Genomic DNA, 72,089 nt, shown 5'->3' with positions numbered 1-72,089 from the left:
TGGCTATTGAAAATACCACCAGGACAGGACTATCTAAAGACACATTCAGCAGTGTGGTAACTATTCAAAAAAAAAAAAAAGACACTGTACAGTTAAAAACAAATCTTACACTGCCTTACATTTCTTTCTCTATAAGGGGGTTAAATGCTTTATAGACAAGAGAAAAAATGTGTTAGAATCAACTTATTCATCATCATCTTCTTCTTCTTCTTCTTCCTCCTCCTCTTTACCTTCCTCTTCCTCTTTTTCTTGCTCTTTTCAGCCTTGACCATTGTCCTTTTCACTGCATCAGGGCTTCCTTTAGCTCTGTAGGCAACAATATCCTTTTCATTCTCCTTCAGCTTGGCAACTGCCTTCTCATAGGGCTGCTTGTCATCTGCTACAGTGTTCTTCCACATCTCTCCTAGTTTCTTTGCAACAGCACCAATGGATAAGCCAGGATGTTTGCCTTTGATTTTGGAGCAGTACTCAGAACAAGAAGAAGGCCAAAGGAGGCCTCTTGGGTGCATTGGGGCCCTTGAACTTCTTTTTGGTCTCCCCTTTGAGGGAGATGCAGGTTTCATTTCTCTTTCATAACAAACCTTGTCATCCTTTGCAGTATCTTCAAATTTCTCCTTTTCTTTAACAGACATGGCCTTCAGGCTCTCTGAGCACTTCCTGAAGAACTCTGAGAAGTTTATAGAAGCATCTGGGTGCTCCTTCCAGCATGTTTGCACAAGGAATGCATATGAGGACATTTTGCTTCTTGGCTTCTAAGGATCTCCTTTGCCCATGTTTTTAGTTGATTTTCCTCCGTGAGGTACAGAGTCGTCTCAAAGTACCTGTCTGGCTCTCCCTTGACCTGGCTCTGTCTCTATGGAGCTCTAAGTACTGCAATGGCTGTGAGAGCCAGAGCCATATGCCCAACTCACACTTTTATAACTATTCAAACATCCTTTAAATATTTCTATCAATTCATCCTCATTGTTATACACATGAGTGTCTAAAAATGAGATCTGATCAAATATGATCTATTAAAACAGAAGTGATAATTGTCATTCTCTTAAAAGAATATAAATGTTCCAATGAATAGTACCATGTGATTTTAAAAACAGGAGAAAAAGATAAAATCCATGTTAGAAGGCAGAGTGTGTTGTGAAACTAAAATCATAATTTAAAACTTTATCTAAAACATGGATAGTCTCAAGGTCCACACATTCAGGTAAGGGTTCTATGATGTCACAACATTTGAAAGTAAAACTTGCCCTTCAAAGTCTCAGGGTCTGAAGCCTGTAGAACTTCTATACCCACCCTGCTAGGTCTGATTGACATACTGTCAGTCAAGACTCTCCTAGATAAAGCATGCAGCTTTTACTTGAGAGTTTCCTCATTCTGCTCCCAGAACCGAAGTCCTGTAACACTGTTTAAAAATCTAGAACAAAGAGCTAAAATGATGCTGACACATGCCTCACATGATTCCCTGAGCATCATCAGGAATTCAGCAAGTGTCATAGTCCTGTTCATTTTGTGAAAACATCATCTCACTTTTGAGTAGCACCTAAGACACAGGCTCTGGCATTAATAGGCAGAAGAAAAAACTTTCATGGACTTTGACTGCTCTTGACAAGACACTTAACCATTGATTTGATATGGTTATACATTACAGGTTTGTTTAGGCTTCCTACTTTGCCATTCTATCTTAAGGTGGGATTTTGTGTGTGTGTGTGTGTGTGTGTGTGTGTGTGTGCGCGCGCGCGCGCGCGTGCATTTGCGTATGACTATTGTACATACCTTGGAGACCATTTTAATTTTCTATCCATAAACTTGTTTTATAATGTTTAATTAATAAATGCATTACAGTGTAGATATGTAAGGAATAATCACAAGATTAGTGAGCATTTAACATGCATTATTCTGTGCTTATGTAAATAACGAATTGAAGATGTTCATGCCTCTGCATGAACTGATGGCATTCTGTGTCAGATGTAATGTACATTCCTATGATATTTGCAGATGGCATAAAGTCCAAAGCTGCTTTCCAAGATTTGTACAGATGACATTATATAACCAATTTGATACAAAATGAAAATATTTCTTCTTTTCAATTTAAGTAAAAATTGTATCCAACTATGACTTTAATTATATTTTTAGAGATAAGAATAAATATTTTATTATTCATTTAAGTGTTAAACAAGATTGTTTGCCTTAGTAATTATTGTTGTTTCCACTAAGTTACTATAAAAAATATGTTATCTGTTGGGCTCTGGCTTTCCTATACTTCACAGATGCTTTTGGAATTTGTCTGTTGTTTTTTGTTTGTTCTCCTTCCTTCATGGTAATCATCTCTTCGTCTTTGCAGAAATTTAACTTTTACCAAAACATATGTCTTTTAGGGACTCAGAGTTTTTAATGATATCAGAACTAAGTGATATCTTTCTCCATTATTTCATTGCTATATTAACATTTTTATTGTTTTGAGATATGTTAAATGTGAGATCTTAATTCTGAATTTTTCCAGAGATTTTTAAATGATATCCCTTCCAACCACATTCTATGGAAGGGATTTTTCTCCTTTATGATGTAAGATGCACATTTGATACAATGAATTTTCACATGAACTTCAGTTCATAAAATGAGAGAGGAAAAAAAAACTAAATCAAGTCCAGTACATGAGTAGAGAGTAAAAATATGGAGCAGGAGCCAGACTAGGAGACCTATGTGGGTTATAAGAGGCAGCAATTCAAAACTTTGCTTAAAAGATGAACAGTCTCCAGGTCCTCGCAAACCTATAAATAATCAAATATCGCTTTATAATAGTCATACTTAGAAACATTTTACAACTCTATGAAGTTGCACTACTTTTCTCAAAACAGTAAGCACACTAGTTCCAATCTAGAAATTCCCTTATTTGTCCAGGTCTTATTTGAGTGGTTTGATTTCTTCTTACTGACTCTAAAGTTTATGTTTTGTTTTAATTTTTTTAAATATTTTTAGAGATTTATTTTGTTTATTTTATGTGAATACACACACCAGAAGAGGGTGTCGGATCCCATTACAGATGGTTGTGAGCCACCATGTGGTTGCTAGGAATTGAACTCAGGACCTCTGGAAGAGCAGTCAGTGCTCTTAACCACTGAGCCATCTCTCCAGCCCTTGTTTTAATTTTTTCTTGTTTGTTTCTGGGGTTTTCTTTCTGTCTGGTCCCTCTGGTTCTTTTCTTCTGGACATGCTGGCAACAATGGTGATAATTATGCTGAACCTCAGAGGTTTAAAACAGGATGCAACTAAGGAAATGGGGGAAACCTCCCTGTTGGTTTGTGGGGCCAGAAAACAGCCATAAATGGGAGTTGGATACTTAAATTTGGCCTTTTCATAGGTCAGAAAGAAGAGATTCAGATAGAAACTTGTCCGCACCCTCTATCTGAGACACAAGTCAGTTTTTTTTTTTTCCATTCCTGATCATTATGCACAAACTCTATATACCCAATACCAGGAAAACACAGGAGGGATCTGGAAATGGAAGGTGAGTCAAACCAATCATTTATTTAATTTTGCTGTAGCTCTCAGGAATGGGATGGAAAAATATATAAAACAATATTTTTAAACTGAAAGGTTAATTCTCTCTTGTCATACACATTTTCATTTTAAAAACTTTGAAAACTGGATTTGAAACCTAACATTATTCGATCTTTGATTTTGAATTTACATGCACAAACTTGAGCAAGGGCTGGATATATTCTCTTTATACTTGTTTCTTCTCTTTAATTGAAAAACCGATGATAATACTTATTTGGAGGCTTATTGTAAGAACCAATCAGGTATGGACATGAAAAGTATAATATATATGTGAAGATTATATATATATATATAATATAATATATGTATGCACATAATACATATATATTATGTATATACATTATGTGTGTGTGTGTGTGTGCATTATAGTATCCACAGATCCTTCTCATACAGTTTTATTAGGAGGCTATGAAAATATACATCACTGCTAATGCTATTTACATTCAGAACCTTGTATCTTCATTTAATATCTGTAGATAAACTTTTCAGCACTTTCCAGATTGACTTTTCTGCATTTCAGTGTTTGTGGGTGTTAAAATAGAGAATTATGTGTACAAATCTACCTAGTACTGAAAGCCCAAACATATCAATAACTTCGAAGCTGTTTAAATTTGACAATTAAAAATAAGGGCATCTAATAACCAAGTCAGGAAGTTAAAAACATAGCAATATCTAAGTAAATTTAGCTTGTTAGCATATATCTGAGCCAGTGTAGAAAGTGAGGAGCATAGAACAATTTAAACATCTGAGATGGTTAGCTACCTGCCTTAAGACCTAACATCAGATTCCAACCTCACGACCTTCCATTCCTTTTCACACTTTTTTTATGATACCAATTAGATACATCTTGCATATTTAATTCCTCCTTTCACAGGAACCATAGCATATTTTTATTTCTAAATTAAGTTTCCCTAAACACCATAATTATCTTATATATCAATAAGGCAACCACTCCCCTTCCCCATAGTCCTTTCAAGGCAAATCAACTGGATTACCTTAGTTAGTCTTAACTGTCTCCCTCATTATAATTTTGTTCTACCTTCTGTGCTTCTGCCTGACAAATACTGACTTAAGCATCTTCTGTGAGTCAGTGCAACAGCAGTACAGTCCTCATATGATTCTTTCCCTCCCACTCTCTGTTCCTTCTTCTCCATTTTCTTCTCTCAATTCTACCTTATGATTTAAGAATTGATCTTTTATCATAATTCATTTTTCTTCCATATTCCTATAAATATTTAATATTTAGGAGTGTATCAAGTACTTAAAACTGTAGAAATGTGCTGTAATCCATATATAAAAACTATACTGTTGACTACTGTTATTAATTTATTACACTTATAATAAATTTTATTTTTATACAATATATAATTATGTAATATTATATATGCCATATATTACATATAATGTATCATATATTAAATATTTATATTAAATGCTTTATTATTATATTAAATATATGTGGATCTCACATTGGCAAGGAGAAAATCTCTCCCACAAAATGTGGGTGTATGCATTTTACTTAAAATCTCTGAAAAAATACATTAATTATGATCCCAGATTCTAACATATTTCAAAACAATTAGGAGAATATTTTACTAAAAATCAAATATTATATAATATATCATTATATATTATATAATTATAAGTAACATTTTATATTTATAATATACATATATTATGCAGAATATATAATATGTATAATATATCATGTATTACATAAATTATATATTTATATAATTATAAAATATATATGTATATTTTATAATTATATAATATATAGGATTATATATTACATATGTATTATATATATTATACAATACTAAAATCACAGTTATTATAAATTATAATTATGTAATTTGAAATTATTGGAAACAGCCCATGCTTATATCAGAAACTCAATAGCATTTATAAACAGAAATAATAGCCTGTACTTATTTGGAGAGAAATGGTGGGAAAATAATGTAATAATCACTGTGAAACACAGTGAAAGAATCTTGGCTTTTACAGCTTAGAAAAATAGTATGAAATTTTCAGAAACCCAGAAATGATATTGTGAATGCAGACTTCTTCACAAAGCACTCATCCACACTGGACAAAGGTAATACTCTACAGTTCGCATTTTAGAGATTCTAATCATACAGAAGTTATGTGAATGCTGAGTACAATCCAGGACCGAATCTGCAACCCAAGAGAAAACTTCATTTGTCCCCAAGGCAAAATTTGGGTCATGAATACAAAGAAAAATAAAGGTTTTTCTTCATGCCAAATAAATCTCTATTCTTAAAATAATCTTCTACTCTACAGGAAATGCTGCTGCCTGTCGATCTCCTTGGGAATATAATACAAGAAATTAATATGTTTCTGAAACACTATTTCTAAAACACAGTCCCTGAGTGAGAAGTGGAAAAAGAGTGGAATTATATGGACCAAATTTGAAGTGAGGACTTGAATTAGTGTGGTGAAAGTGAACAAACTCTATAAGGTAGAAGTCTCAATAATCAACTTAAATTTCCATAGATGGTCATAGGCATCTGGAAATTTCTGGAGCAATTTCACTATGTAAGTTATTAATATTGTTGCTATCGCTTACATTCCAACTTACATCATATACAAATGGTACAGCTGTTTGTCTTTAATTACAAAATAAATGAATTTCAATTTTCAATGGTTGTAAAAGCAATACAGAGTTTATATCCAAGTACTTTGATTTGTTTTAACTAATGGAATCCCTAAAAGTTATGAAGTAATACACTCAAAGCCCACTGATTCTTACCAAGTAAAATAAATATATTTATTGGTTAATGAAAGGAATTTTATAATTAGAGGTAGAAGGATACATACATAATATTTTTTATTATACCTCAGGCATGGAATGAAAAAGTAAAAGTTTTTTTCTGGAAACAGATGAGATAAAATATCAAAGGAACTCATTAAGATTAAAGACAAGAGCCGGGCGGTGATGGCACATGCCTGTAATCCCAGCACTCTGGGAGGCAGAGGCAGGCAGATTTCTGAGTTCGAGGCCAGCCTGGTCTACAGAGTGAGTTCCAGGACAGCCGGGACTATACAGAGAAACCCTGTCTCGAAAAAAACAAATCAAAAAAAAAAAAAAAAAAGGTAGTGAATATGCCTACTACCCTGTAGGGAAATGTTACTATGTATAGGGATATTTTTTTAGACCTGATTATGCAATAGAGAGGCCAGGCAGGCTTCAAGCTTGCAATTCTTCTGCTTCTGCCTCCAAAAGGATGAGATTACAGGGGTATGCTATCACACTTGATTTATAGGTAGAGATAGAGGTCTGGCTGTAGAAATACTCTCTCCCTATCATTCATCACTGTCATTCATTCTACCACCAGAGCAATAGCACAGACTTAGAAAATAGGCCCGGCTAAAGAAAGCCTTTAAGATTTTCATTGTCTCATTGTATAATAGGGTGGGACAAAAAGGTGTCAGAATAATAGTCAATGAATCTGAAACTGATTTATCAGTCATATCAGTTTTACTACATCCTAATAGATATCTGTTAATTTCTATAATACAGTGTATGTAGGTACAAAATAAAGCAAACACACTATTTTTAACTTCTACCATGTAAATAAAGAATCCATAGTTAATTGACATAGAACTGAAACTGGGGTAGGTTTACAAGTTACATTATATTGCTTAATATACTTACCTATATAAGTGCTTCTATGCTTGTTTTAAAGAAGAATATTGAAGCATGAAACTGACACTCAAAATCACAGTTAGTAAGCAGAAAGCCTGGGATTTGAACAAAGGGCAAACTTATACAAATATTGGGATTTAAACAAAAATAAATTTAAGCATGTGTATATTGTGTGTATATATATTTGTATATGAATGTGGGTATTTGCAGGTGAAAGCTTATGAGAGGAGAAGAATAAAGGATTTCAGGAATCATTTCTTTTCTTCAAATTTGTTTTAAAGCAAGGTATCTTATTTTCCTGTTTCTGTGATGAACATATGAACTTCTGGCAAATCCTCCTGTCTCCCATCTTATTGGAAGAGAATTGAAATTACAGATGTGGCCCACTATCCTCACTTGTGACCTTATTGCTTTTTTAATTATGTAGGCTTCAATGATGAGCCTTGGGTTATATGGCTTGGGATGCAAGCCTTTTATCAACTGAGTTGTTTCCCAGTCCAACAAAAACAAATTTAAGACAAGAATTAGAATAATTGGCCATTGAGGTTACTTTTCATAAGTGATAATATAAAGGAATTTCAATGGGGCAGCTGAGGTAATAGACATAGTAGAACTAGTGAGTCATATTTCAGAATAAGGAAGGCTGAAGGGAAATGTGTACATTTGTGTGTGCTAATAACACTGAGCAATTACAAGTAGATACAGAATTGTACAAGGATTTAAACATTTGAAACTCTGGTGTTTCTCTAAGATGAAAAGTCTTTTATAGAGATATTTTTAAACAGCATGTTCACAATCTACAAATATCTTAGGCCTGAAATTTTAAGAAGGTTCTTAAACGTTCTGCTTTGTTTTATGATGCTTTTTATCTCACCATAGGATGGGCCGGAGAACTTGGAAAGAACAAAAGAAGTCCTGGCATGACATCTTCTTATCACCCAGGTTTTATAAAATGTTTCAGGTCTCATGAGATTCTTGGTCTTATTCTTATTGTGAGAAAGATGGATGTGTCGCCCTAAAACACAGACACAGACCCACTGCACTCTGCCTTTGCTACATTGTTCAAGTGGTTTGGAGGAACTCTGTCTTCCCCAAATTTGTGTTAATCTATTCTATGCTGTCGCTACTAAATGCCCACATCATGTTGAGCCAATGGTATTACTGAGGATGCATTTTAAAAAAAAATATAACAAAATCCAGAAAATAGCTAACCTGAATTAACCAGCCATTAATTAAGCAACATTCCCCAGGTATACTGCTGTTCTTTCAATACTACAACCATGCCAAGGCAATATTATACAGAGAGAAAACGGGCATCTTATCTCTGTATTACTTCTAATTTTCCATTGTTTCCTCTTAGCTGAGTGGTGACCATCTCGGAAATTAGGTATTTACAGGTTAAAGCTAGAATTTTACTTGTTAATAGTAATATGTGGATCAACAATCAGAGCTCAGTAGATGACTTCATCTTATTGGGATTTTCTGACCGGCCTTGGCTGGAGACACCTCTCTTTGTAATTTTTCTGGTGGCCTACATCTTTGCCTTATTTGGTAATATCTCCATTATCCTGGTTTCTCGCCTAGACCCCCAGCTTGACAGCCCCATGTACTTTTTTGTCTCTAACCTTTCTCTTCTGGACCTCTGCTATACTACAAGCACTGTCCCTCAGATGTTGGTCAATCTTAGAGGGCCTGAAAAGACCATTAGCTATGGTGGCTGTGTGGCCCAGCTTTATATTTTCTTGGCCTTGGGCTCAACTGAATGCATCCTTCTGGCCATCATGGCCTTTGACCGCTTTGCTGCCATTTGCAAGCCCCTTCACTATCCTATCATCATGAACCAGAAACGGTGCATCCATATGGCCACAGGGACCTGGATTAGTGGATTTGCAAACTCTCTTGTGCAGTCCACCCTCACTGTGGTAGCCCCAAGGTGTGGACAGAGAGTAATAGACCATTTCTTCTGTGAAGTTCCAGCCCTTTTGAAGCTAGCTTGCATTGACACAACTGTGAATGAAGCTGAGCTTAACGTTCTTGGAGCTTTACTGCTCTTGGTGCCTCTCAGCCTCATCCTGGGCACCTATGTGTTCATTGCTCAGGCAGTGCTGAAACTCCGTTCTGCTGAGAGTCGCTGGAAGGCCTTTAATACCTGTGCTTCACATTTGGTAGTGGTCTTCCTCTTCTACTTTACAGCTATCAGTATGTATGTTCAGCCTCCCTCAAGCTATTCTCATGACAGGGGCAAGATCATGGCTCTGTTCTACGGCATTGTCACACCTACCCTCAACCCATTCATCTATACTTTGAGGAACAAGGACGTGAAGGCCGCCCTGAGGAGGGCACTAACAAAGGAGTTTTGGGTCAAGACAAGGCAATAGCTAAAGAAAGGCCAAAGCAGCAAAAATAAACAGATTTGCTTCTCAAAGAAAATTCTGGACTTGGAATTCATGCGGGAACCATCTAACAAATGCCACAGAGATCTTAAGAGTGACTGGGCCAAGAAGGAAACAGTCAACTATTGGTGAAACATATACTGCACTATAAAAGTGCAATAGATCTCTCATTGTGGCAATAACCTTAAGGGATGCTTGAACTGCAGGCAGGACTGAGCACTGTGACTGAAGAGTTCATACAACACCAGATGGCCATAACATTTGTTATTCTGAGTCACAGTAAAGACACTCATTTGAAAGCACATAAGAAAAATCTGTAAGAAAATTTGTACATCAAAATTTTAAATATAAAATATTTTGAAATAAAGCTTGTCTAATAATTCATAACACACCCAATACAATTTGGGATTGTTACTCAATAAACAGGATGTGGTTTAAAAATGTCTAATCTGGAAGAAAAGGCAGAACAGTATGATGATTTGCACAAGAAACACTAATTAGAATAACAAATGTTGAAAATGTTCTAACTGAAGAAAGTTAAGCCACATGAAATTTATACACATAAAAAAGCTATCTCATTCAAGGCATGTTCATTTTATTTCAATGTATGATTGTGAGAACAATATTAAATTACAACCTTTGGTGAATATATTAAATATTTTATTACTTTTTGCTTTTGACTGATTAACAATACATATTGGGTAAAGCTGTAAGGGAGAACTGAGTTCATCAAATGCCAGCATTATTGCCTTAATAGGAGTAAAACTCATATTGAATCATAACATGATTTCTTCAACAAGTATAAGTTGTGTGTATAAGATAATTTTTTTGTTATTCTTTTCACCAAATGTGTGCAGCAACACTTTCCTTAATTCAATGTGCATGAGGGGGAGAGAAAAGGGGACTGAGAAATGGGGTGAAAGCATACAGGTAATATTTGAAAGTGCTTTGAATTTTTCTAAAAGGACATTGAATTTAATACTTAAAATTGAAGTTGTAAAAGAAATCATAGATGTGTTGTTAATACTGAGATTAAGAAAAAAAAACAAGTTCCATAATTTGGAGCCAATCTTGAAGCAAACTTTAATTAAATACTGACCATGATAGACTCTGGTCAGATCTGCTCCCTGGAATCCAAGCACGGAGCAATGAACACAAGTCACAGGAGCTTTTTTTTTTTTTAAATAAGTCTTGTGTGTGTGTGTGTGTGTGTGTGTGTGTGTGTGTGTGTAAAACCTGAGTACACTGTAGCTGCCTTCAGACATACCAGAAGAGGGCATCTGGCATCTGATCCCATTACAGATGGTTGTGAGCCACCATGTAGTTGCCGGGAATTGAACTAGAACTCAGGACCTTCGGAAGAGCAGTCAGTGCTCTTAACCACTGAGCCATCTCTCCAGCCCCATCAAAGGGGCTTTTAAAGACAAAACCATACAGTCACCGTACTTCCCATATGACTTTGCTATTTTCCAAGAACTACAATACCCAGCATTCTAAGACGTTACCTGGTCCTTGGGCACGTGGGACTTACAAGTTGAATATGGCTCTTACTGTGTCTAAGTGAAAAATGAGTTATTTCTCATTTCATTAATCTACACAAATTTCTCTGTGATAATTTATAAAATCATGAACATATATGCTCATTATGAATAATGTGACATTTTCATACTGTGAGTATACATCCATAGGTTTTCTTTACACAAATCATATACTATAAAGTATAAGGTGTGAATGTCTAAACATTCACCTAATAAATATTACTTCTTTGTTTTCTGTCACTATTTCTTTTTTTAAAAATGTAACTGTCACTTTTTTAATATATGAGTATACTCTAGCTGCTTTCTGACAGACCAGAAGAGGACATCAAATCCTATTACAGATGGTTGTGAGACACCACATGGTTGCTGGGAATTGAACTCAGGACCTCTGAAAGAACAGTCAGTTCTCTTAACCACTGAACCATCTCTCCAGTCCCCTGTCACTACTTCTAAATTTAAGATTAAGGTCTTGACAAAATTTTTAAAAATGTTCTGAAAAATCCTTTTTTTTTTTTTTTTTGGTTTTACTGTTTTTTGTTTATTTGCTTTTGTTATTGTTTTAAGTTGTGCAGCAAATATTCTAGGGTATAGAATCTGAAATTTAAATTAAATGGGTTTGTGATTAGCAACATTAATGGTCTATGTTTCCAAAATTATGGAAATTTGGAAATTAAGACCATGAAGATGTCATCTAATACAGAATATGTACAAAAATCATATCCATTAAAGTACTCCAGTAAATTGAGATGCTACAATCCATGAGACTTTTCTTTTTGTGTATGAATTCTATTTGTTTACCAGACAACTTATTTAAAAAGACATTACAGTTGCTTCTTTCAGCAACACTGATTAACCCAAACTTTCTCTAGATGGGCAGATTAGTCCTATTTGAATCTTTTACTTACTCTGTCATTTGTTAACTCACAGAGCACACACATAGCCTTCTGCTTCTCAGTATCATGCTGTAGACATTAGTGCTCAGTAAATAAAACAAGGATGATTGAGCTACACTACAAGGGCTGCGGCAATATTTCCATTTCTCTCTAAAACAAACCACAAAATGCTGCATTTCCTATCACTGACACCAAGGTAGCTTCTCCTTTTCCTGTGTTTCCAATTGATGAGGAAAAGGAATTTGGAGCATTAGAAAAGGCTTTTGTAAAACCTTGATGACCCATTGTTATACAAGAGGAGAGTCCATTTCCTTAGCTAAGTATAATCTGAAAAGGAATCCCAAGTTTACAAAGTTTTTTATCTCAGTATTTCTCACAAACTATTGCCTTTTATTAGGTGCGATTCACAAGAATATGTCATAAAAATATAAGCTAACTTGTATTAACAAACGTGCATAGTATTACTGTCCATTGTTCAAGCAATGTTAATTCTCAGAGACCATGTGATGTTGAGAGTAGATGAAAAAACTACACCTTAGTTTCTTAGGTTTTCCTTAAAGTCTAGATAAAACTCAAGCATTAAATATTAAAACTTTTGTTTTGTATTGAAATACACATAATCATTTACTTATGACAGTAGTATGAATTTCTAAACGAAATCACCAAAGAAATGTTTTGCTGTTTGTGAGATATTCTTATAATTCTCCAAGCCCACTGAGTTAGGATGACGCATCAAAAAGTACCTTGGTGGGTCTGTGCCACGTTATGCTGCATGGACTACACCATGTAACAGATCTAACAGGAGAGGTTTACTGAGGAAGGGGAAACAGAAGCTGGAGTGGGGACATAAAAGAGAAGTGAACACTGGCAAGCAGAGAAAAAGGGAGACAGAGAAAATGAGAGAGGCGTGACATCTAGAGGGACCTTGTAAAGATGTGTCTATTACATAGGAAAAGATGGAGCTCACAATGACAGTGAAAATGAGCCACATCTTACAACAACAGGTATGTAAGCTACTGGTGCTAAGTCACTGAAAGGTAGGCTGATGGAGTGCCTGATTTACAACATTCCTCCCTTTTCTTTGCTAAAAAAAGGTGAGAAAATAGAAAGGGAGGTAGGAATGAGGCTGCTGTGCTCTTTCCAATGCTTCCTGTTGTCTGAGGTTGAAAGCATCTTTGGAGATGCAAGTCCTAGGAGTGCTGGCTAATTCCCTGATTGTCTAGGCTCTGTGTGATGATCTGGAGCTTAAAAAAGTACAGGCCTGGTCAAAGCAATCTGTGAGACTGGACCATCTATCTGGGTTTAGCACTTTAAAGCTGCCTGGAATGCAGGTTTGGAGGAAACATCTGGACCTGGCAGGATGCTGGAACAGATTAGGGGCAAAAGATAAAGTTAAGGAGTTTACATATTTTTTTTTTCCTCAGGTCCATGGTCCTGGTAGTTGGTGGAGGGGAGTCCTAAGACCAGAAAAAGGGGAAAGGATCCTATCCGTAAGAATAAACAGATGGCAGAAACAGACTGTTGATTGACAGAAATACTTATCTGGAGTCCATTTGACTCATGAGAGGTGGATTCAAGAAAATTCCCTTACTATTACAAGAATTTTTTATGCTTATAAAAAGATCAGTTTTAGAAATAAAGATCAGTTTTATGTTTATAAAGAGATCAGTGGTGATAGCATCACCACTGTTTGTAATATGTACAGAAATTCATACTGTAGAGATGTTGTAGACATGCTACCAAGAGCATTGTTTGTAATTTATACTGAAATCCGCATTGTAGAAAAGATAGTAAAATTACATTTTTTGTGTCATGGTAGAATCTTGTGTTAAAAAGCATGAACTCTCTTTAAGGGGAGCTTAGGATGGACAAAACGTCCCATGAAGCAAAAGGGCAAAAGCTTGTGATCTTGATTTTCAGTATGACTACAAACTGTGAAAGAGGGGCTTTTCCCTTCTATCTAGAAGACTGGAGGTATATACAGAAAGGTATCTCTAGAAAGAGAGTTTTTAGCACAAGGAGAAGCACTTCTAAATCTATACTTAGAAGACAACCAAATAAATAAATAAATAAATAAATAAATAAATAAATAAATAAATAAACAAATACAATCTTAAGCTTGTAACAATGATAGTAGTTGTGGTAGTGGTAGTAGTAGTAGTAGTAGCAGTAGTAGTAGTAGTAGTAGTTTACCAGAGCTAGATTAATAGCTTATCAGAACTCCACTGAATAATGTTAAAAGTCTGAACTTTTGTAGTCTTAATAAAACAGTTTATTAGCGAGAAAAATAAATCTGAAGCATTTTGCATTCTTTTTATATACCATAAATCACTTTCTTATCACTTCAGCTTTCCTGTCCTCTAACTTTCAAAATTTGCATTTACATACATTAAAACACCCTCTTAGACCCTAAAACATTTTCTTAGGTTCCCACAATGTAAGCCCTTGTATTTTCAGATCTAAAATAACCCTTATACATTTTTTATCATGATATTTACCACAGGGCACAGGTGGTTAAATACTGAGAGCAATCATTGTAAAAAGAGTTCCTTTAAATAAAGGAATAGTGAAGCATTACATTGAAATCTGTTTTGTGAGGTTATCTCTTTTCTCAGTCTGGTAACAAGGTATATTGTATATAGGCCTAGTAGTAACTCTAGGAGAATATGGCCTGTGGCCTGATTGTATACATGAAGAGGCAGGTCCTGAATCTACTAAAAATGGTCAGAGGGCAGGCATCCAGAAAACAGTCAGAGGACTACCCTCCACCGGGGTTGGGAGCCACTTTAATGAATAAGTATTTGGTGGAGAGATGGAAAAGAAAGAGAAGCAGAGCAGTTTTTATACCATGAAGTGAAACAGAACTGTAGACTTGAAGGTCTCGAGGAACATCTTGATGTGAGAGGCTTATGTTGCTACCAGAGGTTATTGTGATTTCTGGGCCCATGCTGCCACCAAGGGCCGTGCCTGGGTCTATGGTTCCATTTCACCAGGGATCTGTGTGATGTCTTTGGCCCATGTTGCCACTAAAGACCATGCAGACATTCTGATATGCTGTCTGAAGCCACATTGATGTCTATAGGTTATCTGAGCAGATCTCATCCCTCACTGGCTGTGACAGTATAGATAGCTGTCCACAGCCCCCATCCTGGGAAGCACTGAAGATCTGTCCGGTGTAGCAAGGGTGTGGGAGAGCTGTCCTTATCCCTCAATGGCTATGGTACTACAAAGAGCTGACCCCACCCTTCACATGATCAGTTAGGGAAAGCTAGCCCTAGTGATGTGGCTGTGGGAAAGCTGACATGATGACCAACTCAGCTACTAAATTGGTCCAAATCCAGGGCTTTGAGATGGCCCATCCCAACATCTAAATCATTTATGAGCTGCTGGAGTGTATGAAGGAACTGTTCCTGCAGAATCTCCATGACTTAGAACAACAGCAGGAAATCTGAGAGGATTCTTGGTGAGGGTCTAGTATTCATGGGTTGGCAGAAGCCAGAGGCCCAAAACCAGACCACTGATGACTCATTGCCAATGAACATTTGCAAGTAAAGCTGTTTGGGCAAAAGGGTATACTGTGTAACACACCAACACACATTGCAGCTTCCACAGAAAGATGGAATTTTTTGGTTTTTGTTTGGTTGTTTTTTTTTATTATATTTTTTTATTTTCTTTTTTGGGGGCTGGTTACATGGGTGGAGGACAGATGTGGAAGGACTGGGGAATGGGTGGAATAAGGGTATATGATGTGAAATTCACAAAGATTCAAAAGAAATATATTAAATTTTTAAAATGACAGAAACTTTGCCGACTACCTGGATAGAAACCCTAGGTTTCTCCATGGTCATTTGGACAGAAGTCCCAGGGTAGTATCAGTCTTTGGCTGCCAGGCCCAGAAATCTGGTAGACTTTCCTGTAGGGTAGGACCTTGGGGCAACTGCAAAGTGGTAGGGCAGTTCACAGTTTGGAGAGCATTCTGGCTGCAGTCAAGGTGAAGGGCAGGTTTTCACCCATAGCTGGCCTTGACACATTAAAAACAAACTCCAGGTGGACTTTCTTCTGTGCCTATCTTCTTTGGAGGAGAACAGGAGTACTGCCAGGAAATAGCATATCTCTCTCTCATGAAAAACTTTTTATTGAACATTATAAATGTCATTTTCTGCAGATCTCTGAAGAGTTTGAGGGCCATCTATCTATTAAGTATACCTGATGTTATTACTTGCTCTAGTTACTTAACTTTGAAAACTGAATAAGACTTATTCCTGTAAGTAATTATATTAGCACGACTACAAGTATAGTTCTTAACATATTACAGAATTTGTTCATTTGTAAAATGACTGACAATATTAACTTGTATTTCTTAATTATCCTTAACAGTTTACAATAATTTAGTGAGTCTAGGACTTAATAAGACTAGGACTTTATATTCCATATCTATTATGTTTACACTTAAAAATAACATTTTTTTTTTTTGGCTTTTTCGAGACAGGGTTTCTCTGTGTAGCCCTGGCTGTCCTGGAACTTACTTTGTAGTCCAGACTGGCCTCGAACTCAGAAATCCATCTACCTCTGCCTCCCAAGTGCTGGGATTACAGGCATGCGCCACCATGCCCTGCTAAAAAAAATAACAATTTTTAATTGAAGCTCTTCTAGTATCAAAATAAAACTTTTAATTATAGACACAGTCCATAGAGAGAGTGGCAACTCCTTTGATGCTTTTATAGTGCACTATTATATACCATTGAATTTTTTTGTATGGCTTAATTTATCCAAATAGCTAAAACTTAAAAAAACAAAGAAAGCTAGACAATTATTACTGTGAACATGAGTAGACCTCAGAAACTTATAAATCTTGATTATCAAACATATGTTGTTACTTTTCTAAATTTTCTAGCAGCTTGGTGTTAAGCAGTTACCAAAGACATGTCATTAGTCCTACATCTTAAATTAACTTTTATTAATCTGAAAAGACCTTTAGAACCTCAAAATTTTATCATCTTAAACAGTATATCTGAAAAACAATTGAATGGCATATACAATATGTTGTAGCAAATATAACCTTAATTTTCTAGCATCATAGTTAAGTTTGTACCAATTCAAAGTATTTGAGCCTTGTTGCTTCCTTAATATAAAAGGAGATACAATGAGAAATAGAAAGCTCATTAGGACTAAGACGTTTTACAATTATTGCTTTATGCCATGTGTTCATCTTAAGATGGTGAGGTCACATAGCATGCACTCTTTAACCTTAGTAAAGATAGTTGCCAGCCCATGTGGCTGCTTACATCCTGATGAGATCACTAGCAGAGATGGGAGAGAGCTACATGGTTGCTATTTAAAAACAAATATTTTCCTACCTATACATATATTAAGATATATTATTTAAAAGGCTTATGGCTAAAATAAATATAATTTATATAAATAATAATTTAAAATGTTTATATATATATATCTATATGTATAGATATAGATATATATCTACAATAACTTACAGATCCTGACATAAGAATTTACAGCATAATCTTAGGATATTGTTTTTGATCTAAGGCCAGAGGTCACGTGAGGACAAGCTGTAGCTTAAGAATCTGACTCCAGAATTTGAAATCAAATTCACAAACAAATGATCTTCATACCTTAAGAGATTATTTCCAGCAGGCTCTGCAGGGGGGAGTAGGTGCAAGCTGAGCACACCACAGCTAGCCTACTTTGTTTTTTCCCCCTGCTCCCACCTTAACACACTGTGGGGGATAAGGAGATCAGACAGAAACAAAAAGGGCTCAGAGAGAAGAAAAAAGAAATAGGGAATGAGGAATTTTTATGTTCCCCTGATTATTTGGTTAGAAGCATTAGGATTCATTATTTAAGGTGTATGGAAGCCAAATTTGACTGAAAGGGGAAGATAAGTTTAGAGGCCATTAAGTCTGGCACTAGGTATAGTCCTGATAGGTCTATGGTATTTTTTCTTTTTTAAAATTAGTTATTTTATTTATTTACATCCCGTCCCAGTCCCACCTCACAGAGTTCTTCCCCCCATCCACCCACCTGACCAACTCTGAGAAGATGCCACCACACCCCCATATCCCCTCACCTTGGAGAACCCTCTGACCTGAGAGGTTCTCCAAGAAAAATCCCAAAGTGGAACAAGGAGGTGGATGAAGCAGTTCCCATAGGTGAGGTAGAGAGGGCAGTCCAAAGCCTGAAGTCCAAGGCGTCTCAAGGATTTAGGGAAGACCAGGTAAAAAAGGCACAAGTTGGACAGCAGGTTGTCACTTCACAGTCCAAGGGCCAGGGCTAAAAGCCCAAGGAGATGTGGATGACTGGTACCAGGACTTTCCAATGAAGCCAGAAGGTGAAATCCATTGAAAACTCACCAAGGAGTCCCAAGTGGGCAATTCCACCAGAGACTCAGGGAAGCATTTACACTTTCTGAGATGGATCAGTCACCAATTCATGGATAGAGTGTCATTGTAGGCAGACTGGGGATAAAAGATAGGGTCCTAGTGTAGCTCAGGCCCACAAGAGGGGAGCACACAGGCACCAGGATATCCTACCAAGTCTTTAGTACTAACTTTAGGATCAGGCAGCACCTGGAGCTTGGCTGAAACAGGCCAAGGTATGCTACATTGATTATGTGATATAACAGATCTAACACAAGAAGATTATTGGGGGTAGAGGGAGCAGACAGTCACCTTGGAGTTGGGACATGGGAAAAAAGAGATACCAACAGAGACAGATAAACAGGGAAACAGAGAAACAGTCGAGATGTTGAGAGGGACCTTTTATAAAGGGTATGCATGTCACATAGAAAAATATGCAACTCATAGTCATAGTGGAAATATACCACACCTGGTACTGACAGGTGATGGTGTAAGTTCCCACAGGTGAGGTAGAAAGGGAATTTCTGGTGCTGAGATGCTGAAACTTAGGCTGGTGGAGCACTGATTTACAACACAAAATATCTATTTGATTCTGTCCACATCACAGACTTGTCAGAAGTATTTCAGGGATTGGATGTAGAAAACCCAACTTTGAATTTTTAACCATATAAATATGGTTCACATTTCTACATGAATGCTTCCCAGTGTTATACCATTAGAAACCATGGGAAAGACCAAAGACTTAGACTTGACTCTAATGTAGATTGAATGAATTTATTCTTACTGCTAGCAAAAGAACAGCAGTCTTAGAGCCAAACATACAATGCAGTAAGAAGCTAAAAGAATAATTTATAAAGGTGAGCATCAAAAGTTTATATTACCGTGTTTTTAAATATTTATTCATTATTTTATTTAAGTATACCTTAGCTGTCTTCAGATACCAGAAGAGGGCATCAGATCTCTTTACAGATGGTTGTGAGCCACCATGTCGTTGCTGGGATTTGAACTCAGGACCTTCGGAAGAGCAGTCAGTGCTTTTAACCTTTGAACCATCTCTCCAGCACTACATTACAATTATCAATAGAATTCATAGCTGGGCAGGAAATTGTTTTACACCCCTCAGATCCTTCTCTTTCTCACTATATAGTAATAAAAAGACTATTTTTTATTTACAGCAATAAGCAAAGATTACAAAAGAGAAAGCAGGAACAGCATTATCTTATTATCTCACAAGCAAGACACTAAAATCTCTTAGGCATTCCAGAGCAAAGGTCAATGGCTCTTAAAGCATGCCTAATAGCATTTGAAATTTCCCTAAGGACCCCATGGAAGTTATGTGTAAGTATTACACAGGGTAAGCACTGTGGGGGAAGTGTCACTGATTGACTGGGATAGAGCAGGCAATAGCATAGTGACATCAGGTTAGGACTGACTATGACATCCCCACACTAGAAAGAATTTAATGCATCTAAACACAAGGCTAAGTCCACTAAAGAATATGTAACATCAGGCAAGCAAATCAAATTAGTTTAACAGTAAAAACAATAAAAAAATCTTTATCTTTGAAATTAATTTAAGCTATTAGTAAATTGACTAAACATATTGGCAATTTTTGCAAATAGACAGTGGCCATCAAATAGAAAGAAAAGTATAGACCCATATTTCATAAGCTAAAAATATTCATATTGTTAGGTTTCAAACCCAGCACAAACAGCTGAAATGCCTAGTTACCATATCAAGTCAGATACTGGCTGCCAGTTCACCCTCTATCCCTCAGGGCCCTGTTACAGTGCCCTCCTAACTATTTTGGTTACTGGATCTTTTCATCTATTCTCTTTGGGGCATCTCTTTCCCCTCTCTCTTCCTCTCCCTTCTCCTCACATGGCTCAGGGTCATGTCTACTCTGAACTCTCTCAGATATCCTTGACCCTGGCTATACTCTCCCACATGTCTATAATAAATTTTCTTCTTCACCATACCTAGAAGCAGTTATGACCTTTCCTTTTTCTTTCTATTTTTCATATCAGAACATTGTTGCCATGTTTATTAGACATAAATGGACAATTTCCAATGATGCTATGAGCAAATAATAGTTTTACATTTTGAATATAAGTATTTATTATCATCTTACCAACATACTAGACTTAGCATTCACTGACCACATGTGTAAATTCATTTTTGGAGGGGGGTTGGTTTTTTGTTTGTTTGTTTGTTTTGTTTTGTTTTTTGAGACAGGGTTTCTCTGTGTAGCCTTGGCTTTCCTGGAACTCACTCTGTAGACCAGGCTGGCCTTAGAAATCTGCCTGTCTCTGCTTCCCAAGTGCTGGGATTAAAGGCATGCACCACCACTGCCCAGGATTGGAAAATGAAAAGCAAATTTTAAAAGAGAAAGAACTTCATGATGGGTTGGTAAGTATAACTAAATAATACACAAATAAGTAAAAGACAATCTTGCAAAAACAACCACTGAAGATGTATTGAACCCAAATGAATGCCCAGTGAGTTGAACTGTAACTGTAAGTTTTTGATTATCTAACCCTCATAGTTCCTACTTTGCCTATAAGACCACCTACTTTTGAAGAGCTTACCACTTTCTCTATTAGCTATTTCATAGTTGGGATCAAATGACTGGTAAGAAGAAACTTTTGGAATCAAGAATTAATGTTGGCTTAAAGTTTGAGAAGGTACTTCCATCACTGGGGAAGACATGGTAGCATGAGCATGAGGTCATGTTGCATCAACAGGGAAGAAGCAGAGAGCCCAGAAGAAGTGGAACCCAGGTTAGAAAACCTCAATGCCTAGTCCAAATGTGCAACATAACTCAAAGAAACACAATCTCCCTAAAATTCCAACAACTTTCTGAACAATGCCACCTATAAGGCCCCAAGCATTCTGACACATGAACCTGTGAGAGATATGTCACATGAAAAACCCATTAATTGTTAAAATGGAGACTTGAAATGAATCACCTTTACAATGATTTTAGAAAAGACACAGTGTTTGGAGGAAGCTTAGAGCTCATGTAATGCTAACATAGTTTAATGCTAAGAATTCTTGTAATTGAGAATTCACATATATAAACATCTACTAAATATTTACCTATTTATATGAAGCTTATACAAATGTGCATGAGTTTATCAATGACAAATTAAATTGAAATAAAAAATAAAGGGAAAAAAGGTTCTTTTCACATATAAATCTATAAACAAACTTTAGAAATCAGATTTAAAAACCTATTTATTTCCCTTACCTGTAGTACTTGGATTATAACATTCAGTTATATCAAGACAATAATTAAATAGTCTCCACTGGGTGAGTCCCTGAGGAAGAATTCCTCAAAATTCCACACTCTGAACTCACAGTGTTTATCTGAGAGCCAGCTTAGAGGAACAGCATGTCCCTTGGTGCCTGGGCAGCTTCAGGTACCATGAACCTAATGAGAGGTTAAAGCATCTTTTGCTTCACATCACTTTTGTGTGAAAGCTCCTTAGTTTTCTCCTTGGAAGAAAATCCCACAGCTTGATTCTTGAACAAAGATGTTCTGTCTCAGGGATTCAATGATATTTGTTCCTACCAACTAAAATCAGCATCGGTGAGTGAAACTTCTTCAAATTCTATAAGATGCACCTGAGATTTAAGCAGCATGAGCAAGCATCCATGTCAGGTATCAGGGGTATGACTTCTAATAAAACTTACTAAAATCTCCTTCCTCAAAGAATAGTTTGAATACCCTGGAAAATACATGCAGAAAGTGAATTTAAGAAAATCACATGAATTATAGCCACCTCAGTGTGCATGATCTGGGCTACCTTGAGTAAACACTGCTTGGCCTGCCTATTGTGCTCAGAAGAATTTAAAAGCAGGGAAATAACATGACTGTCTAAAAATTATCAAATATTTTTTCAGACAAAGTAGATGGGGTCTTAGAAGAAGAATTTCAAATTCCAAACATCAAAATTAATTTTGAAATTGAAATTTCAAGTATCAAAGCATGATCCAGGAAAAACAAAACAGCATAGACTTGCAATATGACTGATTCTTTGTGAATAATCTAACAAATCATCATTATTAGACACGGGGAAAGGATTTGATAAGTAATAATGAGTAAAGAGTAGGTCAGTCAGGAGACATCTTGGGGAAGATAATGTTTGGCATGCCAAGAATTTTGGGTATCACTTGTAATAATGAAATTGTCAGAAAATAAAGAATGAAATTAAGAAAGTCATGGCGATTTCCTTCACAGCTCTGCCCAGCACGAAATAGAAGCATGATTGGAACTGCATAAAGTTAAAGAATGAAACTGCCAAAGATGAAAGAGTCATTTACAACAACATAACAAGAGGTAATAACTAAAGAAACAGTTGTTTGAATGTGAAGATGAAAGAGATGTGACAGACAGAGGTGGAGTTGACCCAGTGGGAGATAGCTAACCATGAATACGAGGATCTGAAACAGGAGCAAAGAAGCAAGAGAAAATAGACTATAAGAGAATGCTGAGAATGGAACATGGGCTTTTGTCTAAAATGGATGAGATGTGATATATATATATATATATATATATATATATATATATATATATAATACAGAGATGTACAGAGAGAGAGAAAGAGAGAGGGAGGAATAGGAAGAGAGAAAGAGAGAGAGAGAGAGAGAGAGAGAGAGAGAGAGAGAGAGAGAGAGAGAGAGAGAGAGGAAATCACACTGTAACAAAGCAGTCACTGAGATTGAATACAAATGGCCAAAGAGCACACACAGGCTTGGAAAAGGCAGAAAGAACTTTATTCCTGTGCAGATAGGAAAATGAAGAACTTAGTACAAAGTTGCCTTCATGTTCTCACTGAAGTGACTAATAGGTTTCTTGTCATTGTTGTTCCTAATCATTTATAGGGTGTACCAGTAACTGAATTTTCTATAGTCATCAGAGGAGGCTGCAATATATTAGCTTGATGCTAAGGTACCATGTATAAAGGATGATATTACTATATGACCTCATTCCCACTGGCTTTATTGAAGTAAAGCAATTTTAGTCATTCAGTTATTCTAATAGTGACAAGTCAGGCTCTAGCCCAGAAAATTCTTACGACTTGTTGATTACACTTAAGGTTTCTAGTTCCAGAAAATTGCTAAATATTTGTTAGAACTGAGTGTTAACTAATCCCAGGGATAACAAGTTCTTCTTGCTATCACTAGTTTTCTTTTAGCTTTTCTTAAATAGAATTAAACTTTGAGTCTCAAGAGTGACCATAATGAATGTGAGCTTCAAGACTGGATTCCTCCTCATGGGGTTCTCTGATGAGCGTAACCTTCAGATTTTACATGCAGTGCTCTTTTTGATCACATACCTGTTGGCCATCATGGGCAATCTCCTCATTATCACCATCATCACCTTGGACCAACGTCTTCATTCTCCCATGTACTACTTCTTGAAGCACCTCTCTCTTTTGGACCTCTGCTTCATCTCTGTTACTGTTCCTCAATCCATTGCAAACTCACTCATGGACAATGGTTTCATTTCTTTTGGTCAGTGTGTGCTTCAGGTTTTCTTCTTCATAGCTCTGGCTTCATCAGAAGTAGGTATTCTCACAGTGATGTCTTATGACCGGTATGTTGCCATCTGTCAGCCACTGCAGTATGAGACAATTATGGATCCCCATGCTTGCAAGTGTGCAGTGATAGCTGTATGGATGGCTGGAGGAATATCTGGGCTCATACACACAGGTGTTAATTTCTCAATTCCTCTTTGTGGGAAGAGAATTATTCACCAGTTCTTCTGTGACATTCCCCAAATGCTAAAACTAGCCTGTTCTTATGAATTCATTAATGAGATTGCAGTGGCTGCATTTACAACATCCACAGCCTTTGTCTGTTTGATTGCCATAGTATTCTCCTACATTCAAATCTTCTCAACTGTGATGAGAATTCCATCAGCTGATAGTCGGACTAAGGTGTTCTCCACCTGTCTTCCACATTTGTTTGTAGTCATGTTCTTCCTCTCAGCTGCAGGCTTTGAATTTCTAAGACTTCCTTCAGATTCCCTGTCAGCAATGGACCTCATATTCTCCATATTCTACACTGTGATACCTCCAACACTCAATCCACTCATCTACAGCTTGAGAAATGAGTCCATGAAAGCAGCTCTGAATAAAGTGTTGTCAAGAGAAGAATTTTCTCGGAGAATGGTATATGCAAAAGCTATATTCAATCTCTAAAGAGACAACAAACTAAGAGATATTGCTACTATGTCCTAGATTAGAGGAGTGATGAATTAGATTTCTTCTAAGACTCTGTTTCAGTGTTTCTCTTAGTTATGTCCTTCTCAAGAGAGTTTTCTTTTGGTTTTTCGAGACAGGGTTTCTCTGTGTAGCCCTGGCTGTCCTGGAACTCACTCTGTAGACCAGGCTGGCCTCGAACTCAGAAATCTGCCTGCCTCTGCCTCCCAGAGTGCTGGGATTACAGGCGTGTGCCACCACTGCCCTGCTCTCAAAGTGTTTTATCAAATGAAAGATAATTGACCAGTAAGGATATGCATTGGCTCCCTTGTTCCTCTAATTCCAATATTATTTCAGAACATTTCTTAAGGATGTACAGGAATTAAGAGTGAAAAAAGAGTTAGTTTTGACAAGACCCAATACCAATTTAAAGTTAATTTTAATAAATACATTTTAAACTGCCATTAGGTAAACTGATTTTGTCTGTGTGATACTAGATCCCTTATTGCTGTACATAATTCCCTCTAGGCTGCCAAGTTACCTGCTATTCTTACATAGCTACAAGGTTTTCTTGCTCATAAAAAGTACAGTAACTATGTCCATAACTTATTCAGTCCCTACCAAAATTCATGTTTCCTATATATTCCTTTCCTAATCCAAGTGAACCAATTTATAGTTTTACTATATTTTCCATTTTTACTAATAATGCAACAAGAATATTTTTTTTAAAAAAAATAGGTAAAATTATAACTCATGTTAATGTTCTTATAGTGTACATTTATCTATATGTCTCACAACATAAATGCTTTGTTCCCAAGAATAATTTGTATGTGTGCATATGATTATAAAAATAGGGACACGTGATTATACCTCACTAATGTAGTAGATCCCAAGGATCCTCTTTTCCATTACTGAAAATGCTCAAGTTATATCTTACCCTATCTGATACAAAAAGAGACTCCAGCAAGATCCCTACAGTCAAAAGCACATCTGTGATGAGTCCTGTGTGCTGAGCACACATCTGTGAGTGCATTAGCTGAAGTGTTGATAAGCTAATTGTGTTGCTCACTTGGGTTAATAACCTGCTTTTTTCCCAAAGACTCATTATTTACAAAGTTAAAATATAAAGGACCCTTTATCTTGAGTGTTCAAAAGAATCAAAGTACACAATTTAATGATACGGGGAATGAGTAGTGGTGGAAAAATAGATTTTTAGATTGTTCTATTGACTATATGCAATATTTACTTTACTTTTTATTTTGAATATTTAACATCATTTTAAACATGATTTAATTATCATCTGGACCTACAAATGCATTTATCCATGTATGTAAGTAATTCCTTGGCTTTTATGCCTCATCCTCTCTCCTACATGAATTCAATTCTTGGCTGCATCTTCCTGAGTACTGTTTTACCCACTATAATCCTTGAATACAGGATATCATCTATGAATTATATTACCATTGATAAATTTTAAAAATGTAAGTGTTTTATTTTCTCACGGAAATAATTTTAAAAGTTCCAACAAGAAAGAAAACAATGACACAAAATAAAGATAAATAACATTGTAGGTTTATCTGTGTGTGCCTCTTTGATTCTTGTCATCTTTGCATATCATTAGATTGTACTGTTGTTGAAGGGTAAGCCCACTGAACTCTAATCAGAAACTATTTGGCATTTCATGGAAGGAAACTATGTAATACTAATTGACTGACTAACTTCCAGAGAATCAGCCATAATCGGGCATTAATAACTTCCACATTTCAATCTTTTCTCATTTACAACTCACATTTTTTTTGTATCAGTTTTTTTTTCTCTCACCACAGTTAATGATTCCTCTGGCCACTTAATTGTTTATGTACTTGAATGCTATCTTCTCCCAACCCTCAACCAACCAGTCAGTAATTAGTTCTGATTGTATCTTCACTGGCATTCTGGCTTTAGATAAACATTTTCTCAGATTGGTACACTGGATAAACAATCCCTAGCAACTTTCTGTTTTGAATGCAGTATAGATTTCTTTAATTTGCATTTTGCCATATTAATTGTAATGAGATTTGTATACATTAAAAATAAATAGCAAAAAAACAAAAAAATAAAAAAAAATTAAAAAAAATGGCATTCATGTCAAGTGTACACATACTGAGCATTAAAGTCAACCATTTAAATAAGCAGCTTCAGTCAAGACACTCACAGAACCAAACTGGTATTCACATGTATCTGGCAATCTTTTCTGTCCCAGCCTTCTAACCCCAGGGACCACCAAACGACTTTTATCATTACACAGTTGTTTCCCTTTCTGGATTTATACCATTCACTCTTCAGCAGGAAATGTTGCTGAGTGTGCTATTCTGAGGCTGAACTACATAGTTCACTTCTTTCTATCTGAATTGTGTTCCATTGCATAGACATAGGACACTTACTTTGCAGTAGTATGATTTGTTATGTCTTTTACTAGGGGAATATCTTGTTCATTATGTTGTTGGCTGGTAAACAACTACATTGACTACAATATGGGATCATTCTAAATAAAGTTTTTATGAATGTTAATCCAGCATTCTAAGGTCATGTTTTTGTTTTGATTAAATGTGTACGATGAAATATTTTACATGTATTTGGTGTATTGTTCCCCCCCCCCATGCTCTCTCATCTGACTCTTACACTTGCTATTCTTCTTTCTCCCCTCTTCTCTACAGATCCCTTTCCTACATTTCCACATAATGTTACTTTTTCCTTTGTAGCTTTCTGGTTTTGACCAGAATGTGTGGCCAGAGATTTGGAACTACCCATAGAATAGTGGTGAGTTCACCATTTGGTTCACAACTGGAGGCAATGGCCATACATTCCCTAGAATTCATCAGTCTGAAATAGTTGAACAAGGAGGAATAGGGGACCTGTGAGCCTCTACCCAGTACATGAGTGTATGTTGGCAGGCTCAGTTTTATTTAAGCCCAATTCAGTTTTCTATTTGCAGTAGACTGTAAGAGATGTGGAAGCTCATGAATCGTTTCTACCTCCATAGTGACTAGCTTAAGCTTATGTAGGTATTGTGGAGTCAATTATAGCCCCTTTGAATTTATTAGGACAATGGTTCTGAAGACACTATTTTTCTGGTTCTCCAAGGCTCTTACAGTCTTTCCATACCGTCTTCAGTGATGGTCCCTGAGTCATAGAGTTCAATGATATAACAATATGGATGGCTCAGTCTTTGTACTTTGACAAGTTGTGAGTTTATATGTTAACTACTATCTACTGCATATAGAAACATCCCATATAAGGCCTGACTTCATAGTTTAATATCTCAACTTGACACATATGCTTTCTGTTGTCACTATAAATCCCAGAAACACAAAGCAGCCTGGGGAGGAAATGCTTTATTTCATCTTATAGTCCACAATCCATAATTGAGGGAAATTAGTGAAGGAGCTTAAGGCAGGAACCTGGAAGCAGAAACTGAGTCATGAAGAAGCAATGCTTACTGGCTTGCTTTCCAGGAGTTTTTCAGCTTTCTTTCTTTCTTTCTTTCTTTCTTTCTCTCTCTCTTTCTTTCTTTCTTTCTTTCTTTCTTTCTTTCTTTCTTTCTTTCTTTCTTTCTTTCTTTCTTTCTCTCTCTCTCTCTCTCTCACACTCTCTCTCTTTCTTTCTTTCTTTCATTGAATATCGTCTTAATTTACATTGCCAATGGTAAAATCTTTCCCAATATCCCCCCTCCCCTTTCAGCTTGCTTTCTTATACAACCCAAAAACACTTGTCCAGGAGTGGCTCCACCCACAGAGGACTGTGCAATTCCACATCAACCATTAATCAAGAACATGCATCCACAGATTTGCTTACAGGCCAACAAAATTGAAGCATTTTCTCAATTGCGTTTTCCTCTTTACAGATGATCATAGCTTGTATTAAACTGACAAAATTTAACCAGCACAGCACTCAGGAGAAAGAAATATCTATTATCTTTTTTCAGAGTTCATCTACAGTGATGTCTAAAATTATACAGTAAACCACAAGTGAATGGTAGATTCTTTCCATTATTGTGTTTACAGAGTCCTCTCTGATCATGGAACAACATGGAATGAAAATGAGAATGCTCAGTAGAATCTTGTTTTATTTAATTTTTATAATTTTTCTAGAGTCTCAGAAGTTGCAAATTAGAACAGATCTGTACCATGCCTCCTTTATCTATCTTACATTACTCCAATGTAATATCAAATCATAGATTTATAGTCTTTTCTTACACGTATGAAGCAATATAGCTGCTACCTCAGTTGAGACATAACTATTTTATCACGACACGGATGTCTATGGTCTTACCCTTTACATAGTTACATTCACCTTCCTTCCCTACCACATTCCAGTCCTTAACAATCAAAGGTATTTTCCCTATCTTCAAAACATTGTTATTTCAGGAATTGAACAAAAATACATAGAATCATACATCATGTGAACTTCTGATGTTGACATTTTGACACTTATCACTGTTCTCATCCATATACATAAACCTTTCCCTTTCTGTTCTTGAGTGGTATGCTGTAATACAGATGCACTAAATATACTTAACATTTCACCCATTAAATAATATTTAGATTGTTTCCAGATTGAGGATGTTAAAAACAAGCAGAACTGAATATTTGTGCACTACTGACTTTCATTTTCAAGGCCCAAATATATATGGATGCAATCTTTTGATTAAACAACTGCTGCGTGTTTGTGTTTGGTTTTTTAACAAAAATTACATAAGGTCTCTATGAGTCCTGCCTGGAAATAAATGTTTCACGTCTACCTACATTCGACTAGTTGTAAATAAGGTGAATGCCCAACCATGTTGAAAGGTGAATTGGGACATGTACTCTGTTAATACAAAGAAGAGAGATAAGGGTTGATGAGTATACGGCAGTATTTGTTTTTATACTGAAAGTCATTTACTCACTTTCATAAAACTTGTTATTTACTATAATTAACTATTAACAAGTTTATATTGATAGCCTCTGTAGTATGAAATATTTTATGCACCTACCCCTTTAAATGATCCTATGCTTTACAGTGTCAGTTGGCTATTGGACTTCTGGGACGGGAGGATATAAAAAGACAACAGAGACTGTGAGAAAGAGAGAGAGTAGTAGAACTGAGGAGTAAGCAGGAGGATGGTTCAGGAGTCAGAAGAATAGTGTCAGAGAAAACAGTTGATGCAGGAAGAAAGAAGATTGAGTAGGGTAGAGAAGAAAAGTGATTGAGCAGAGTGAAAATAGAAGCAGTTGTACATGAGTTGGGCTAGCAGACTGAGAAGAGAAGACACATGGTGACAACTGAACCAGGGGAGTCTGAGCTGAGCCAGAGAAAATATTGACAGGAGAGAGATTAAACAAACAAATAAAAAGCAAAGCAAAACAAAACAAAAAGAAACCCACAAAGTAGTCAAAAGAAAGATAAAAGGAACATAAGACTGCATACATAAAGTTACAAGCCTGAATAAAGATTTGGTTGGAAGCAGTGGAGAAATTATTTTAAGGCAATGTTTTCTGAACTAATGTTACTTTCTCTTACATGCCTATATTACTATCCGGCATTGCTCTGCGGTGTATGTGTTGCAGTAGGACACTGCAATGTTGCACACTTTATCTTTTTGGGGTTAAGAGTACAGTCTGGACTGGAAAAAAAAAAGATTAAAGGAAAAAATTTTAAAAATGGAAAAAAAGGAGTATAGAATTAGTTGTAATATATGGTGTTTTTTTGTTTGTTTTTTTTAATTTGCATTTTTTATTCGATATATTTTTTATTTACATTTCAAATGATTTCCCCTTTCCTGTCTCCTCACTCCCCGAAAGACCCATAAAGTCCTCTTCCCACCCCTTGGTCCCCCATCCACCCCTTCCCACTTCCCTGTTCTGGCATTGCCCTATACTGCTGCACTGAGTCTTTCCAGAACCAGGGGCTACTCTTCCGTTCTTCTTGGACATCATTTGATATGTGGATTATGACTTGGGTAATCCAAGTTTCTAGGCTAATATCCACTTATCAGTGAGTGCATACCATAATTGATCTTTTGAGACTGGGTTACCTCACTTAGTATGATGTTCTCCAGCTCCATCCATTTGTCTAAGGATTTCATGGTGTGTCTGTTGTTGTTGTTTTGTTTTTTGGATTTGGTTTTTTCGAGACAGGGTTTCTCTGTATAGCCCTGGCTGTCCTGGAACACATTCTGTGGACCAGGCTGGCCTCGAACTCAGAAATCCTCCTGCCTCTGCCTCCCAGAGTGCTAGGATTACAGGCATGCGCCACCACCACCCGGCTGTAATATATGTTTAAATTCAAACTGTTTTACACCAAAATATGTGAATTTCCATGGTTTATTTATTAGGTAAGAAGCAAATGTTCAAAAGCAGTTCCCAGTGCCCGGAAATAAGATGATGCTTTAACCAAAAGTGGATTTCTATGTGATGCTCTTACCAGCAGCAACACTAAGGAGGGTGGTAAGTATACAGCCTTTTGGGTGTCATGTGACCTTATAAACCAAAATTGCTAAGTGTTGAGGCTCTGCTCTCTAGGTTGAAACTTTCTTCCCAGTATATTCTCAGATCTGCTACTTTAGGAACCACTGAGCTGGCAATAAAATCCTAGTCTCACCAAATCCCCTGCACCATTACAATGGATCCAAATGCCAAGTGACAAAGTGGTAGAGAAAATGAGGCACACTGTCATTCAGTTGGTTTTTATGTTAGCTCCACCCCTCAAAGAAAAAACAGTAAAAAAACAAACCTGTCTTCAACAGCACATTTTAAAACTCTATGGTTGTAGAAAAGTAATTTAATCACAGGTGGTAATCAGTTTAGATAGATACCTACACACCAAGAAATCCTAAGGCGAGTTTTCCAATATAAAAGGATGAATGCAGGGAAGTTATTCTATAAATCCTTGCAGTATATTAAACTGCAGAATTTAAATGAAGGTTGAAATAGCAAAGTTATAATTCAATCAAGGAAGAAAGGAAGCTCACCTTACTGAAAATGAGTAAATTAATAAAAACCACATATGTGATCCGTGTAAAAGTTTTAAAATATTATGCAAGAGAACCATAAATAAGAAAGGTTGATATGTAATGTGCTTATATAACTCAGGAATCAGGAAAACTATTTTTAAAATGCTACCTGAGGGAAGCAGTAGAGATAAACCTTTCAGTGTTACATGTTCTATAAAAACTGTGTTTTCCCCAAAGTCATTCATGACTCTTCTTGATAGTTATATTTTTGGGTGAAAAAAAAATTAGTGTCAATCTAAAAGTCCACTGTTTAAATTTTGCATCTCATTACTGTTATAAAAAACATCTGAGATTTAAGTTCTTCCTGTAAAGTGGATCTTAAAATATTTAGCTTAACAAAAATGAAACTAAATGTGTAGAGCAGAAAAAATTTTAATTTTACTGAAAATTACCAGAATTTCTCTTATAAAACTCAGTGCTGAATGTAATTAACTGTTTAGATTCTCAGTCTCTTGTCAACTCCTTGTACAGTTTGACAAAATGAAAACAAAAATAATGAACAATAATTCTGTTAATATTTTACCAGTTACAACAGAGCAGAAATGAGAAATATAGAAAATGTTTGAGGCAACTTTACAGTGCTTAGTTTTTCCGACTTTATATTGTATCGTTTGTGGCTTCGATGAAAACCATTTAATCTGATGGTACCCAAGATAGATTAAAGTTCTGATCCTTTTTTATGGATTAAAGCAAAGAGCTTTTCCAGTGGGGCAGCTAAGTATATTTTAAAACTTTTAATTTACTGATGCTTTATTACAATCTTAAAACAGGGCTCTATCAGGGAAAACTGTAGAAATGGAATACTCAGAGGTTGAGTTTATTCTACAAAAGGAATGTGAGAAAGGCAGCCTGTGTCTGCACTATTTCGGGAAAGGCAGGCACTAGATGGCTATTCCTCTGAGTTTAAAACAAGGAGGAACTGTTTTAATCTCAAGATTCAGAGTTCTCACAAAAACCAGTGTTACAAGATGATTTACTCAGACACAAGCATGCACATGTATCCCCATACACACCCACACATTCAAAAGCAGGGGATTTTTTTATTGTTTTTTGTTTTTGTTTTGTTTTGTTTTGTTTTTAGATACCAACTATACTCCAGGCCATCAAGTTAGATACCAAATTGGAAAATGACACATATTTTCCTTTGCAAAAGTAAGCTCCATAAAAAGTCCATTTAAAAGTAGAAAAAAGGTTAAAGTGCTTGCTGAGAAAGTTCAAGGCTCTGGGCTTGCTACACTTAAAAAACAGAAAAACAGTAGGATGCCTCCTTTGATTAGGCTCTTAGTACCACTGCATGTAGTTTCTATGGTAATGAGCACATTGTTTGCTAGGAAGGAAGTGTCTATCACCTGTGCACAGCTAGACCACCTGTTACAATACAGAGGTATACAAAATATAATTCAGAAGTACATAAAATGTAAGTACAGAAAACTTTAACCAGGCAGGGTGGTGGTGGCGCACACCTGTAATCCCAGCACTCTGCGAGGCAGAGGCAGGCGGATTTCTGAGTTTGAGGCTAGCCTGGTCTACAGAGAGAGTTCCAGGACAGCCAGGGTTATACAAAGAACCCTGTCTCGAAAAAAACCAACAACAACAAAAAAGAAAGTAAAAGAAAAATAATAGAAAACTTTAACCAATATCTCAAAATGGTATTTCTACTGTGACTTAAAAGTCATAGGTTTCCCTAGTGGAAAATGAAAAGATTTTAGAGAAAGCAAAACAATATGGTGAGTTGTGACACTTGTACTCACCTCTAACTACTACTTAAGTATCAAAAAGTCTAAACTTCATCACAGAAGAACTGTTTTATCCTGCAGATTCTCGCCAATAAAGGAATATTTATCAAGTCTGAAAACTTGATAAACTGCAATTCCTTAAACATTAGCAGGAATAGAGAAAATAGAACATTTATGTATAATTTCTGTTATATATATATATATATATATATATATATATATATATATATTAAACACACACACACACATATATATTGCATTGCATTTCAAAAACATTTTTATTTTCTAGCTGTTACCACAAATTGATTCTCAAAATGGCTATAAGAAACATAACCACAATGAGTGGATTTCTCCTCATGGGGTTCTCTGACAACCATGAGCTGCAGATCTTACAGGCTTTGCTCTTCTTGGTGACATACCTCTTCGGCTCAGCAGGTAACTTCATCATTATCACCATCACAACACTGGACCCACAGCTCCAGTCTCCGATGTATTACTTTCTAAAGCACCTTTCCATTCTGGACTTCTCATCCCTTTCTGTCACAGTTCCCCAGTATATTGAGAGTTCCCTAGCACAAAGTGGCTACATTTCATATGGCCAGTGCATGCTGCAAGTTTTTTTCTTCACAGCTTTGGCCTGGAGTGAGACAGCCATTCTCACAGTGATGTCTTATGACCGCTATGTGGCTATCTGCCTCCCCCTGCACTATGAGGTCATCATGAGTCCCAGAAAGTGCACTTGGGCTGTGGCAGCTGTGTGGCTAAGTGGAGGCATCTCTGGAACTTTATACACAGCAAGTACTCTGTCTATCAGATTCTGTGGTGACAAAATCATTCATCAGTTCTTCTGTGATATCCCCCAGTTGCTCAAGATCTCCTGCTCTAATGATTACTTCAGAGTACTGGGAGTGTCTACTTTCATGTCTGTAGTGGCCTTCGTCTGCTTCATGGGGATTGCTTTCTCCTATGGCCAGATATTCTCCACAGTTCTCAGGATGCCCTCTGCTGAAGGCCGATCTAAGGTCTTCTCCACCTGCCTGCCCCACCTCTTCGTTGTGTCATTTTTTCTCTCAACAGGGATTTGTGCCTATCTAAAGCCAACCCCAGACTCACCAATTGCTTTAGACCTCATGCTCTCTATCTTTTACACAGTACTACCCCCAACCCTCAACCCTGTCTTCTATAGTCTGAGAAATGAGTCCTTGAAGGGAGCTATAAAGAAGTTACTGTTAAGTGAAGAATTCATTGGGGAAAATTATTTTTGTTCTGTTGTTAGTGTCTGTTAACACTGAACACAAAGAATTCTTTTATTATAATGAATATGTTACATATGTAATGTTAAAATAACGATATTTTCTAGAAAATATATATTATAAATCTATTTCATAGCAAGTTTCAATGTTATTCTTTGAACCTATTTCATTAAATTTACTTATAGATTTTTCAAGTTAGTGAAAAATATATGACTATAATCTAGTAATACAAACCCAATTCTTCCTAACTCTTCTAGTCCATTGCCACACTAGTACACATATAAACTTAGTAATAATCCTAACATGTTTATGGAAATATCATAATAATAATAAGCACAAAGGATAATTAGTTACTGGTTACTCAGTTCACCAAATGGATCTTAATTTTAATATTTATCACTTATTTCAAAGATTCATATTACTATCTTTCCATATACAAATTTTAAGGAATAGGATGAAGTATGCCATTTCTATGCATCTCTATATAAAGTAATTAATATAGTTCTCCTGGGTGCCAAGTGTTTAATGTAATTAATATACAAATAAGCCTCAGTTCTTTAACTTGTATTATTTACTATTAATTTTCATTTACTAGTAAGTCATTTTTATAATGTAATCCAAGTAGTCAGGAGGCAGAAGCAGGAAGACCTTTGTGTTGTTTTTAGGCAAGCTTAGTCTGTATAGCAATGATGATAACTGCTAAAAAGTCCTAAAAACTTTCTTGCTCATTCTGAGAGTTAAAAGTCTCTGTCTTAGGCAATTAACACCTGTAGCCTAACAGAGATTAGGGATTAGGTAATGCAGCTTTTGTTCTATTATCTTCACAGAAATGGCTGGGCTCTAACTTTCAGCCTGCTAGTTGATGTCCCGAGGGGAAAAAAAAAACGGACACTTTGAAAAGTGAACTTACCACTTATTTCTAGGTTGTAAAAAAGTTCCCTATGAAAGCTCTCTAAGAGAAAGGGAAAAGCACAATGAATTATGATGATGATGATGATGATGATGATAATGATCTCTTATCTTTGTCTTCAACACTTACATATCTTTCAGAATACATGATTGCATGGTAAAAAGTTCATCACAAGTTTACATATAAATTAAAATTATAAATTGAATAAGGAGTTTACAACACAGAATGTTTACATGCATATCCATTAGGAGTAAACATTCACCACCAGTCAGAGATCTACAGGTTCATGGAGAGTTAAATCCCATAACTAAGTTTTTAGTGAAGTTTTGTATAGATAATCCCAGTCAATATTTTATCTTCTGCCCTAGTACCTATAATAAATGACAGTTCCCTTTAATGAATGTGATGAAAATGGCATATGAATCATACACATCCACACATATGTATGTATGTGGATATCTCAGAGACAGACAGACGGACAAACAGACAGAGACAGAGTCAGAGACAGAAATAAAGGAAAGTAGGATATCTAATAAATAGAGTTTGAGCCATCCTAAGGTAGTGTAGAGATTTGTAGAAAAGAAATTTCTGTGTAGTAAAAAAAATGGCCAAAGATACCAGAAGCTGAAGATATAAATGTTTTTTAATCTAAGTAGGAAAGTATCAAAACATCTTGAGATAATATGGTAAAGTTAAGAGAGTTGTGGATGAGATTATAAATTTTATGTGTAATTCAAAATGAATGGCACAGACCATGCAGCAGTGACCATTGTTATGCTCTGGCAGAGCAGAGCAGACCAGACAAAGAAATTGAGTGTAAACACCACATATCTAACTATAGTTTTTTTTTTTAAGGTAGAAAGATGCAAAATAGATAAGACTTTCCTTAAACCACAAGAATCCTAGCAATTTGAAATAGAAAAATTGTGAAAGTCCTCCCACATTTAATAATTACAAGTAGAGAAATACACTTAAGTAAGCTAATGCTGACTTATCTATCACCTTTTTTCTCAGTTGTCCACCTTGGAGAACTTGTAGCTCTGCTTTTACCCAGTATAAACATTCTTCCTATCTTGTGGAAGGAAGGCTTACTTGACTGGAAATAAAGTTATTGGCTCTGTAACTGAATATGTTAGTTTTGTCTTTTGACATGGAGGGTGAACATACATAAAGAAGTCTATAATTAATATGTTAATGATAAGAAACCAAAAAAATAATACAAATGCAATAAAAGTACTTAAAGAAAACTTCAGCAAACACTGTCACTGAAGATAGATATAGACAATTATGAAAAATTTAGAGTATTAAATGTAAATTAGCCATTTAAATATGGCAGGGTGGTTAGAGTAGAAGAGTAAAAAAAGGTGATTTTATAACATTGTTAAATAAATAGACAACTGTCATGTTTTAATTATAAAATTGTATGAACAAAGAGAAACAATTACATGTACTATTGTAGTGTCTAATTCATATTATATTCTCATATCACATATATCTTTCTCAAAATATCACATTACTCAGGACTGAATGTTGCTATTTTGTTTGAAAACAATTTATAATTCTGAGTCTCTGCACCTGAATTAGGAAACTGACTTTTATCCTGGAAGTTGTAAAATGACTTCATATGAATAAATGTAACTATAGTTATAAATAAGTAGTGTATCTTTTAAAGTGTACAGATGCATTTTTAAGACTGGGTAATATGATACCAGGGGACCACACCCACAAAGTGCCCAGTAGATGTGGGATCAATTCAGCTCTACCAAAACCCCATTGCCCCATGGGTCTGCATATCCAACTGTACCCATGGCAGATCAGTGTGCTTAATCCCAGACCCCACAACCTGCCTGTCTATCAGAAGGTCTGCTCTATCCAGGGACATAGAACCCCATCATCCTTCTGGTCTGCACCTTCATCTGCAGCCATGTCTTAGCAGATTTCCTGCTCCCAGACCCCAATCCCTGAATGTTTCCCAGGAGGACTGCTCTAACCAGGAACAAAGGAGGCCTACTCTAGTGAAAATGGCCATCTTACCAAAAGCAATATACAGATTCAATGCAATTTCCATCAAAATACCAACACAATTCTTTACAGGTCTTGAAAGAACAATTCTCAAGTAATTATGGAAAAAACAAAAACCGAAGATAAGTAAAAATAATCCTGAACAATAAAAGAACATCTGGAAGTATCATTATCCCTGATTTCAAGCTGTAGATTAGGGCAATAGTAATAAAAACTGCATGGATTTGGCATAGAAACTAAAAATTGATCAATGGAATCGAATCAAAGATCCAGAAATAAACCTACATCTAGAAGTTATGATCTGGTTTGTCTCTCATCCCCAAGCTCCCAGAGATAAGATTCAAACTCAAAATATATTTATAAATATCTTAGTCATATAGCTAACCTTCACACTGACTTCAATCATAACTTAAATATCCCATTTATTTTAACCTACATTCTGCCACATGGCAGGTATACTGTGCCCAGGTACCATATGTCTATCTCCTTACACCTTCCAATCTCTTTGGCTTTCTTCGAGAATTCTTTCTGCCTCCTGGATGTCCCACCTTTCATTTCCTGCCTAAGCCATAGGCAATAGGCTTTTTATTTAAGAGATGGCGCATCCATACAATACACAAGGTATTCTCTTTACACCCACATACCTACTGACACATTATTTTTGAGAAAGAAGACAAAACAATATACTAGAGACAGAAGACCATCCTCAAAAATTGATGCTGGTCTAACTGGATGTCTGCATGTAGAATGCAAATAAAACCATATTTATCAACCTGCACAAAACTCGAATCTGTTTGGATCAAAGACCTCAAGACAAACTTAGTAGTTTTATTCACTATATCCAGAAGTAGAAAACAACCTAGATGTCTCTCAGCTCAAGAATGGATGTATATACATTGTTCATTTACACAATGGAATACCATTCAATTATTTAAAAAACAAAGGCATCATGAATTTTGCAGGCAAATGAATGGAAGAAGGAAATATAATCCTGAATGAGGTAACTGAGACCCGAAAGAACGTCATGTATGTTCTGCATTCACTTATACATGGATATTAGTCATAAAGTACATGTTAACCACACTATAATCAAAAGACACCCCCCCAAAAGAACCCAAATAAAAAGGAAGGCCCAAGGGAGCATGGTTCTCTTTTTCTCAGAAAGGGAAATAAAATAGATATTGGAGGTGGAGTGGGGGAACTGGGCAGGGAAGCAGGATGGGGTGGGTATCAGATGTAGAGAAAGCAGTGGAGAGAGATGAAAATCAGCAGTGAGTAGGGGCAATCAGGAGGATGTGCCTGACACCTAGAATCAGGGAAGCGTCTGTGAGCCTACTGAGGTAAGTCTAGCTGAGGCTCCTAAAGATGAGAGATATGGATGAGTGGCCAATTCATGTAGACAAGTTGGACTTTCAATAGGGAGATAAGGACTGCAACCCACCCACAGAACCTTCGGCCCAATCCATATAGTACTTTTTGTCCAATAAATAAAAGTCTTTCACAGATTAATAACAACAAGAACTAAATAAATATAGAAGTAAATAAATGATCATTGGGAACCTGATGCCTGAGTATTAATATCTTGGTTATGGGGCTAGGTAGGATGCTTCTAAGACCTTCCCCATTCTCTGTTACTAGAGACCCAATATTCCAGGTTGTCCCTAGTGAGCAGCTTCCTCTCCCCCTTCCATGCCTTCTGTAGATACCACACACCATTCCCATCTGCTCTTCTTTTCCAGACTCATCTGTGTCTGAGTCCTCAACTACAGGCATATATTGCCTTTTCAACCAACAGGCCATGCCTGACAGGAGACTAAATAGGCTGTCAAAAGACCTACCTCATAATCTGTTATCCCCAACCAATTCTCAGTTTCTTTTGACACTGGAAAAGAATACAAGAGAAAGGAAGCTTCATTGGCCCCTTTCTATGCTTGTTGTAGATACCAAAACCATCCTCACCTGCTTTTCTCTTCCTTCCTCATCTGTGTCTAAAACAAGTGCTGTGGGCAGACATACTTACTAAGCACATGTCCTGACTGCCAGAAGACTAACAAGAAGACCTACCACACTATTTGTTACCCCACACCCAATGTTCATGGAGGGTGCTAGCACAGGGCATCAGAAGCAGCTCCACATCTCACCTATCTATAACTCCTTTTCATTGCTAAAGATGATCTTTTGCTGGACTCCTACACCAGCAAACATTCCTTCTTAAACACAAAAAAGGCAACACTCAGCCAATAAGACTCTGAAAATCCAGAGAGTAAAAAATCCAGAAAGTAAATCTCCATCAAAACAAGACAATGCCCAGAAATCAGCACCTAGACATATAGTCACCTCAAACACAGATGTCTATACACCAGCATAGAAACATAAGAGCCAAGAAAATATGTCACCAACATAGCCAAGCTATCCTACCACAGCAGGACCTGAATATTCCAACACAGCTGAAAAAAAAAGAAAAGGATCTTAAAACCAAATATATAAAGATGCTTCCTAAATAGGAACTGAATAATTCCCTTACAAACAAATCCAGGAAAATGAAATAAAACAATGAGAGAAAAACCAAAGAAAACAAGAGAACCAAAGAAACACATGAAATTGTTCAAGGTCTAAAAGTGGAAATAGAAACAATAAAGACAACAGAAACTAACAGAATCTTAGAAATGAAAATTTTAGGACTGCAACAAAGATCTACAGAAACATGGTTCAACCACGAAATAGACATGGAAGAATCTCAGTAATTGAGGTGACAATAGAAGAAATAGATACATCAGTCAAAGAAAATGTTAAATCTCAAAAATTCCTGGCACAAAACATCCAGGAACTCTGGGTCAAAAACTATAAATAAGAGGAATAGAGGAAAGAGAAAAATCTCAGGTCAAATATGTAGAAACTATTTTCAATAAGTTCAAGGGAAATTTTCCTCACCTAAATGAGAGGATCCCTATGAAGATACAAAATACTAGATGGGTTAGTCCAGAAAAGAAAGTCCCATTGCCACATAATAATCAAAATATTAACATTGAGAACTAAGAAAGAATATAAAAAACTGAAATGGGAAAAACAAACAAATAAACAAGCCATGTAACATATAAATGCAGAACTATTAGAATTATACCTGTCTTCTCAATACTCTAAAAGGCGGAAGGGTTTGGACACATGTGCTGCAGACCCTAAGAAACTACAGGTGACAGCTGAGATTATCACACCCAGAAATGTTTCAGTCACCATAAATGGAGAAAAGAAGATATTCCATGATAAAGTCAGATTTAAGCAATATCTGTCTATAAATAGCCCTATACAGAAAGGGCTATATAGTGCTATAAAGAAAAATTCTAACCCAAGCAGGTTAACTACACACATGAAACATAGGAAATAAGTAATCTCACATTATCAGCAAAACCAAAAGAATGCAAACAAACATATGAACCCACCTGTGGATTCTCAAAGAGAGGGTGGAGTGAGGACCTAGGGGCAAAAGACACGAGAAATGGAGACAAGACAGGATTCTGATCAAGTCAAGACAAGTATGATAAGAGCTTCAAGTCTCTGAAGAAAGAAACTGAAGAAGATATCAGAAGATGGAAATATATTTTATGTTTACCGATTAGTAGGATTAACATAGTAAAATGGCCATCTTACTGTCAGATGTGACATAGGTGCCAATGAGCCTGCATGACAGTTTTGGCTGCAGGATCAAGGTCAACATGATATATACATCTCTGGCTGTCCAGTGTACAGATGATGTTGCTCTTTCATGTATGATTGAAATTTTTATTTTGCCTTAGTCATATTAGTCTTCAAATATAACTTTGGTAAAAATTTCTGGGAAAGGGGTTGAGGTCATTACTAGAGAAGGAAATGGCTTTGGTGTCTATAAGAACAAACTCCTCTGGCCCTGCTATACCAACAGTCAACCCAGGCATAATGGGACAAGGGAATCTGGATGTAAAGGATGAATACCTTAATTGTTCTCTGGGAAGTTTTAAGCAACTCATGATGATTAAGTTGTATCAGGAAATATTTGAAGTAGGAAATGTTTTTGAGAAATGTGAAACTTCAGTAGTTAAGAGAATTGACTAAAGGAAAGGTAACACTGGGTCTGGGTCACTAAGGACATGGATATCCACAGAAAATACAAATGATAAGATGGAGGAAAAAAGAGCTGGGTCTACTGGACTAGTGAGCAGTGGTGAGAGACCACAGGAGGGGAGATCTCTGTTAATAGACAATTCAGACAAGAAATATTATTGTGGAAAACTGTTGCTGGAATTTACAACCCCAATAATCCCATATAATAAACACACATTCCAGGCTGGAGAGATGGCTCAGTGGTTAAGAGCACTTATTGCTCTTCCAGAGGTCCTAAGCTCAAATCCCAGCAACCAAATGGTGGCTCACAACCATCTATAATGAGATCTGCTGCCTTCTTCTGGGGTGTCTGAAGACAGCTACAGCGTACTTACATATATTAAATAAATAATTCTTTAAAACACACACACATGGGCTAGAGAGATGGCTCAGTGGTTAAGAGCACCGACTGCTCTTTCAAAGGTCCTGAGTTCAATTCCCAGCAACCACATGGTGGCTAACAACTATCTGTAATGGGATCCTGTGCTCTCTTCTGGTGTATCCAAAGACAGATACAGTGTACTCATATACACAAAATAAATAAATAATTCTTTAAAAAAATAAATAAAACACACACACACATTCCAGTTATTACAATTATAAGCTATAAGTCTGGGTTGGGCAGATAAACAGTACACTAACTTATATGCCAGCTATAAGATCCTTGCTACTTATGGTTTCTTCTGGCTACATTGTACTGTCCTCTTGTTCCTGCTCCCTCTCTCTCCCATTCCCCTCCCCCCTCTCTATCTACATGTTCATGGCTAGCCTCCTCTCTCTCTCTCTCTCTCTCTCTCTCTCTCTCTCTCTCTCTCTATCTCTCTCTCCTCTCTCCCTCCCTTTCTCTGTTTCTGTTTCTGTCTCTATTACCCTCTCAACTCCCCTCCCCATGTCTGGAATAAATTCTATTCTATACTATACTGTCATGTGGCTGGTCTCTCAGGGGGAAGGTTTGCCTCAGCATGAGACTGCAGAGGCACCCCATTTCCCCACACCTCACTGCAAATTCAACAAACATATTCCTTCTCCTCTTTATTTTTACAAAACACAACACTAAGCACTAGTAAGTCCTTTACATCTTCAATTCTACTCTTTACCACGAGAGTTTAATATTGGATTGCTACCTAACACATGAGATGCAACTTCCACAAAATTAACTCCAACTGTACCTCATACCTTAGAAACTAGGATTCTCCAAGTTTAGCATCCTGCCAACGATAATTAGACACACACACAAGACTCTGGGCAGATGCAGGTCTCACAGTGAAGTTATTCAAAGGCTGTCTCTGGGTTCAGGAGTGGTAACATCACAAGGGACTCTACAGATGGCAGCAGGTTCCCACCTACCCGGGTGGGGGGTGGGGTGGAGAAGACTCACCAAACCAGCTCTCACAGTTCAACCCCCTGCTTCTCCACACTGTTAGCAATAACCTGTGCTCACCTTGTTGAAACTTTGGAGCTTGCCTGATTGCAACTCATAGCACTTAGTAGCAGAGATCAGAGCATAGCCCACCAAACCACTCAAGCAGGCACACAGAAGAACCTGCCTCCTCTTTGACTGGCAGGTCCGTTTGAAGGGTCTGATTGGCCAGTGTGCTTTGAGTGACATGAGCACCGCCCCTAGGGTTCAAGCTTGCTGGAAGTACACAACTGAGTGCTTCCTGTCTGAGACTTCCAAATCTAGAGGCAGACCGCGTTTTGAATCTTCAGGGATTTGCACTTCAGTAGTATTTTTGTCTGTCCTCCAATAGTTTACTCATCTGTCTTTCAACCCGGGCACAGAGAGGACCCATCACTCCTGTTTATACTGCCAAGCTGCCAGCTTCAGGCCTTTCTGGGCATTGAGCTTGTGCTAACCAGGACTTCAAAGATTGCTTGAGCTCCCCTCACAGGACTCAGTAGGCACTTCCCATTCTTCCTCCTGGAAAGGAGGTAGATAGTATGCATAGCCTAGTACTCAACTTGCAGTGGTGTTATTAATCTGTCCTTCAAATGGAAGCGTGCTCAGAATATTAACAATTGAAGAGAGATTTTTAGGAAACAAGAGTTGTTTTGCTTGTGGCTTCATGCTGGGTTCAGAGTAACTGCAGCTACTTCTTACCTGGTGGGTATGAGACAAGCCTGATTTGTATGGAGTGTGAAACATGCACAGATCTGTTAAGGACATTTCACTGCTTTTTGTTTGAGTAGGTAAAAGGCAACTGTCTTTCTTCAGGAATTACTTTGATTATATCAGATTGGAAAATCAATTTTTATCTATACCATTTAAAACCATGGTGTGAAGTGTTGAGGATTTTGTGGTCAACAAGATCTATTGGCTATGTAAAGACATATTTTTTTTATGTCTCAGGCTGTCTCAGAGCTGATCTCAAGTAACAGGATCAGTGCATACATAACCAGCCTGTTCATAGACAAAAGAAGCATTATTGTGAGGACAGATAAGTAGTATGCTAACCAGCCTGTTAGAGATTAGGATACTAGCAGTGATACACATTTCATTACCAAGATTGACCAGAAATTTGTCTCTAAGCCATAACAAAGTAGTAACTCTGAGTTACAAACAGCCACCAACCTCATATCAAAGAACAGGCCACTAACAACATGCTCAAGGGGGCTTTATTAGGGCCTGGTGTGCCATAAAGGCCCAGTTTTCTTCTTGAGAAAAAGCATAGTTCTGTCACATGGACAAGACTACATCAGATGACAACCATTTGAAAAGGAAAAAAACAATGCTGTGTTGAGGGCTGGCCTAATTAAGTAAGTCTTTCTACATGGCTCTCATGTATGAAAAAGGAGCATAGCTCCTTCTCAAACCCAAAAAATTGCTTGCCAGAGCCAGTAACAGCCTGAAGCCTAGGTCTTGGGATCTTTCCCTAAGGCCATGATGTGTTGAGAATAAAACAGAGCTCTTTCTCTGAAGCCAGGAATATGCTTGGAGTTGGAAATGGTTTGGGGGTCCCTGCCTTTCTGGAGGATTGCTTCAGATCCTCAGAACCCAGCTTTTCCTACTACATGGAACTGTAGTTATCAGTCCCAAGCCTACTGTAGGCTTGGTTGGTAATGTTTTTGAGATACCCTGTGTTCCCCTTGTGCCACATTGTTTTATTAGATTCCTCATGATTTTGTCCCAGTGCATGATCATTTCTGCTAACTTCATAGAAGGTCCCTATTTCCTACCATTTCCCCCCTGTAAATAGTATACAAAATGGTACTCTTCTTATGATAATAATTTTTATTAATTTATTTATTTTAAATCCTGACCACAACTTCTAATCCCTTCCTCTTATGTCATCTGGAAGTCATCCTCCTGTTCTCCCTTTCTCCTCAGAATAGGCTCAGAAGAAGGGAGGCCTTCCATGGATAACAGCCCATCTTAGCATATGAAGTTGTAGTCAGACTAAGCACATCTATTATGCCTAGGCAAGGCAGCCCAGTTAAAGGAAAGGGATCCAAATGCAGGCAATATAGTTCCTGCTCTTAGGAGTTCCACCTGAAGACAAAGCTGCATTACTGTTATATATGTGCCTAGGGCCTATGTCTGTCCCATGTATGCTCTCTGGTGGTTCAGTCTTGCTAGGCCCCTATATGCCCAGAGAAGTTGGTTCTGTATGTGTTCTTGTGTCCTTGAACTCTCTGGGTTCTTCATTCCTTCATCCCCCCTCTTCCATATGATTCTCCACGCTCTGCCTAATATTTGGTTATTGGTCTCTGCAAGCGTTTCCATCAGTTGCTAAGTAAAGTCTCACAGATGACAGTTATGCTAAGCACCTGTCTGGAAGAATAGCAGAATATCACTAATAGTATAAAGGATAGGCTCTCTCTCATGGCATGGGTTTCAAGCTGGGCCAGTCTTTTGGTTGGGCATTCTATCAATTTCTGTTCCAACTTTTCCCATGCATATCTTGTTGGCAGGAGAAATTGTTGGTCTATGGCTTTGTGGCTGGACTGGTGTCACAGTCCTTTGATTGCAAGTCTTACTTAAGTACAGGGCAATACATTTCAGGATCTATATTCTCCATTGTTAGGAGTTTTAACTAGAGTCACCCTCATATGTTTCTGGAAATTTACATTTTTCTAGGTTTCTAACTTGCTCCAGAGATCCTTCCCCTATTTCAGTTCTCTCTCCCCCTACACAAGATGCTCTTCTTAAGAAGTTTACTTGGCATAAGACATACCTTGTGCAAGACCTCCCAATTACAGCTTTCATAATTTCTACCTCCTATTTTTCCTATCTTTCTCATCTTCTGGCACCTCCACCTCCGGATTCTGTCACTAAAGAAAGACCCGCTCATCTCTGGGTCCTTGCAAGAGGGAAGAGGGGCTTCCGGGCAGCCAGCAGGGAGAAGTCCGTGTGCTCCTGTGAATCCAGCGGGCCCCAGCAGGAGCCTTCAGGTGACTGCTTTGGGATCTGAACAGCCTAGGCCACAGCACTCGGTCTCCAGGAAGTGCGGGAGACCTGGTGTGCACCCAGAGGCAGTCTGGGAGCTCACAGCACAGCTTGCTCCTGTGGCACAGTGCTTAGGTTCCAGTCCTGAGGCCTCTGGCGGGAGCCCTCAGATCTCTCCGCTTCCGGATCCAGATCAGCCTGGGCGGCAACACCACATCTCCAGGTCCTGCAAGAGGCAAGAGGGGCTTCCGGGCAGCCAGGGGGGAGAAGTCTCTGTGCTCCGGCGAATCCAGCAGGCCACAGCAGGAGCCTTCAGGTGTCTGCTTCGGGATCTGAACAACCTGGGCAACAGCATCCTGTCTCCAGGCAGTGCAGGAGGTAAGCTGTGCACCAGAGGCCAACTGGGAAGGGGCAGCTTGCACTGGTGAGTCCAGCATTAACAAGACCAACTAACACCAGTGAGAACTAGATGGCAAAAGGCAAATGCATGAACGTCACTAACAGAAATCAAGGCAATATGGCAACATCTGAACCCAATTCTCCTTTACCAGCATGTCCTGGATACCCCATCACACCAGTAAAACAAGATTTGGATTTAAAATCACTGGTCATGATGCTGGTACAGGAACACATCAAGGACATACTTAAAGAAATTCAGGAGAAAATGGATCAAAAGTTAGAAGCCCTTGCAAGGGAAACACAAAAATCATTGAAAGAAATCCAGGAGAATGCAAAAGCCAATAATGAGGAAACGCAAAAAACACTTAAAGAAATACAGGAGAACTTTGGTCAACAGGCTGAGGTCATGAAAGAGGAAACACAAAAATCTCTTAAAGAATTACAGGAAAGCACAAACAAACAAGTGAAGGAGCTAAGCAAAACCATCCAGGATCTAAAATCAGAAGTAGAAACAACTGAGAAAACTCAAAGGGAGACAACTTTGGAGATAGAAAGCCTTGGGAAGAAATCAGGGGACGGAGATGCAAATATCAACAACAGAATACAAGAGATAGAAGAAAGAATCTCAGATGCTAAAGATACCATAGAAACCATGGACTCAACAGTTAAAGAAAATGCAAAATGCAAAAAGCTTGTAACCCAAAATATCCACGAAATCCAGGACACAATGAGAAGACCAAACCTAAGGATTATAGTCATAGATGAGAGTGAAGATTTATAACTTAAAGGGCCAGCAAATATCTTCAATAAAATTATGGAAGAAAACTTCCCTAACCTAAAGAGAGAGATGCCCATGAATATACAAGAAGCCTACAGAACTCCAAACAGACTGGACCAGAACAGAAATACTTCCCGTCACATAATAATCAAAACACCAAATGTACTAAACAAAGAAAGAATATTAAAAGCAGTAAGAGAAAAAGGCCAAGTAACATATAAAGGAAGACCTATCAGAATCACAGCAAACTTTTCACCTGAGACTATGAAGGCTAGAAGATCTTGGGCAGATCTCAGGCAGACGCTAAGAGAACACAAATGCCAGCCAAAACTACTATATCCAGCAAAACTATCAATCACCGTAGATGGAGAAACTAAGATATTCCATGACAAAACCAAGTTTACCCAATATCTATCCACAAACCCAGCCCTACAAAGGATAATAGGAGAAAAACACAAACACAAGGAGGGAAACTTCAACCTGGAAAAAGCAAGATAGTAGCCTTTCATCAAACCCAAAAGAAGTTAACCAATCAAATTTAAAAAATAACGTCAAAAATGACAGGAAGTAACAATCACTATTCCTTAATATCTCTTAACATCAATGGGCTCAATGCCCCAATAAAAAGACATAGACTAACTGACTGAATACGCAAACAGGACCCTACATTTTGCTGCTTACAGGAAACACACCTCAGGGTCAAAGACAAACACTACCTTAGAGTAAAAGGCTGGAAGACAATTTTACAAGCAAATGGTCTCAGGAAACAAGCTGGAGTAGCAATTTTAATATCAGATAAAATTGACTTTCAACCCAAAGTCATCAAAAGAGACTCTGAGGGACACTTCTTGCTGGTCAAAGGAAAAATACAACAAGAAGAACTCTCAATCCTGAACATCTATGCTACAAATGCAAGGGCACCCTCTTTCGTAAAAGAAACTTTATTAAAGCTCAAAGCACACATTGCACCTAACACAATAATTGTGGGTGACTTCAACACTGCACTTTCCTCAATGGACCGGTCAGGAAAACAGAAACTAAACAGGGACACAGTGAAACTAATTGAAGCTTTGGACCAATTAGATTTAATAGATATATATAGAACATACTATCCTAAAGCAAAAGAATATACCTTTTTCTCAGCACCTCATGGTACCTTCTCCAAAATCGTCCATATAATTGGTCACAGGACAGACCTCAACAAATATAAGAAGATTGAACTCATCCCATGCCTCCTATCAGATCACTATGGAGTAAAAGTGGTCTTCAATAGCAACAAAAACAACAGAAAACCCACATACACGTGGAAACTGAACAATATTCTACTCAATGATACCTTGGTCAAGGAAGAAATAAAGAAAGAAATTAAAGACTTTTTAGAAAACAATGAAATGAAGACACAACATACCCAAATCTATGGGACACAATGAAAGCAGTGCTAAGAGGAAAACTCATAGCCCTGAGAGCCCCCAAAAAGAAAATGGAGAGAGCATACATTACCAGCTTAATGACACACCTGAAAGCCCTGGAACAAAAAGAAGCTATCTCACCCAGGAGGAGTAGAAGGCAGGAAATCATCAAACTCAGGGCCGAAATCAATCAAGTAGAAACAAAAAGAACCATACAAAGAATCAACAAAACCAGGAGCTGGTTCTTTGAGAAAATCAACAAGATAGATAAACCCTTAGCCAGACTGACCAAAGGGCATAGAGAAAGTATCCAAATTAACAAACTTAGAAATGAAAAGGGAGATATAACAACGGAAACTGAGGAAATCCAAAAAATCATCAGATCCTACTACAAGAGCCTGTACTCAATACAACTAGAGAATCTGGAGGAAATGGACAATTTCCTTGACAGATACCAAGTACCAAAATTAAATCAGGACCAAGTAGATCATCTATCTAAACAGTCCCATAATGCCTAAAGTAATAGAAGGAGTCACAGAAAGTCTTCCAACCAAAAAAAGCACAGGACCAGATGGTTTCAGTGCAGAATTCTATCAGACCGTCAAAGAAGAGTTAATACCAATACTCTTCAAACTATTCCACAAAATAGAAACAGTAGGAACACTACCCAATTCCTTCTACGAAGCCACAATTACGTTGATACCAAAACTACACAAAGATCCAAGAAAGAAAGAGAACTTTAGACCAATTTCCCTTATGAACATCGATGCAAAAATACTCAATAAAATTCTTGCCAACCGAATCCAAGAATGCATCAAAACGATCATCCACCATGATCAAGTAGGTTTTATCCCGGGAATGCAGGGTTGGTTCAATATACGGAAATCCATCAATGCAATCCACTACATAAGCAAACTCAAAGAAAAAAACCACATGGTCATTTCATTGGATACTGAAAAAGCATTTGACAAAATTCAGCATCCTTTCATGCTTAAAGTCTTGGAAAGAACAGGAATTCAAGGCCCATACCTAAACATAGTAAAAGCAATATACAGCAAACCGGTAGCCAGCATCAAACTAAATGGAGAGAAACTTGAAGCAATCCCACTAAAATCAGGGACTAGACAAGGCAGCCCCCTTTCTCCTTATCTTTTCAATATTGTACTTGAGGTACTAGCTCGGGCAATTCGACAACAGAAGGAGGTCAAAGGGATAAGTCAAAGGAAGGAAAGGAAAGAAAAGGAAGGAAAGAAGTCAAACTATCATTATTTGCAGATGACATGATAGTCTACCTAAGTGACCAAAAAAACTCCACTAGAGAACTCCTACAGCTGATAAACAACTTCAGCAAAGTGGCAGGTTATAAAATCAACTCAAGCAAATCAGTGGCCTTCCTATTCTCAAAGGATAAGCAGTCTGAGAAAGAAATTAGGGAAATGACCCCCTTTACAATAGCCACAAACAGTATAAAGTATCTTGGGGTGACTCTTACCAAACATGTGAAAGATCTGTATGACAAGAACTTCAAGACTCTGAAGAAGGAAATGGAAGAAGACCTTAAAAAATGGGAAAACCTCCCATGCTCATGGATTGGTAGAATCAATATAGTTAAAATGGCCATTTTGCCAAAAGCAATATACAGATTCAATGCAATACCCATCAAAATCCCAACTCAATTCTTCACAGAGTTAGAACGAGCAATTATCAAATTCATCTGGAATAACAAAAATCCCAGGATAGCTAAAACTATTCTCAGCAACAAAAGAAATTCTGGGGGAATTAGTATCCCTGACCTCAAGCAATACTACAGAGCAATAGTGTTAAAAACTGCATGGTATTGGTACAGTGACAGGGAGGAGGATCAATGGAACAGGATTGAAGATCCAGAAATGAACCCACACACCTATGGCCACTTGATCCTCGACAAAGAGGCTGAAAACATCCAATGGAAAAAAGATAGCCTTTTCAACAAATGGTGTTGGTTCATCTGGAGGTCCGCATGCAGAAGAATGCGAATTGATCCATCCTTGTCTCCTTGTACTAAGCTCAAATCCAAATGGATCAAGGACCTCCACATAAAGTCAGACACTCTGAAGCTAATAGAAAAAAAAACTGGGGAAGACCCTTGAGGACATCAGTACAGGGAGAAAGTTTCTGAACAGAACACCAATAGCGAATGCTCTAAGATCAAGAATTGACAAATGGGACCTCATAAAATTACAAAGTTTCTGTAAGGCAAAGGACACCATCAAGAGGACAAATCGGCAACCAACAAATTGGAAAAAGATCTTCACCAATCCTACATCAGATAGAGGGCTAATATCCAATGTATATAAAGAACTCAAGAAGTTAGACTCCAGAAAACCAAACAACCCTATTAAAAAATGGGGTACATAGTTAAACAAAGAATTCTCACCTGAAGAACTTTGGATGGCAGAGAAGCATCTTAAAAAAATGCTCAACTTCATTAGTCATTAGGGAAATGCAAATCAAAACAACCCTGAGATTTCACCTTACACCAGTCAGAATGACTAAGATTAAAAATTCAGGAGACAGCAGGTGTTGGAGAGGGTGTGGAGAAAGAGGAACACTCCTCCACTGCTGGTGGGGTTGCAAATTGGTACAACCACTCTGGAAATCAGTCTGGCGGTTCCTCAGAAAACTGGGCACCTCACTTCCAGAAGATCCTGCTATACCACTCCTGGGCATATACCCAGAGGATTCCCCACCATGTAATAAGGATACATGCTCTACTATGTTCATAGCAGCCCTATTTATAATTGCCAGATGCTGGAAAGAACCCAGGTATCCCTCAACAGAAGAGTGGATGCAAAAAATGTGGTATATCTACACAATGGAGTACTATTCAGCCATTAGAAACAATGAATTCATGAAATTCTTAGGCAAATGGATGTAGCTAGAGAACATCATACTAAGTGAGGTAACCCAGACTTAAAAGGTGAATCATGGTATGCACTAATTAATAAGTGGATATTAGCCTAGAAAACTGGAATACCCAAAACATAATCCACACATCAAATGAGGTACAAGAAGAAAGGAGGAGTGGCCCCTTGTTCTGGAAAGAGTCAGTGAAGCAGTATTCGGCAAAACCAGAATGGGGAAGTGGCAAGGGGTGGTTGGGAGGACAGGGGGAGAGAAGGGGGCTTACGGGACTTTCAGGGAGTGGGGGGCTAGAAAAGGGGAAATCATTTGAAATGTAAATAAAATAAGTATCGAATAAAAAAAATGTACCAATGCAAAAAAAAAGTTTGGATTATATATTATATGCTCTCAATTACTTTCTGTATTTACTCAGCTTAATGCTTATAGAAGAAAATGGACGTTATGAATTATGAAAAGCAAAGTAAATTGTTAAGAGTAAAAGATACTTTAGTCTTATAAATTATTTTGATAGTTTAAGAGTTTAGACTGTCCTGTATTCTAACTATTTAGAAAAAAAAATACAATCCCATTTAGAGATGTTGGTATTCATGCCTGCAATTTCGTTTAACTTCTTAAAATAGGCATAACCTCCAGCAGAAGTACATATGCATGTGTACTTGTAAGTTCCCACTGCTGCTATTTACAACATCCAAGTGGGCAACCACTCTTTATTTAGAGATTTGTATCGTCAGTTTCTCTCACTTTTTCTCCTTTCTTCTCTATTTTGTGGAGATTTGGGCTGTAAAACGACTTTAACCACCAAATTAAAGTTACTTTTTTGAGGCTATAACTTCTATTTCTTCTGGGTTATCAGGGCTGAGGTAATGATGAACAGTGGAGCAACTATTAGTGCTATTAGTGACAATGCTCATGGTAATGAATAGAGGGTTCAGTCCAGAAGAGCATTGGCTCCTTATCCACAGGGCTTATCTTTGATTTCCAGAACCTAGAAAAGTTCAAAACTGTCTATAAGTCCAATCATGGGGGATCAGACACTCTTCTGGCCTATTCTGATACCAGGAATGCACTTGGTATACACAGTGTACAACTTTATCTGCCTAAGTTAAATGGATTTCAATTTTTTTTTTACATGACATACACAAAGAAAACCCTTTTTACAATAGGGAATCAAAATGCATGTGCCTTTTCACCATTTGCATAACTGGTGCTCTAAGCGGTCAGAAAAATGCATGAGTTTTCCTAGAATTGAGAATACGGGCAAACCTCATCATCTGATGTGGGTTCTAGGAACCAAACTTGGGTATGCAATGTGAGCATTACAACTAAACCTGCAGCTCTCATACATCTGCTTATAATGCAAAGGATGAAGATGTTCCATTACTATTCTGACTCCTATCACTTGAAGATGATGTAGGCCCTGCTAGACATTTGTCGAAGGATTCAATAGTTTTATGCGCCTCTGTAAATGGTCTCTACACACTGCTTATTTTTTATTATTAATACAGTTTTCTTTTTGGCTTTGGTTTTGTCGAGACAGGGTTTCTCTGTATAGCCCTGGCTGTCCTGAAACTCACTCTGTAGACCAGGCTGGCCTCGAACTCAGAAATCTGCCTGCCTCTGCCTCTCAGAGTGCTGGGATCACAGATGTGTGTCATCACTGCCCGGCATTAATACAGTTTTCTAACGTGACAAAAGATAACAAAATGTTACCTTTGAGTCAGTCAGAGTCCAGTCAGATTATATTAGAAATTTTTTCATAATTTAAGATATACTCTTTATTTTTAGAATACTTTTGAGATAGGATATCTTCACATAGTCAAGTCTGTCTTTCAGGTGTTAGGACTACAGAAACATACCTTTAAGGCTAGCTGAGATGTATTTTTAAAATAACCTATCTTTTGAATTGGAGAATGAAAAGATACATTCACAAAGGAACCTTCATTGTTTTGAAGAATAGCAGTACATCTTGAAATTCTACAATAATTTAATCTGGCAAATCAATTTATGTATTCTCATTAATTAGGTTATTACTTTGTTAATATTATACAATTAAAATATTTGAACTGTGTTTGTATATATATATATACCTGTGTTATGGTGTGCATGCAACAGGTAGAGGACAACTTACTGGTGTCTAGTATCTATTTTGCTTTTGTGAGTTCTACAAATGAATCCCAGGAAGTGATTTGGTTCAAGTGATCTCACTGGCCCTTTTTTGGACTTAAAAGTTACTTATTGGATGTGGTGGTGTGTGAGTGTGCATATGGTACAGGCCAAGTGTTATAATCTGAAAAGAAGAGAAACATCTGTAGGAGTAATATGGTTCTCCCAGACATTAAACTCAGGTCATCAGGCTTAGAAACAACAAACTTTACCCTTTACTGTGACAATTCTCTGGCATTCATTTCTGGTTCTGAGCAATTGTTATGAACAGTTGTTTACTCTTAACAATAAGCAAACACATTCCCTCCAAAAGATAGCAACATACCATTTTCATTTACAAATAGGATTTATTATTTCAATTATCTTGTTTTCTCCATTCTTAGATGACAATGTTTACATTCTGAGAAGAATACAATGTTTTACTGATATTGTAATGTTTCAACTAATCTTATTCTAGTATCATGAGAGAGATAGCTCACTGGGAACTATCTGTGGTGTGCAAAGCTGGCAACCTAATATTGATCATCATATAAAGATGTCCAAATAGACCCCACAAACCTCTCTTCCTGCAGATATGTGTCATGGCACTAAAAACTCATAATAACATTACACACACACGCACACGCACACACACACACACACACACACACACACATACACACACACATTTATTTTTCCTTAAATGAACCCCATTGCTACTATATTATCTAGCATTTCTAAATAATTCCCTTAGGAGACAGGGCTTCAAATTGAAAGTCAATCATGGGTAGAAGCTATACTGTTATGTAGATTATAACACTTGGTCTATACCATATGCACACTCATACACCACCACATCCAAAAAGTGTTCTGCTTGAGAGAGCTTTGTGAAAATCACCAGACAACTCAGTTTTTGCAAACCAAATTAGTCTTTTATTTTCATATAAACTCCATAGTCCACCCGAGATTCCCTTTTGATTATCCAACAAATCACTGTCTTATGATCTTATCCCCTTGATTCTTAGAAATGACATCAAGTACATTTTTTAACATAGCAACTGAATTCAAAGATCTGCCTAACTTTGTAAGCAGAGACAATTAACTACCTGTGTGGGATCCCATCCTGAAATTACCATTCTCACCGAATCTGTGCCAAACATCTCTCTGTTCCAGGCTGTCCTTAAACTCAGGAACTACCCTACTTTTATATCTCTCTGAGAAGCTCATTGTTATTGTAGTTGTCTTTGTTATTTTAGCTCTATGAAGCCCCTCATACAATTACACTGAATTTTTATATTTTCCATAGTTATGAAATCATATATTTTGGAGAACATCATACTAAGTGAGGTAACACAGTCTCAAAAGATCAATCATGGTATGCACTCACTGATAAGTGGATATTAGCTTAGAAACTTTGAATACCCAAGACATAATCCACATATTAAATGATGTCCAAAAATAATGGAGGAGTGGCCCCTGGTTCTGAAAAGACTCAATGCAACAGTATAGGGGAATACCAGAACAGGAAAGTGGGAAGGGGTAGATGGAGGAACAGGGGGAGGGAAGAGGGCTTATGGGTCTTGCGGGGAGTGGGGACTCAGAAAAGGGGAAATCATTTGAAATGTAAATAAAAAATATATATATCAATAAAGGAAAAATAATTTTAAAAAAGAAATTATATATTTTTGAGTTTGCATTTGCAAATTTCTTTCCCACATCCTTAACAGCTGCCTTGAAGGTCACAGCATTTAGCATTTTTGCTGAGGAACATATACACACCCTTGTTCCCTGGACTCATGCTGTTTCTAATTATCATGTAGTCAATATCCTTGGCAGGAAGAACATTACCCAGTAACCTTGGGAGGGAAAATATTTCCAAAAGGAGAAACATGAAGAAATTATGTACATCATTATACAAATAAGCCCTAGGTCCACAGGAACTGTCAACACTTGTGGAGGCCAACACCCTGCTAGCCCTGCTCCATGGGTGGGAACCATGTTAAGCTGTCCCTTTCATGGCCATACAGAACAGCACAAGAATCTGAGATCTCTTCCATTACACTTGAATGAATATGGTAAATTATTCACTTCCTTCAAAACTAATATGAAAAGTTTTAAAACACGTTTGATTTTTTTTTCTTGAAATTAAAGACAACTATGAGATCTAAAGCCTGTATCAAATTGTTTACAAGAATAGGGTTTTTCACTTGTATGAGTTCTTTCCTGAATGTCCTGACATCATGAAGACATATAAAGTCTTTAAAATATTTACAAGACTAGAGACCTGGCTGAGCAGTTAAGATAATTTCATACCCAGGACCAAGTCAGGCTTTTAACAACTTCCTTGAATTCCTCCTACAAGAATATCAAAGTGTTCAACATTCATGGAAACCAGCATTAATGTACACATACACACACACACAGAGACACAATGACATCCCATGATGTTTTTCTTCTGTAAGGATTCATTCCAGTAACTCAGGTGTTAAGGCACCTGAAAGCTTCCCTACTGAGTTTTTCTTCATCATGTATTGGTTCATGTAAGATAAGAGACAGGAAGCATGTAGGCTTCAAGTCAGAAAAATCAGTCCTCCTCAGTTGGTGGTTTCCATTGGAGAGATTTAAGAAATATTGCCCTGCTGAAGTAAATATGTCACTGGGAATGGGCTTGAGAGTTTTGCATCAACACACAATTTCTAGTTTCCACTCTCTGCTTCATGCTTCAGCTTGCTGATATGAGTTCAGAACTTCCTGTTTTAGCTGACATGTGACATTTTTTACATTGCCATTGTCACCCTGATCCCATATCCCTCTGGAAACATACATCAAATTAAACTGTTTTATAAGTTGCTTTTGATATTCTATTTTACAGCAAAAGATAAGGCACTGATACACATCCATAAAGCTTTACACCTAGATGATGTTTTTCATGTAATTGAAGAGAATTGTGAAATATAAAAGGTATATAAAATATACCTTATTCATTAAATTTACAGGGCTTTTGTCTATACGAGCTTGCAAGTAGAAACAAAATAAGGAGGAACATCATAATGGTTGAATAGATTATAGACACATGTCACATGCTTATCCCAGCATAATCTTGTATAAGTGAAAATCAGTATGTTGACTAATGATCTTACCAAAGCCTTTATATTTATAGATTCCATTTAGTTCTCTCAGGTCTTCAAAGGCTATTGTGATATACACAGTCTTTAACAGACTGATTACATGCTAAAGGTTTTACTCTTGTATAAAGTTACCATGAAGTGCAAACCTTTACCACACTGACTACATTCATGGTGTTTCCCTGGAGTATGGCTTTTTTGTCATAATTTTAATGACTACCAGTACATACAAAGGCTTTCCCACATTGCTGGTCTGTAGGCACACATCTTCAGTATGTGTTCTTTTATGAATTCATACATATGTGCGTTGTGTTTTAAAAGGCTTTATCACATTGACTACATTTGTAGAGTTTCTAAATAGTATGTGTTCTTTTAAGTATTTGTAGACCACTAAGAAGTGCTAAGTCTTTAACACACTGGTTACATTCTTAGAATTTCTCTCTAGTGTGCATTTTTGGGAGAAGGTGAGGTAATGTACTTTTTTCACAGGCTGTCACACACAGTGTGACTGTCTTCAGAAGCAGGCATGGGAAACCGGACAATCAGTTACAGAAGGAGGCTAGGTCTTTGCCTGATACTTTTTCACATCTTTAAATTTGGCATGCATTCAAGTGCCTTTTCCAGAATAGGCCAATGAAGACAAGTCCAATTTGGTGCTTAATGCTTCAGTCAGCAACCTGGCCAGCAGCTCATGCAGACACACTGCTATGGGACTACACCCAGTTTTTCCCAGTCCAGTCATAGTGTTTGGGGCTACTGGAGGGAGAAGATAGCTGGATTTGCTTCTTTGGGTCCTGCTTGTTGATTATGTAGTTTCCTAGGTCCCCGCTCAGCTTAATGGTGAGCATGCCACCCTCAAAGGAGACATCATAGTCCTCCAGGGGATAGGGTTTGTTTGCAAGGGATTCAAAGAACTACCAGGGCATTCAGCATCTCTTCTATGAGTCTTTGATGAGCTATCTCTTTTAGAGTGCTTCTGTTGTCCAACATCTTGAGTTCCTCAAATGCACCATGCAGAGTGTCTGCTTTTTGTTGTTCAGAGTCTGACTCAGGTAGTGGAGGTTCAAATGGACTTTGTGGATGGGGGCAGGCTGCGTTGGCCGTGACCACAGCCTCAATCAGCTCCCTCCTGCTTGAGCCAGGTGGATCCACTACACAAACATGGCAAAAAGCCTGCAGCACACACATGCTGCTCCTCTTAGGTGGCAGCTCTGTGTGTATTCTTTTATAGATTAGGAGATGACTATGTTGTGGAAAGACTTTACCACATTGGTTACATTCATACTGTTTCTCACAAGTGTGTGTTCTTTTATGTATTTGTAGGTAACTATAGTGAAGGAGGATTATGATATTGATTACATTTATAGGGTTCTTCTCTAATATGTATCCTTTTATGTTATTGAAGATGACTATAATATACAAACATTAGGAAGAAGCAAAAGAAACTTGTCTTAGGTATTGCCTCTTTTTTATCAGTCTCCATGCCATCATAGGGTAAGGCTAAGTTTATCTCTCCAGGGTCTAGAGGAGATGGAGACTTCCAAATACCAGACCAGCTCCTATTTTTTATCTTTTGTACCCCTAAACATGACTCTTCCTAATCATAGCTTATGCTATTTGTCTTTTGTTCCTCAAAATATAATGACTGTTCCTAAATACAAAAGAACAAATAGATATTATTGGTTAGGCTGCAAAACCTATATTCTGCATCAGTTGACATAGATTAGCTACATAAGGACATCCCTTATTCCTAAATCCTGAGAGATGAAAAAATATATACATAATAGTACAGATGTTTTTGATTTTCAGGCTAAAAAGTTGGGTTTTTTTTGTTTTGTTTTGTTTTTTTTTTAAATATTCTGGTTCAGCGACAGGAGTGTTTGTGGCACAGTTCAGCTGCTGAGTTTGATCATGTGCCCTGATTAGTCAGTAGTAGCTTGATTGAAATAAGTTCTTGACATTTATATTGACCTGGTCATTGAATAGTGTTGAATCTCAGTGGCCCATAACACAAAGGCCTTAGCACATTGCTCATATTCATAGAATTTCTCTCCAGTTTGAATTCTTTCATGATGACAAGTATGTAATTGTACAAAAGTTCACCATATCAAATACATTCATACAGCTTCTTGTAGTATGAATTCATGTTTCCAAAGATGATAATGACATGCAAAGATTTTACCATATTCGGTACACTCATAGGGTTTCTCTCTGGTATGTATGTATTGTTTTACATTCTAGCTGTCTCAGTCTTAGAAAAGCTTTATCACATTGATAACATTCATAGGGTTTCTCTCCAGTATGTGTTCTTTTATATAGGAGAAGGTAATTCTGATGTACAAAGACTTTATTGCACTGATTACATTCATATAGTTTGTCTCCTGTTTGTGTGTTCTTTTATGTATTTGGAGACCACTGAAATATAGAAATGCTTTACCACATTGGTTGTATTCACAGGGTTTCTTTCCACTCTGTGTTCTTTTATATATTTGGAGACTATTATGATGTGCAAAGGCTTTACTACATTAATCACATTCAGAGGGACTCCTTCCAGTGTGTGTTCTTTTATGTACTCGGAGACCACTGTAATATGGAAAGGCTTTACCACATTGGGTACATTCATAGGGTTTCTTTCCAGTATGTCTTCTTTCATGTTCTAAGAGATGACTCTGACTTACAAAGTCTTTTCAGCATTGATTATATCCACGGGGTTTCTCTCTAGTGTGTGTTCTTTTATGAATTTGGAGATTACTTTTACTTGCAAAGGCTTTACCACACTGGTTACAATTATAGGGTTTCTCTCCAGTATGAATTCTTTTATGCCTTTGAAAATGACTGCTACATGCAAAGGCTTTATCGCATTGCTTACATTCATAGGGCTTCTCTCCAGTGTGTGTTCTTTTATGTATTTGGAGACCACTGTAATATGTAAAAGCTTTACCACATTGGTTACATTCATAGGGTTTCTCTCCAGTGTGTGTTCTTTTATGAGTTCGGAGAACACTGTCATATGCAAAGGCTTTACCACATTGGTTACATTCATAGGGTTTCTCTCCAGTGTGTGCTCTTTGATGTATTTGGAGACTCTTGGAACATGCAAAGGCTTTGCCACATTGGTTACATTCACAGGGTTTCTCTCCAGTATGTGTTCTTTTATGTTCTAGGAGACAACTCTGACTTACAAAGTCTTTACCACATTGATTACACCCATATGGTTTTTCTCCACTGTGAGTTCTTTTATGTATTTGGAGACTATCATAATGTGTAAAGGTTTTACCACAATGGCTACATTCATAAGGTTTCTCACCAGTATGTATTCTTTCATGCCTTTGAAGAGAACTATGACATGCAAAGGCTTTACCACACTGTTTACATTCATAGGGTTTCTCTCCACTGTGTATCCTTTTATGTATTCGGAGAGCACTGGGATATGGAAAGCCTTTATTACAATGATTACATTCATAGAGTTTCTCTCCAGTATGGCTTCTTTTATGTATTTGGAGACTATGATGACATGAAAAGGCTTTACCACATTGGTTACATGCATAGGGTTTCTCTCCACTATGACTTCTTTCATGCCTGCAAAGACAATTGGCACATGAAAACGGTTTACTACATTAATTACACTAATGGGTCTTTCAATCTATACAAATTAATTTTACAATTTAGTCTAATGGTAAGGACGAATCACTTTGTTTACATTCATGGCATTCCCCTATGTTATGGGTTGTTTTGAATTTATTATATTGCTCACATTTATAGCATCCTTTATCTAGATGAAATTTTTCACCTATTGAAGAAAATTACAAAAGCTCAGAACTTTACCACACTGAGAACATTCATAAATTTCCCTTTAGTGTAGAATACAATATATTTGTATACTGCGTTTACAATGTGAACCAGGACAAATAGAAGAATTTCCACATTCCTGGTACTGTAGGGATTTTCTGCAGTGTGAATTTGTGGACGAACCTTATGAAATTGGAAAACCAAATAAGTGTAACTAGCATCACATTAAAAAACTCTACTCAATGTGGGGACTACTACATATCCTCTAATTGTACTAAGAGAGAGAGGAGTACATTGCTTCTTTCAATATCCCTATGCTCACAACGCTTATACTAATTGTTACTTAGAATATGCCTATTCTATTAAAAGAAGAAAAAGAAAGGGTTCCACATTGCATTTTACAAAGGTTGACACTGTCTTCATCATAGACCTGAGGCAAGGGATTGAGATTTCTCCAAAACAACATTCTTGTCTTTCATAAACTATCCCCTTCTCACTTAAAGTTAGCAATGTCACTACAAGTATATAAGTAGCACCAGCTTTACTACGGGCTATTTACCTATTAGAAGGCTTTCCACATATACTTATCACCTATTCAATGCATATACATTTTGCAATATCAAACTGGTATGGGATTAAACTGATAACCATTTCTATAGCATAATTGAATGGGGCTATGACACAAATGCTAGTATTGATTAAGGCATTGATTATATCCTCCTTACAACAATGCACTGGAAATACAAATCAGATACCTCAAATTGAGGTACATGGTTTTGTGAGAATTTAATAATCATTGATATACTTAAAGCTGTGCTTTTTTACATTGTTGCTGTTCTTTAAAACTTCAAAGGAACATTAAAATTGCTTCAGAGGCATATTCAAACCAACTTGCACATGAAGATTACCTTCCATGTCTTCTAGAACTTTGAAAATAGTCTTTGATATTGTCATCTTCCCAACTGTAGCCTAAAATATAGTAACAGAAAATTTATAACAGATTATTGGAAATTGGGGAAAATTTAAGTTAGTTTCTCCAGTGAACCTTAGACCCATACCTGATTAATTTACCTCATTATTCGCCATTCTCAATTGAAATCACAGAACAGCAATGATACCAAAGAAACAATTGTCCTTTTATTTTAAAAGGTGAAAGGAAATTCACTGTCTTACCTATAGCAGTGAGATTCCTGTAGGTCTCCAGCATCACATCTCTGTAGAGACTCTTCTGTGAAGGATCCAGTAAAGTCCACTCTTCCGGAGTGAAGTTTACACACACATCATCATAGGTCACTGCATTCTAAAATATCCCATACAAGTGTATAATACAAATCATGATGCCAATATCACTTTAAATGTATGCCTCACTGTCAATATATTTATATAATTCTGGTTCTGCCCCACTGATTTTTTGACACAGAAGTATTAATGTAATTGCAAAAATTATTTCAGATAGAAACTGAATAATAATGTTCACCCCTGTCATTTCTGTGTCATTGGAATAGTATATAGGCTTGCAAGAGAAATGCCAACTAACAGAGAGACAAAGAGAGACAGACAAATACACACACACACACACACAGAAAGACAGAGGAGAGAGAGAGAGAGAGAGAGAGAGAGAGAGAGAGAGAGAGAGAGAGAGAGAGAGAGAGAAGTAAACTGTACTGAACACACATCAGAGAAAATGTATGAACAATTACTAACTAGGAAAAAATAATGGGCAAGGTGGGTGTATTAGCTCATGCTTTTGATCTCAGAATTCTGGAGGCAGATGTAGGAGTTATCTCATTGAGTTGGATATCATCCTGACTGATGCAATGAGTTTCAGGACAGCTAGAGGAATATAATAAGACCCTAATTTCCCTGCCAAAATCAATCAAATGAATTAAAAAGATAGAAAAAGTCGTTGAAACTTCAACTTCAGAAATAACAAAACCAAAAAATGTAAAAACATCAGGATAACAAAATAGCTTAGCACTGAATAGCAACTGCTTCTACTGTTTCTTATGTGATTTTGGGATAGAGTCTATCATGTCATGAAGAGATGACAGCATGAGAAAAAAGCTGACTAGTCAGTTTCAATCAGAACACAGTAGACACACACACACACACACACACACACACACACACACACACACAACCAGAAAATGGGTTGAGTCTACAGATACCCAAATCCCATTCCCAATAAGAAATGTAAAAAGGCTCCTAGAAAAGTTTCTGTGAGGTCCTTAAAGAAAGGAACAAAAGTTCAAAGACATCATCTATGCAGAAGTTTCTTCATTCAACCAACTACATTTTGCCTCTGGCTACTATAGGCTCATGGTCATCGCAGATGAAAATTCATTTAGTTTAACTTCAATGATCCTAATAGTCTGCAACAGCTTGTACATGGTCCAATTATCCAAAGTCTCTTCTGACACTCACAGTAATCTCTCCACTGCCATAACTTGTAAAATCTGAAAAGAAGTGATATCTTCCCAGCATACAATTGCAAATTGTAAAGAATACCCTTTCCAATTTCAATAGAGATGAATATGTACACAGTGAGAGAAGACTGGACCAAGGAGCCCAAACACCAAATCCTGTGGCTCTGTCTCAGTCAATGGGGCTTCAGTTTCAAAGGGTTTAGATGGCCCTATGCCTGCAACCTCACATACTTCTATTAGTTTAGGTAAATCCATTTCCTATATCCATCTCTCCATGGCAGATCTCTCATAGCTTAGTATTTCAACATATTGTGTTCTCAAAATGCAACTCAGGCTTCATACTCAAACCTTCATGCAAGGAACTCACAGTTGTTTTTTTTTCTTAAACTGGGGTTCTGACTCTGCCAAACATACATAGCTAGAACAATGCTGAACAAAAACCATAGAGGAAAAAAAAATATGACTTTGAATTTTGCATCTTTCTTGCTTCCAGAACCAGTACAGCATGGATGACCTTGCAAAGTTCAGCTTCCAAATTGGGTTGGAATATAGCACACACTAGTACCACAGTTGCAATACATTTTATATGAAGTTTCTATCTGGGACTCGAATTCCCTTAGCTTACTCATTCTACTAATTTAAAGGTTAGCAGGAGGGAGTGTTACTCTTAGGACACGTTTTAGGGCATTTCCAAGTGTCATCTGAAACTACCTAGTGCTGTTTATCTGAAAAATCAGAGTTTGTATTTGATTCTGCTCTTGTTGCTTCTTTTCACTGTAATCCTGAATGAGTCACTAATAATAACAATTAAACAGATTTATTATTGCATCTAAGAAATTAGTCCACTATTTTTTAATTCTGTCTTACTCAATTTCTCAGGATATGGGCGTAATAAGAAACATTTTGTCACAAAATATCTAGAAATTTTTTATGAAGTCTATTTTCACTGACATCCTACAACCTCAGCTTCCGATGTCTGCATCACTTTCAAATTACAGGTCCTAAAAGAACAGCTCAAGTCGGGCGGTGGTGGCGCAGGCCTGTAATCCCAGCACTCTGGGAGGCAATGGCAGGCGGATTTTTGTGTTCCAGGCCAGCCTGGTCTACAGAGTGAGTTCCAGGACAGCCAGGGCTATACAGAGAAACCCTGTCTCGAAACAACAACAACAACCCCCCCCCCAAAAAAAACAAAAAAAAACCAAAACAAAACAAAAAAAGAACAGCTCAGTGTTCTCTATGCTCTTTGCCATCTCAATTCTTGATGTTTTTGACATTCTTCCAAAAGAGAAAGAATACTTCCAGGTTCTGTCTGGCAGCAAAAATCCCTGTTTTAGTACCTTTTTTTGTTCTAACTTACTTCTCTCCTGTTGTGATTAAATCTTCTAAACAAAAGCATCTCAGGTATTGAAGGGGCTTTTAAAAAGGAACACATGACATGATATAGTAAATTTTCAGAAGATGAAATTAGGTAGAGGTCTATCATTTTTCATAGGAACAGCAATATAATATAATTAATAAAATCACACAACATACATGGTGTCACTGTTTATAAAAGATACAAAGACAGACTTATAAATATTACACAGTTGCTAAAACAAGAATTATAGGATTGGTATTGGGTATGGAACTAGGTAGGATGATGCTTCCAGACCTTCCCCATTCTGTTACTTGAGACCCAATACTCGAGGTTTACTCTAATGAGCAGCTTCCTCTCCCCATGTCCGTAACTTCTGTCCATTCCCATCTGCATTTCTCTTCCAGATCTATCTGTAACTGAGTCCTCAACAAAAGGCAGAGAACCCCTTCTCAACCAACAAGCCATGCCTGCCAGGAGACTAAGTAGACTGTCAAAAAACCTACTACACTATCTGATATCCTAGACCCTACTCTCACAGTTGCTCTTAACCCTAGAATAGAATACTGGAGGAAGGTTCCTCTTCCTTTCCATGCCTCTTACAGATACCACAAATGATCTCCATCTGCCCTTCTTTTACTTCCTCATCTCTGTCTAAGCCAAGTGCTATGGGCAGATATGCCTACTATGTACATGTCCCACTTGCCAGAAAACTAAGGTGTCTGTTCAAAGACCTACCCCATTATCTGTTACCCCAGATGCAATTTTAACAGTAGATCCTAGCACTGGACTAGAACACCAGAGGCAGCCTCAAGTCTCCCTTGTCTATATCTTTTTTTTTGCACTGCTATGATCATATTTTCATGGTCTCCCCTTACTCCAGGTTACAACAGCACAAACATTCTTCCTTGAACACACCTGGAAAGCAGATGGGTATAAAAGGCAACACTAGCCAACAGACACTCTGAAAATCCAGAGACTAAAAAGAAACCCAGGAAGAAAACTCCGAGGAATACAAGACAAACCTCAGAAATTAGCACCTAGACCTTTATACTCACCTCAAATGCAAATGCCTACACACGAGCATAGGGACATAATCAATAACGGCCAGGGAAATATGTCATCAACTGAGCCAAGCTATTCTATGACAGCAGGCCCTGAATACTCTAACATAGCTGAAAACAAAGAAAAAGACCTGAAAACTAACTATTTAATGATGGAGGTCCCTAAAGAGGAAGTGCTAAGTCCTGTAATGATATCAAGGAAATGAAATCAAACAATGAAGAGAAAAACCAAAGAAAACAGGAAAGAGTAAACAGTTCAAAGAAACACATGAAATTGTTCAAGGTCTAAAAGCAGAAATAGAAGCAATAAAGAAAGCAGAAACTAACAGAATCCTGTAAATGAAAATTTTTAAATTGCAACAAAGAACTACAGAAACATGGTTCAACCACAAAATAGAAAAGGAAGAATCGAAAACACAATAGAAATGGATACATCAGGCAACAAAAATGTTAATTCTCAATACTTACTGGCACAAAATATTCACGAACTCTGGGAAAAAAACTCAAATAACAGGAATAGAGGAAGAAGAAGTGTATCAGCACAAAGGTCTGGAAAATATTTTCAATAAGTTCATAAAGGAAAATTTTCCTCACCTAAAGAATATGATGTCTATGAGGGTACAAGAATCATACAAAATACTAAATGGATTGTTCCAGAAAAGAAAGTCCCATTACCACATAATAATCAAAATAGTAAACATTCAGAACAAAGATATAATATGAAAAACTGAAATGGGAAGCCAAAACAAGCAAACAAAACAAAACAAAAAACATATTTGCAAACCTATTTGAATTATACATGTCTTCTCAACACTCTGAAAGCCAAGACCTGGAGTGTACATATGGTGCACACTCTAAAAAACTACAGATGCTAGATGAGATTAGTACAGGCAAAATTTTTCAATCACCATAAATGGAAAAAATAATATATTCCCTGATAAAGTCAGATTTAAATACTATCTGTTTAAACAGCCCTACACAAGGTGCTAGAAGGAAAAATTCTAATCCAAGGTGGTTAACTACAAAAATGAACCAAAGGAAATAAATAATTTCACATTATCAGCAAAACCAAAAGAAAGCACACAAACACACCATACTCACATACATACTACCACCACAACTACTACCACCATCACAACCAACAGCAACAAAATATGAAAAATTAAAAATCATAGCCTGGTAGTGGTGGCACACACCTTTAATCCCAGTACTTGGGAGGCAGAGGCAAGTGGATTTCTGAGTTCAAGGCCAGCCTGGTCTACAGAATGAGTTCCAGGACAGTCAAGGCTACACAGAGAAACTCTGTCTCCAAATAAATAAATAAACAAATAAATAAATTTAAAATCACTGTTCATTGATATCTCTCAATATCAATGACTCAATTCTCCAATAAATAGACATAGGTAAACAGAATGGATGCTAAATCAGAATCAGCCTTCATTGCATACAAGAAATACAGTCCAAAATCAAGGATACACATTACCTCACTGTACAGGGTTGGAAAGTTATTCCAAGCAAATGTACCTAAGAATTAAGCTATTTTAGTATCTAATAAAATAGACAAATAAAAATTAATCAAAAGAGATAGGGAAGGATTCTATATATTCAAAATAAAGTGTACTAAGACAATATTTCAATTATTAACATCTATGACCTATATATAAGAGCTCCTATGCTTGTAAAAGAAACATTTCTGCCATACATTGATCCTCACACTGATTGTCACAGACTTCAATCACTCTCACCAATGAACAGGTCCTCCAGATAAAAACTAAACAGAGAAAATTTCCAGCGAATAAACCTTAAAATGGAAATGAGCCCAACTGATATTTCCAGAACAATCATCCCCAAAACAAAAGAATATACCCTACTCTCAGCAACATTTGGAATTTCCTCCAAAATGAATGTCATATGTGAACACAATGCAAATTTTATCAGATACAAGAATACTGAAATAACCCCCTGTGTCCTATCAGACCACCATGGATGAAACCCACAAAGCATGAAAAACAGAAATATAAGAAAGCTGAAAAACAAGCCGGGCGGTGGTAGCGCACGCCTGTAATCCCAGCACTTGGGAGGCAGAGGCAGGTGGATTTCTGAGTTCGAGGCCAGCCTGGTCTACAGAGTGAGTTTCAGGACAGCCAGGGCTACACAGAGAAACCCTGTCTCGAAAACAACAACAACAAAAAAAAAAAAACAAAACAAAAAAAGGAAAGCTGAAAAACTCATGGAAACTATATAACTCTCTACAGAATAAAGAATGGGTGAAGATAGAAATTAAAAAGAAAGAATTTTAAAGATGAAGACAGAAATAAAAAAAAAAGAATTTTAAAGATGAAGATAAAAATAAAAACACAAAATAAAAGATTTTCTAGAATTCCATGAAAATGAATATACATTTTCAAACTTATGGGATACCAGGAAAGTAGTGATAACCAAACACTTGGTAGCACTAAGTGCATACATAAAAAATAACTAGAGAGATCTCTTACTAGCAACTTAATAGCACAACTGACAGCCCTAGAGCTGAGGATTTGTACACTTCAAGTCCCAGCTATATTACTCTTGGGCATATACCCAAAATACATTCCATCCTATCACAAGAACACTAGCTCAACTATGTACATAGGGGCTTTAATAATACTAAGTAGAAACTGAAAACAAGCTAGATTTTTCTCAACTTAAGAATGGACAAATTGTGATACATTTATATTATGGCATATTTCTCAGTTGTTAAAAAAAAAGTACTTTGATTCTGGGATCTGCAAACTCTGGGCAACAGTTCAGCCTTTCTCTCTGGAGGCCTGCTGCCACCCAGGACAACCAGAGGCCTGCTATCATTAGGGACTACTAGCTCTACCTGCAGTCTCAAGAGGCTCACTACCACCAGGGCCTATCAGGATATGTAACAACAGAGACAACCAGATAGCTAAAGGCCAGCACAGGAACACAATCCATAAAAACCAGGGCACTAAAGCATCATCAAAATTCAGCTGCCCTTCTATAGCAGCCCTGCATATCCTGACACACCAGCAGAGAAAGAAAATGACCTTAGATCTCATTGTATAAAGATGATAGAGGCCTTTAAAGAGGAAATAAATAAATTCCTTAAAGAAATACAGAAAAAATACAATTAACTTGTAGAAGCCTTTAAAAATGAAATGAATATCTTTTCATTTAGTTTGATAATGGCTGTTGATTTGCTGTATATTGCTTTTATTATGCTAAAGTATGGACTTTGGATTCCTGATCTCTCAATATGAATGGGTTTGTATTTTGTTAAATGCTTTTTCAACATCTAATAAGATGAGCATGTGATTTTTGCTGGGGGGATTGCAAACTCATATAACCATTCTGGAAGTCAATCTGGACGTTCCTCCGAAAATTGAAAAGAAATTGAAGACCAAGCTAAACTATTTTGGGGCATATACCGAAAAGATGCCCCACCATATCACAGGGGCATGTGTTCCACTATGTTCATAGCAGCCTTATCTGTGATAGTCAAAATCTACAAACAGCCCAGATGTCCCACAGAGGAAGAATGAATAAAGAAAATATAGTTGATTTACACAGTTGAATATTATTCAGCTATCAAGAATGGGGACATCATGAGCATTGCAGGCAAATGGATGGAACTAGAAAATATCAATCTCAGTGAGGAGACAGAGAAGAAAATACCCAGATATATGGCCCCAGAAAATATCTTCAACAAAATCATAGCAGAAAATTTCTTTAACCTAAACAAAGAAATGGCTATACATGATGCTTACAGAACACCAAAGAGACTGGACCAGAAAAGAACATCCTCCTACCAAATAATAATCAAAACATTAAATGTATGGAACAAAGAAAGAATATTAAACACTGCAAAGGAAAAAGGACAAGAAATATATAAAGGTGTACCTATCAGAATTGCACCTGAGACGTCTCAACAGAGATGGTAAAAACCAGAAGGTCCCAGACAGATGTCTTGCAGACACTCAAAGACCACAGATGTCAGCACAAACTACTGTATCCAGCAAAACATTCTTCTTTTTATTTATTTACTTATTTATTCATTTCTATCCCAATATAAGCACCACTCTCTTCCCAGTACCCCTCACACAGATCATACCCCCACTCTGCCTCCATTCTTCCAGAATAGACCAGCTTTGATAATCAGGAGAGACTAAATCAATGTAAGCAACAAATGGTGGTCAGTACTAAGAAGGACTGAAAGGGGTTGGCAAGATACCAAGCAATGGGGGCTGCTGGTTATGACAGCCAGTGTTTAGAGAAATTGCTCAGCAAACTTTTTTCTAAGGGAACAAAGTTTGAGACAATAGGACAGTCACTTCCTATGGCTAACAAAAAACTCTGAGCTCTAATTTAATGCTTAAGGACCAGTGAAAAGAAACGGAAAGAGAGAAAATTAATACACATACACATAAATAGAGAGACTGAAGCAAAATGAAGATTCTAATAACACCAAACATATAAATACATATATGCAAATGTATATATGTAGAGATAAACAGGCAAACAGACAGATGGATGGGTAGACAAATACACATTCACACACTGAATGGATGGAGCAAACTTCCAAATAGCGGGATCGAAGCATTTCAAAATGCACATATGTACACATATGCAATTATACACATATATCCATATACACATACCTTATGGGTAGATGGAACAAAGTTCCAACAAGCAGCTTCCAAGCATTTCATATATATATACATATAAGCATATGAACTATACACACTTACCCACATATATATATATACATATATATATATATATATATATATATATATACACACATACAGACACACACACATATACACACATATATATACATACACAAGTTGGAGTATAGAGCAAGGGCCAACAACCACACCCACACAAGATTTATACTTATGCAAATATACAGATTTGATGGAGTGAACAAAGTTCCAACATATTCATATACAAACTTTATATATATACATATGTAGTTTTGAAATATGAAGCAAGGTTACAAAAGGTAATTGTTTTTCCCATAGTTTATATATCCCAGTAAAATCTTTCAAGGAGTGTAAAATTACAATGTGATTATGTTCTAGTTTTCTTCTACTGCATGACAGTGAAAAAAGAGTATGTTCCCCAATAAGTTATGAACAAAAACATATGGGAAGTACAAGTACTCCCAAGAACCCACATGCCTTCATAATCAAGCAGCTTGTTACAGATAGATTAACAAAGTATGAGTAAACAAAGTAAAGAATTCTTGGCCAATTTCTGTGGGAAGCTGTCCTGAGCTATTCAGATTTAATGCTTACTCATGGCCCTAAGGTGGTGGCTGCTAAAATATGAGAACAATTAACTAGAGTCTTCCCCATGAGCTGTCGGTGTGAGAAGAGTGTGAGTTCCTGCCTGAGTTAACATGCCCGCGTTAACTCCCGGTGGGTGTCCCCACCGAACGACCTCCTCTCTTCCTGCTTCGATCACTAGGGGTGGCTCCACCCTTCCCTCCTTTGTTCTTGTGTGAAGGTCAATTCCTTCTCTGTAAGCCTTAAAACTCATTTACCTCCCCGACATTAAATGAGGCTTTGACACAACCCAGACTGACTGACTTTGTTAGTGTGCTTGGCCTCCCTTCTCTCTTCCCCCCATTTTTGACCCTCAGGTAGTGCCTCTTCGGGACCCAAGAATAACTGGACCTGCTGGACGGGTCAAATTTCCCTTAATGGCAGGTAGCACTCTACATTTACAAAAAAAGATTAATTATTGTATTATTAATCTTTAAAAGTAATTTAATGATAATATTTTTAAATTATACAAATCTAAACTTATATATAAAACTTGTATCTATTTTAAATCATCAGAATACACATCTCTAATCAGCAATGCTTACTAAATCATATTAGGAAGCTGAGGGCAAAACTGGGTATAAGAAATCAATCATCTGCCAGGCAGTGGTGGTGCACGCCTTTAATCCCAGCACTTAGGAGGCAGAGGCAGGCGAATTCCTGAGTTCAAGGCAAGCCTAGGCTACAGAATAAGTTCCAGGACAGCCAGGGCTACACAGAAAAACCCTGTCTCAGAAAAAAAGAAAGAAAGAAAGAAATCAATCATCAACAGCCTAGCCTAAGTGACAGTCACATCATCAGCCAGTGCTGCCATTGTTCTTGATCCTACAACTTAAAAAGTCTCTGCCTTTCTAAACTTTCAAATTGTTCCCTAAGATTTTTTTCAGAACAGAGCAAGTAGTAAAAACATCTTAACCTAGCTTAACTAACAATTTTATTTTTGCCAAATGCTTTCTAAGGGTGGTGGTCATTGCTGACAATTCTACATCTCTAAGTTCCTTCCTAGAGTGAAGATTGAATCATTAATCTGCTCCAGCAGCAATGTCTAAAAGAGATCAACCATTACTACTACAAGGGCCAATGATGCTGCACAGTGAGGGGTGAATTCTCCTATGAAATTTTCATACATTTGTTAGATTAAGAGAGATAGGAGGGCAACAAGCGGAGCAAAACTCTACCAAGGTACAAGCATCATGGCTGTGCTAAAAGGTATGCTACATTCCAGGAATTCCAAAGCAGTTTGTCATTCATCC

General features: G+C 37.1%; 4 protein-coding genes and 3 pseudogenes across 4 annotated transcripts; 3 read left to right on the top strand and 4 right to left on the bottom strand.

Annotated features, from left to right (window-relative positions):
* Positions 1-183: 183 nt before the first annotated feature.
* Positions 184-773, bottom strand: LOC127670186 (high mobility group protein B1-like; annotated as a pseudogene).
* A 7,882-nt stretch (positions 774-8,655) lies between these two features.
* On the top strand, positions 8,656-9,603 carry LOC127669718 (olfactory receptor 2B6-like). Its single transcript, XM_052163903.1, has one exon. The coding sequence runs from the start codon at positions 8,656-8,658 to the stop codon at positions 9,601-9,603; it is 948 nt and encodes a 315-aa protein (XP_052019863.1).
* A 14,069-nt stretch (positions 9,604-23,672) lies between these two features.
* LOC127669117 (olfactory receptor 14J1-like) lies at positions 23,673-24,635 on the top strand. The gene has a single exon (XM_052162967.1). It carries the CDS (start codon positions 23,673-23,675, stop codon positions 24,633-24,635), a length of 963 nt encoding a protein of 320 aa, XP_052018927.1.
* Positions 24,636-33,718: 9,083 nt separating this feature from the next.
* On the top strand, positions 33,719-34,690 carry LOC127669848 (olfactory receptor 14J1-like). Its single transcript, XM_052164063.1, has one exon. The coding sequence runs from the start codon at positions 33,719-33,721 to the stop codon at positions 34,688-34,690; it is 972 nt and encodes a 323-aa protein (XP_052020023.1).
* Positions 34,691-57,474: 22,784 nt separating this feature from the next.
* LOC127669249 (frataxin, mitochondrial-like) lies at positions 57,475-58,150 on the bottom strand (annotated as a pseudogene).
* An 834-nt stretch (positions 58,151-58,984) lies between these two features.
* LOC127669248 (zinc finger protein 431-like) lies at positions 58,985-61,428 on the bottom strand (annotated as a pseudogene).
* Positions 61,429-61,560: 132 nt separating this feature from the next.
* LOC127670024 (zinc finger protein 431-like) lies at positions 61,561-70,154 on the bottom strand. Its single transcript, XM_052164316.1, has 3 exons — positions 70,145-70,154; positions 61,830-61,949; positions 61,561-61,625 (listed from the first exon to the last, which is right to left on the bottom strand). Exons 1-3 carry the CDS (start codon positions 70,152-70,154, stop codon positions 61,561-61,563), a joined length of 195 nt encoding a protein of 64 aa, XP_052020276.1.
* Positions 70,155-72,089: the final 1,935 nt, after the last annotated feature.

The sequence above is a fragment of the Apodemus sylvaticus genome, chromosome 19, assembly GCF_947179515.1.
Source record: "Apodemus sylvaticus chromosome 19, mApoSyl1.1, whole genome shotgun sequence".
Lineage (NCBI taxonomy): Eukaryota > Metazoa > Chordata > Mammalia > Rodentia > Muridae > Apodemus > Apodemus sylvaticus.
This window is presented reverse-complemented; position numbering and strand designations above follow the sequence as displayed.

Coding starts and splice junctions, on each gene's coding strand:
- LOC127669117 (XM_052162967.1), top strand. CDS start 23,673: ATGAATGTGAGCTTCAAGACTGGATTCCTCCTCATGGGGTTCTCTGAT.
- LOC127669848 (XM_052164063.1), top strand. CDS start 33,719: ATGGCTATAAGAAACATAACCACAATGAGTGGATTTCTCCTCATGGGG.
- LOC127670024 (XM_052164316.1), bottom strand. Junction 61,626..61,829: donor CAGGAATCTCACTGCTATAG/GTAAGACAGTGA, acceptor ACTATATTTTAG/GCTACAGTTGGGAAGATGAC.
- LOC127669718 (XM_052163903.1), top strand. CDS start 8,656: ATGTGGATCAACAATCAGAGCTCAGTAGATGACTTCATCTTATTGGGA.